At 60.8% G+C, this 64,912-nt stretch overlaps 4 protein-coding genes across 4 annotated transcripts; 3 read left to right on the top strand and 1 right to left on the bottom strand.

Annotated features, from left to right (window-relative positions):
* Positions 1 to 6,143: 6,143 nt before the first annotated feature.
* On the top strand, positions 6,144 to 25,488 carry DNAI2 (dynein axonemal intermediate chain 2; the record flags this gene model as incomplete). Its single annotated transcript, XM_079798633.1, has 12 exons — positions 6,144 to 6,326; positions 8,609 to 8,770; positions 10,066 to 10,187; positions 12,460 to 12,602; positions 14,155 to 14,268; positions 16,344 to 16,483; positions 17,421 to 17,543; positions 19,289 to 19,512; positions 21,307 to 21,442; positions 21,946 to 22,092; positions 22,934 to 23,161; positions 25,384 to 25,488. 12 exons carry the CDS (start codon positions 6,144 to 6,146, stop codon positions 25,486 to 25,488), a joined length of 1,827 nt encoding a protein of 608 aa, XP_079654759.1.
* Positions 25,489 to 29,435: 3,947 nt separating this feature from the next.
* KIF19 (kinesin family member 19) lies at positions 29,436 to 49,373 on the top strand (the record flags this gene model as incomplete). The annotated part of the gene is made up of 20 exons (XM_079798939.1): positions 29,436 to 29,474; positions 31,379 to 31,459; positions 37,930 to 38,040; positions 38,615 to 38,702; positions 39,018 to 39,154; positions 40,596 to 40,721; positions 40,946 to 41,140; positions 41,727 to 41,873; positions 42,492 to 42,614; positions 44,225 to 44,390; positions 45,216 to 45,390; positions 45,514 to 45,712; positions 46,229 to 46,499; positions 46,598 to 46,719; positions 47,007 to 47,140; positions 47,384 to 47,489; positions 47,670 to 47,766; positions 48,264 to 48,661; positions 48,852 to 49,011; positions 49,243 to 49,373. The coding sequence occupies 20 exons, from the start codon at positions 29,436 to 29,438 to the stop codon at positions 49,371 to 49,373; spliced, it is 3,006 nt and encodes a 1,001-aa protein (XP_079655065.1).
* A 1,199-nt stretch (positions 49,374 to 50,572) lies between these two features.
* On the bottom strand, positions 50,573 to 54,869 carry BTBD17 (BTB domain containing 17; the record flags this gene model as incomplete). Its single annotated transcript, XM_079798815.1, has 3 exons — positions 54,682 to 54,869; positions 52,955 to 53,231; positions 50,573 to 51,647 (listed from the first exon to the last, which is right to left on the bottom strand). The coding sequence occupies exons 1-3, from the start codon at positions 54,764 to 54,766 to the stop codon at positions 50,573 to 50,575; spliced, it is 1,437 nt and encodes a 478-aa protein (XP_079654941.1). The 5' UTR covers positions 54,767 to 54,869.
* A 3,266-nt stretch (positions 54,870 to 58,135) lies between these two features.
* On the top strand, positions 58,136 to 61,979 carry GPR142 (G protein-coupled receptor 142; the record flags this gene model as incomplete). The annotated part of the gene is made up of 4 exons (XM_079798631.1): positions 58,136 to 58,158; positions 59,347 to 59,495; positions 60,310 to 60,468; positions 61,108 to 61,979. The coding sequence occupies 4 exons, from the start codon at positions 58,136 to 58,138 to the stop codon at positions 61,977 to 61,979; spliced, it is 1,203 nt and encodes a 400-aa protein (XP_079654757.1).
* Positions 61,980 to 64,912: the final 2,933 nt, after the last annotated feature.

Here is a 64,912-nt window from a genome sequence, read left to right as displayed (position 1 = left end):
ACAGGCCAACAGCGGCCCAGAGAGGGTCCCTGGGAGCGAGGGCCAACCCAGAAGCCAAGCTGGGGGCCTCCGTGCCACGCTACGAGCACGTGTGTTCATAGAAGATGTCATTTTACATGTGTGAGACTCTAACATTCCACAACAATGGTGACAACTAGGAAATGAATCGGCAGAGTAGCTGCATTCAAGGTGAACACAAAAACACTTGCATTTCAACAATGAACTACCTGAAAAGAAACTTGTTTTCATTCTCTTCACAATGGTACCTGCACAGAACACTGGGAAGGAGGAAAGGGGGGTGGACGCCAGAGAACTGTGGACTGGCCTGGGGATGGGGGGGCCAGGGGCTGCTCTCAGCAAACAATGTCAGTCGCCAGCTCGCTGTGAGTGGGCGGAGATCTGAGAGAATGCAGTTTTTCTGAACTTGATCCCTGTGCCAACTCCAAATTGTATGACCTCAACGCTGGCTTCCCAGGGTAGGGACCTCTGCTCCCCCTCTCTGAGCCTCAGTTTTAGCATCTAGAATATGAGCACAACAACCCAGTGGCTGGCTCCTGTCAACCCAGGGGCTCTAGGAAGCGGAGGCCCAGGCGGGACCCATTGGTGGGAAGGCCTGGGAGGTAAGGGCAGGGATGTGGGGTACCCTGCATCATCCTGTCGCTGAGGGCTCGGCAAGGCGGCGAGGCGTCCCTGAGCCTCGAAGCCTGCACTTCCCACCATGCAGCCTGCCCTGGTGTGCCCACTGCACGGTCACTGCCCAGGAGCCCCCGGGGCAGCGAGAGACAGGGCCGAGGCACAGACACAGGGATGGATCTCCCTGTGAGCCCCCGCACTGCGAGGTCTAGGGGGTCTCCTGTGCCGGGGGACAGGGCTCAGCTGTTCCCAGACCCGGTCAAAGCCCCAAAAGAAGGAGCAAGGTAAGGTCTAATTCCTGAAGCTGCTGCTCCGATGACTACACACTGCCCGGAACAGACGGGACCATGGGCTCTCCCTGTTCTGGGGCCAGAATGTGAAATCGGGGTGTTGGGGGCTGTGGTCCCTCAAAGGCCTCCAGGGGAGGGTCCTTCCTGCCTATTCGCTTTCTGGGGGCTCCTGGCCGCATCCCTTCAATCTTCACGTGGCCCCTCTTGCCACCTCCCGTCCCCCCTCCCCCCCAGACTTCTAGGACTCACACCCTGGCCCAACCCTGTTCACCTGCCCCACTTTTTGCCAATCACTTGGCCCCGCCCCCCTTCACCTGCCCGCTGCAGGCTGATCAGTTGGCCTCACCCCCTTGTTTAGGTGCCTACTCTGGCCTGATCACGTGCCCTTTGCCCCTGGGCAGCTGGGGGAGCTGCTTGAGAGCTGGGCTGAGTTCGGAGGGACGTGGGCCTGACAAGGGTGATGGCTGTTTTGCCAGGGAACAGAGCGGCCTTCAGCAGTTGGCAGCAGGGAGGCCTGAGTGACGGTGACGGTGGGGGTGGGGAGCCTGTGATAAATCATTGCAATAACATGAGGAAGGTGGCTACAGCTTGCCTTCCAGCTTTCCTCTTTCCCCCTTTTGTACCTTCCGGGCACTTGCCCACCTGCGGGATAATGGGGGTGCAGAGGGCCTCACGTCCCGGGTCTGGGTGGGGCGAGGAGGGTGTCAGTGACCAGTGATGGCAGTCTCCAGTCTCCACGCCGGAAGTGGTCTGCGTCTTACTCCCGGATGCTTTGTCTGGAACCTATCCGCCTCTGACCACACAAAACCACCTCAGCGGGGCTTTCAGCTGCTCCTCCCCAGCCCCCAGCACCCCTGAGCACCCACCCCAGGCGCTCAGAGAAGCCGGTGGAAGCTTAGGGGCTTGTCTTTGGTTGGTGTGGTTGGGCAAAGTGCCATCTCGCTGGGAATTGTGTTGCCCAGTTCAAGGCAGCTGGGTGGTGGTGAAGACATACGTGCAGAAGTTGGGGAGCTGGGAAGGGGGAACCCGACTGATGCACCCTCCATCCCCCAAATGCCTTTCCTCCACCACCACCACCCCTCACTTGCTCACACCATGCTCCCTCCCCCCAATCTGGAATGCTCTCCTTTGCCCTGCAACTCACAACCATTGTTCAAGGCCCGGTTCCCGCCCCAAATCCCACTTCTTGGAGGACACATCCCTTGTCCGCCTGCGCCCAGATCTCTAGCGCCTACCCTGGATTCAGGTCAGCCCGGTCCCCCGCGGTGGGAAGTACAGAACTGGCACTGCTCAGGCACCAGCTCCGCCATCAGCACGGGGCTGGGCACGGGTGCATCATCTCCGTTGACCCTCCCAGTTACCCTGAGGAATTACTGTCCCCCCACTTTGCAGAAGAGGAAGGTTGAGTCTTAGAAAAGGGCAGTAACTTGCCCAAGGTCATGCGATTAGTAAATGGTTGAGCTGGGATTCAAACTCATGCCTTCTAGCCCCAAGTTTTACATGATCTCACTTCATCACCTTTACCCCAAGAGAAATGTCATTGCATCCATTCATTCATTCAGTGAACACTCAGCGCCTGCTTAGCCCCTCCTTCTCTCCAGCCCCTACTTTCCACTGTGGCCGGTTTGGGTCAGACTGTGGATTCTTACACGATGAGGTATGGGGGTGGGGGGTGGGGGTGAGGGGCGGGGCTGGCAGAAGAGGGGAGGCTGGGGTTATAATTCCCACTTAGTGGATGAGGTCACTGAACGATGGGGTGGTCAAACGACCTGCCAGATCACGAGCAAATAACTAGCAGAGCCAGGCCTCCCCAACCTGGGCTCAGGACTCCGGGGGCACTGCCCACACATCGGCGTTTCCTCCGGATCCTGCCCAGGGCATATCGGTAGGCTTGGACCAGCGCCTTGGCAAGCCCCTGCCAACGTTTCTGTTCCCGGTGTTTGGCTAACGGTTATTTCCCTCCTCACCCTCCAGACCTCCAGAACAGGGAGCAGGGAGCCGCTGCGCCTCCCGCCGGCCGGAACGGGAAGGTCACCCGCTCCCGTTCGCCTCCGCGCGGTCCCGCGTCCCCAGCCCGGCCGGGGTTGCCAGGCAACGGGTAAACGCCGCCGCTGGGAGCCGTTTGAGAGGCGCTGGAGAGGAGCGGACCCAGGGTAAGGACGGGCGGGGGAGGACGTCGGCGGCTGTGGAGGGGAGTGGAGAGGAGAGGGACGGCGGGAGCCCGCCCCCACCCAAGATGATAATCTCCGACCGGGCGAGGGACTCCTGGGGGAGCTCCGCCGAGTGGTGGATGCCAGGAATCGCGCTCTCAGGGTGCCCACTCCGTCGGTCCTCGCTGCCCTCAACACCTCCGAGTCACAGGGCCCTGCAGGTTCTAAACACCTGGCCTCCTGTGCCCTCTCCTCCCAGTCCGCTGGCCCCGATGCCATCTGCCTGCCGGCGGGGTGGGGGACCAAGGGGGTTACAGCGGAATGGAGGGGAAATACAGCCTGGGCTGGGGAGAGCTTGCTGATGAGGATGGAGGGGAGGGGACGGACAGTGACCGGGCACCTGCTGGGGGGCAGGGGCTGTACATGCACCATCTCAGCTCTTGGCCGCTTTAGAGCCGGTCCTGGTCTGGCTCTGTCTGTCTGGACTTAACCCTTTGCACTCGCTTGCTTTTTTCTCGATTCCTTTATTCTACTCGGGATTTAATTTTTTAAATACCCCAGATTTTACAAAGCGCGGCAGTAGAATAAAAAAACTGGAGTTTCTTTTCATACAAACTTATTTATTTGGATTTTTTAATATTTCAAATTATTGATACATTCAATACAATTCGACATACCAGCTGCTACCGATGCTAACCGTGTGGAGTCACACTTGACATCCGAGTGCAAAAGGTTAAGTACTGTGACCTTTGACCAGGTACTTAACCTCCCCCGGCACCAGCTTCTTCACCTGTAGAACGAGAATTGTGATAACTGCTTTGGGGGCGGTGGCGGGGGGGGGGGGGGGGGGGGGCGGTTCGCAGCGCCTGGGACCCAGTCGGTCTTGATAGATTCGGGATCCAAGCCCTTTATCAGGTTTGTGATTTGCAAGGACTTTCTTCAAGCCTGTGTCTTGTCTTCGTGTTGTCGTTCGAAGTGCAAGGGTTTTCATTCCTAATGAAGTCCAAGTTATTGTTTTTTTCTTGTGTAGACCGTGCTTTTGATGCCATAGTTAGGAAATCTTATCCCCAAAAAAGCTTATCTCAATCAGGGTCTCGATGATTTCCCTCCGTGTTCCCCCACTGTAGCGATGCAGTGTTTGCTCTCTCATTTATGCCTGTGACCCCCTTTGAGCTCAGTGTTGAGTGTGGCGTGAGGTCGGGGTCTGTGATCATTCTTTGCAGGTCAAGGCCCAGTTATCCAAGCACCATTTTCGTGTTCTGCTGGCTTGTGAGGTGCGTTGGTAATTTTACCAAAAAATCAGTTGACCGTAAATAGAAAGGTTTTTATTTCTGAATTCTCAATTTCATTCCATTGATATATGTGTGTCTGTCCTTATGCTAGTACAACACTGTCTTGATTAGTCAGAGTTTCAATAATGTTTGCAGAATAGGTGAAATAATGAAACTATAATCAAAACAAGTATAAAGCATACAGTTGGCATTCATACAACCTGCAAATTCCTAGAAAAATCTATATAATTAGATTTTTTTAAAAAATAGACTCATTGTGGGTGCCCCAGAAAGCATTTGTGGGCACAAACTATGGTACAAAGTTGCTTAGGAAAGTGAATTACTACTGTTGCATTTTTTCATCTGTTCTTTAAGTTTAAATATTTTTTACTTAAATCAGGGGCCATGTCCTCCAAGCATTTTTCTACCAGCTCCCCTTATCATTCAAAGATTAGCAACACCTGCTCACAGGTAAGACCCTAAACTCTTGGGAGTTGAAAGGCCTTTGGAGGTGAGTCCTACCACGGCGAGGCTCTTGTAAAGTTAACCTTCCCCACGCCACCCCTCCAACAGCTTGCTCCCTAGGCCTCCACGCAGGCCCAGACCCTCACAGACCCACCCACATCCGGAGCCTTGGGAACGTGCCATCAGAGACACTTCCTGAGCGTAAGGAGTGGCCAGCAGGTGGCAGCTCTGCTCAGCTCCACAGCTGACAGGCCCCATCAGATGATCAGCCGTTTAGGCCACTGAGGAGCAGTCACACCCCACAGTCTATTGCTGTGACAGGGGTCAGAGGGGTCCAGGTCTCTTCCGGGGGTGAGTGAAGACCAATCTGTGGACCTGCCCACGGCATTGCTGAGCCTTCCAATTAGCGGCAGTGAGAAAACATTGCATTGGAGTGCTTGCGTTGCCCTCTCTCCCCAAAGTGTCTGGTCTCAGAAGGACCAAGGTCAAGCCGCGGGTGAGTGTCAAGGCCAGGACTTGAAGTCCGAACCCAGCCCAATCCTTCTTTCCAGTTCCACACCGTGCCTTTCAAAGGAACAAATCAGAGAGGTTCTCCAAGGCCTACCTATTCTGCCTGCTGCCTCCTCAGGTGGACTCCCAGGCCTGTCCTGGGGGGAGTGCCGTGGAGGGAGGAGCTCCCAGTGGGGTCCCCAGAGAGTGGTGGCGGGCAGAGTCCCAGAACCTAGAACTCTGGCATGAATGAGCCTTTGGACAATTGGGCGGTTGAGGCCTAGACTCTCAAATCAGTGTGCTGTGCGGTCGGTGCAGTGACAGGCCAGGAGCCCAGCCCAACATAGTCACCACCAGCGCTGCCTCCTGTGGCTCCGTGACACCTGTACCGGCCCTACCACATTCTAGCTGTGTGACCGGACAAGGCCCTCGAGGCACCCCTGAGCATCGGACTCCTCCAAAGTAAAATGGCCCTGACCGGTTTGGCTCAGTGGATAGAGCGTCGGCCTGTGGACTGAAGGGTCCCGGGTTCGATTCCGGCCAAGGGCATGTGCCTTGGTTGCGGGCACATCCCCAGTAGGGGGTGTGCAAGAGGCAGCTGATCGACGTTTCTCTCTCATCGATGTTTCTAACTCTCTATCCCTCTCTGTGAAAAATCAATAAAATATATTTTTTAAAAAATAAAATAAAATGCAGACTCAGCCTCTGGACAAACCCCTAGGCCCCCTGCCCTCCACCAGATGGGGAACCTGGAGCCGGGCCCAGTGAGGCCCAGGGGGACAGGAACGGCCAGGCGGGTCCCTCACCGAACACCCCCGCCCCCCGCCCCTGCAGCTGCCGGCACCATGGAGATCGTGTACGTGTACGTCAAGAAGCGCAGCGAGTTCGGGAAGCAATGCAACTTCTCGGACCGCCAGGCGGAGCTGCACATCGACATCCCGCCCAACCCCGAGCTGGCGGAGCAGTTCATGGAGCGGAACCCCGTGGACACGGGCATCCAGTGCTCCACCAGCATGTCGGAGCACGAGGTGGGTGTGTGGTCCGGGTACCTCTATCCACCTGGAGGCCAGGTAGCGTGGCCCAGGGCGGATGCCGGAGGGTGAGGGCAGGATGGCACAGAGCCCCACCGCGATGCTCAGGGCCGGGGAGCTGGCGGGACACCCTGCATGGAGCAGCCCCAGGGCCAAGGGAATGTCAATCAAGACATTCTCTCTCCCGGTGGCTCTGGCCTCACCTCTCAAATTCTTTCTAGAATCATTTTAGGCATTTGGGGCAGGGGACGAGGTGTTCTGAGGGGGCAGAGTACTATATCCACAGGCAACTGCCCAGCTGTGAAAAATCAGGGTTGCACCCTACCTGGTTTGGCTCAGTGGATAGAACGTTGGCCTGCGGACTGCAGGGTCCTGGGTTTGATTCTGATCAAGGGCACATGCCCGGGTTGTGGGCTCCATCCCCAGTGGCGGGCATGCAGGAGGCAGCCAATCAATGATTCCCTCATCGTTGATGTTTCTGTCTTTCTCTCCCTTTCCCTTCCTCTCTGAAATCAATAAATATATATATATATATATATATATATATATATATATATATATATATATATATTTTAAATATATTTTATTGATTTTTTCCAGAGAGGAGAGGGATAGAGAGCTAGAAACATCGATGAGAGAGAATCATCGACCAGCTGCCTCCTGCACACCCCCTACCGGGGATGTGCCCGCAGCCAAGGTACATGCCCTTGACCGGAATCGAACCTGGGACCTTTTAGTCCGCAGACCGACGCTCTATCCATTGAGCCAAACCGGTTTCGGCCAAAAATATATTTTTAAAAAAAGAAAAGAAAGGAAAAGAAAAGTCAGGATTGCCCTAGAAAGTTCTGGGGAGAGGGGCTCGGAGATCAGAGAACTGGGTCACGGTGCTGTTCATACGCCAGCCAGCGCCCCGCCTGTCTGAGCCAGGTGGCCAGCTCCTGATCGCGTCGGGAACTGCTGCGAGGAGATCAGATGGACGGAGAGAACCCATTTATCACGACCCAGACCCCCTGGCGGACCGCACCTTTGATTCATCAAAACACGCGGTGGTGGTTCTGATAACTCACAGTCCCACGAACGGCGTTGCTCGTGGTCCCGGGGCTAGCTGCCGGCACGGGGCCAGGGCTACGTTGTCCCTGTCAGAGAGATGGGCCCGAGCACCACGTTAGGGACTGCTGTCAGCAGCTGAGCCTGGGAGACTTCTAACTTGAGGGAGCGCTTAACAACGCAAGGGAGCCGAAACCGGTTTGGCTCCGTGGATAGAGCGTTGGCCTGCGGACTGAAGGGTCCCAGGTTCGATTCTGGTCAAGGGCATGTACCTTGGTTGCGGGCACATCCCCAGTGGGGGTTGTGCAAGAGGCAGCTGATCGATGTTTCTCTATCATCGATGTTTCTAGCTCTCTGTCCCTCGCTCTTCCTCTCTGTAAAAAAACAAAAATATATATATTTTTTAAAAATACAAAGAAGCCCGGCCAGCGCGGCTCAGTGGTTGAGCATCGACCCATGAACCAAGAGGTCACTGGTTCGATTCCCGATCTCGGCACCTGCCTGGGGTGTGGGCTCAATCCCCAGGAGGGGGTGTGCCAGAGGCAGCCGATCAACGTTTCTCTCTCTCCCTCTCCCTCCCTCTCGCTCTATAATCAATAAAAACATATTTTTTTTAAAAAAAATGCAAAGGAGAAGCAAGTGACTGCTTAACGAGAACGGGGTCTCCCCTGGGGGCGATGCAGAAGTCCTGGAACTAGACGTGGTGGCGGCGGCACAACCTTCGCGTGCCCAACGCCATGACCTGTGCACGTGAACTGTTTAAAGTGGTAAAACTGATGTTATGTGTCGTTTACCACAATTTTACAAACGGGGGAAGATGGAAGGTGGCAAAGTGCTAGGTTTAAAGGGTAAAACTACCTCCGTCCCCTCCTCCCTGCCACAGAGAATGGGCGAAGCCAGCCCACATGCCTCGCTGGTCCCTGTGACATCGCACATGGAGGGCAGAGAGGCGGGCTCACCCCCCTTCCTTTGGGCTCTTACGGAGCAGATGGGTGCAACTCAGGGGGTTTTCCTTGGCCTCTGGCGTCAGCTGCAAAGATGGGGTACGTCCATGGCTGCCTGTGACCCCCTGAGGACCCCTGACCGCCTTCCTGGTACCCGAAAATCGTGTGGCTTTGACCAGACACCCCCTCGGTCCATCCTGAGCGCTCGGGGCTCGGGACCCCGGTGGGGGGAAGTGGCTGAATGCTCACACCAGGGCCGGGGGCCCTCACCTGGGGCTCTCTCTTCAGGCCAACACAGAGCGATTCGAGATGGAGACCCGGGGTGTCAACCACGTGGAGGGGGGTTGGCCCAAGGACGTGAACCCCCAGGAGCTGGAGCAGACCATCCGCTTCCGGAAGAAGGTGGAGAAAGACGAGAACTACATCAACGCCATCATGCAGCTGGGCCTGGTAAGGCCCCTTCCGCCCCGGCGGTCAGAGCCACGGCCATCGCTCAGGCTCCCCAACGGCATGGCACGCCTAGATGTGCCTGGCCCTGTGCTCGGCTCCCGTGGCCGCTCAGCTGCCGCAAGGAGCCTTCTACCGGGGAGCAGGCACATCCACCCCACAGCAGACCAGAGGGGAAGGCCGGGAGGTGCAGGGGCCGAACAGGCTCTGGGAGGAGTCTGAAAAGTGGCCCCTGTGGGCAGAGAGAACCCCAAAGAACCCCACCCGCCAGCTTCCCACCGCTAGGGAACATTCTTTCACTCGGCACATTGGGACCACGCTTCTGGTCTCTGCCAGGCACAGGAGAGATTGCAGAAACGAAATTCACATGCATCCTGCTCCAAAGAGTTTATGATCCAACAGAGGGCCAAGACAAACACAGAGATATCACCACCCCACGTAGAAATAAAGGATGCTAGAGGATGGGTGACTTGCCGTTTTGCCCCATTAGGAGAGAGAGAGAGTCCATTTCCTGCTGGAGGGGATCGCGGAGGGCTTCCTGGAAGAGGTGGCACTCGAGCCGGGGTTTTTCCATGAGGGGCATTTGGGATAATGGGGAGGGCTTTCGGGGTGAAGGAACAGGAGATGGGTGCTCTATGTGGAGTCATGGATACTTCTGTTTGCCGGGAGCAGTGTTTTGTCACCGTTTTTCTTTTTTCTTTTCACTTTTGTCCCCAAGGAGTCTTTTTAGATATTCTTTTCCTAATTGCCTCCCCCCATGAAACGCCAGTGCCATAGGTATGCCGTACATCCGTTCATGGACTGTACGTCTGTCTGTGCTTTGTATAGAAAAAGCAGTATTTACTGTACGTCTGTCTGTGCTTTGTATAGAAAAAGCAGTATCATGTACTGTACGTCTGTCTGTGCTTTGTATAGGAAAAGCAGTATCATGTACTGTACGTCTATCTGTGCTTTGTATAGAAAAAGCAGTATCATGTACTGTACGTCTGTCTGTGCTTTGTATAGGAAAAGCAGTATCATGTACTGTACGTCTGTCTGTGCTTTGTATAGAAAAAGCAGTATCACGTACTGTACGTCTGTCTGTGCTTTGTATAGAAAAAGCAGTATCATTCACCACTGAGAACCAGTTTCCGCCCTGTTGGGGGCACTGCTGCCTCATTGGGAATGCACGGGCTGAAGGGTGGGGAAGGGCCACTGGCTATGTCTCAGCCCTCCCAGACCTCATCTCAGCCCCGGTCAGCCAGCAGGGCCCCCCCCCCACCCCATTCCCGCTGAGAGCTCCGGTGTGTCCCCCTCAGATCATGGAGCACTGCATCAAGCAGAACAACGCCATCGACATCTACCAGGAGTACTTCGACGACGAGGACGCCGTGGAAGTGACGGAAGAGGCCCCTTCCGCTAAGACCATCAATGTTTTCAGGTATTTTCTAAAAATTGGTTTCAGAGAGGAAGGGAGAGGGAGCGAGAGAGAGAGAGAAACTTCAAGGATGAGAGAGAATCATTGATTGGCTGCCTCCTGCACGCCCCCTACTGGGGATGGAGCCCACAATCTGGGTGTGTACCCTGACGGGGAATCGAACCAGTGACCTCCTGGTTCATAGGTTGACACTCAACCAGGGAGCCAGGCCAGCTGGGCTTCAGGCATTTTTAGAGTGACGCAGGTGCCGGCCAACCTCGGTCCCCTCTGCGGGCGGGTGTTCCCAATGTGACCATCGGGCATGTTCCCAAGGTTCAACACGTGAGACCAAAACAAGGTGCAGGGCAGCGTGCAGCGAGCACCGCTCCGTTTGAAACACTCCTGGGTGTCTGTGCCTGTGTGCATGGGTACGTGTATGTGTGTACATGTGTGTATGTGCTTGCATATGCAGAGAATACCTGGGGCTTCGAAAGTGTCTAGCCGCAAAGGCCAACCCTGGGAGATTCATTTGGCGACCAGAACCCCCGGAGGGGTCTGACCTCGGCGGAATGACGCATTACAAATCATCCCGTCCAACCCCCAGAGGAGGAAACGGCCCCCAGGGAGGGGAAGTGCTCGGAGCACATGGTGGGTGGGGGACCCAGCCAAGGCTGGAACCCTGGTCTCCTGACTCCTCCAGGGAGGAGGGACGGGGCGGGGGGTGAAGCACACACTGAGACAGCAGGTTTGTTCATTCCTCCTGTATTCTTCAAGGAAACAGTCTCAGTTTGGGGCCCTTGTCTTCAATACTTAACTCTTTCTCATGCTCCCTCCCCCGCTTGCTCTTTAAATGAAGAAATTTTTATTTTTAGAGCAATTTTAAGTCCACAGCAAAGCTGACCAGAAAGAACAGTTTCCATACACACCCCTCCCCCCACCCACTCACACAGCCTCCCCCACTGTCACCATCAGCCCCAGAGTGGCAGGTACATTTGTCCCAGTGATGAGCCAACTTTGACACATCATCGTCACCCTGTCTGAATCTGCCCCAGGCTGCGGTAGCAAAAGACCATAAAAAAATATCATAGAAAACTAGATAGCTTAGGAACTACAGAAGTCTATTTGTCACCGTTCTGGAGGCCGGGCGTTAGGTTGGGTTCTGTGTCAGGTGAGGACCCACTTCCTAACTCACAAACACCCACCTCCTCGCTCTGGGGTGAGGCTGCTCCTGGAGCCCCATTTAAAAGGGCACTAATCGCATCACGAGAGCCCCACCCTCCTGACCTAATCACCCCTCAAGGCCCCCACCTTAATGCCATCCACATTGGAGATTAGGTCTCAGCAGATGAATTCGGGGCGGGGATGGGGCCACACATACCTTCAGCCTATAGCACACCCCAAATCCGTAGTTTACAACTCACTTTGAGCTGTCTGTTCCATGAGTTTAGACACAATTATCATACACAATAGCTGCACTGCCCTAAAAATCACCCGTGTCTCACCTATTTATCCCTTTCGCCCCCAAACCTTTGGCGACAACTAATTTCTTCTCCAGTCTCCATGGTTTTTACCTTTCCCAGAATGCCATGGCCTCAGGCATACAGTATGCAGCCTTAGCAGGTCGGCATCATTTTTTTTTAATACTGAATAATATTCCAATGCATGAATGGATCACAATTTATCCATCCACCTACTAAAGGACATTTTGGTTGGTTCCAAGTTCTAAGAATTAAGAATAGCTCAGTGGTTGAGCGTCGACCTATGAGCCAGAAGGTCACGGTTCGATTCCCGGTCAGGGCACATGCCCGGGTCGCAGGCTCCATCCCTAGTGTGGGGCGTGCAGGAGGCAGCCGATCTATGATTCTCTCTCATCATCGATGTTTCTATCTCTCTCTCAATAAAGCTGCTGGAAACATCCATGTGCAGGTTGTGTGGGGACGTACGTTTGGGGCTCGTTTGGGCAAATACCAGAGAGCATGATTGCTGACTTCCCCATGCCCCTTTTATTTTAATATTAACGGGTATCAAGCCTCAGGCTCTGAACCTTCAGCAAGTGAAAAAGGCAAACTGGAATTTAATACTACGTTTCCATTGTTGTAATTTGTTAGCTTTCATTTATGGCTGGTGGGACTGGTGTTTTGATTAAGGGAGTCCTATAAATTTGGTTTTGAATAAATTTCTCTGAGTGGATGTTTATGCTTCAACGTGTTTGAATATTTTAAAGAAAATCTTTAGGAAATAAGACATTTGGGGAGCCTGGCACTCCAGCTTTCTGCCCTTTGCTGCCCCCCTAAAGGGACCCCCAGGAGATCAAGCGGTCGGCCACACACCTGTCCTGGCACCCGGACGGCAACAGGAAGCTGGCGGTGGCGTATTCTTGCTTGAATTTTCAACGGGCACCTGAGGGCATGAGCCACGACTCCTACATCTGGGACCTGGGTGAGGGGCGGGAAGGATGAGGGGGAGGACTCGGCAGCGGGAGGGGGCTCCCCCAGGGAGGGACCGGGACCAGGAGGAAGCCTCTCACTGCACCCCTGTCTGGGGTTCAGGCGCCGTCAAACCCGGGGAGCAGGAGACTCGCTTTATTTCCAGATCTGTAATCAGGGCATTCAAGACCAGACCCCACAAAGTCCCAATTGTGGGCCCCTGGAGAGTGGGTCAGATAGAATCCCAGCAGCCTGAGAAGGGCCCAGGCGAGGGGGTGGGGGGGACGGGGCCTCCCCTCTGACCAGCTCTCCGGGTGCTTGTCCTGAATGCCTGGCCAGGGGGGGCAGGGTGTCCCCCGGGGAGCACCCCAAGGGCGGAGCCTGGCAGGTGGGCGTCAGGCTCTCAGACGCCCTCATTGCTGTCACTGAAAATAAGCGTAGGCCGTGGTTACTAGGGGCAGGTGCCGAGCTCGGACCTGAGCATGCTACCCTCCGGAGCAGCACAGCGTGCTGGGGGCGGGCCCCATCATCCCCAGAACACAGACCAGGAAACTGCAGAAGCCGGGGGGCAGGGGGGGCTTGGCTTCCGTAAAAACCTTAGGGTAAACCTTCGTTCCATTCCAAACCTGGGAAATGGACTCATTACAATCACAGACACACAATTCCAATTCCCCTAAACAAAGCCATTAGGAGAGTGCCTAGGGCCAGATATTCTGTTCCCCCCACCCCGGCCCGCCCCCCAAGAGGGCACAGCCTGGAGAAAAGCTGGGGCTCCCCCTCCTGCAGACGGGGTTGAACTGTTTGGCTCTGTCCTTTCCTTTCCAGGCCTGGTGGGATATACACTGAGTGGCCAGATACTTATGACCACCTGACGTTTGTAGGCAAATTAGCTATAATTTCGCGCTGAAGTTGCTGGAGGGCCAGACCATTATAAACAGGGAAGCAGGTTGTTTACCACGACAGCAGAAGTGATCTTTTTCTGAAGATATGGGTAAACAACGCGATTTAACAGCCTTTGAACGTGGGATGATTGTTGGCGCTCGGAGCCTTGGAGCGAGTATCAGCAAAACAGCTGAATTCGTTAAACGTTCGAGAGCAGCCGTTGTTAAAGTGTTTGAAGACTGGACTGTTAGCCGAAAATCTGGGTCTGAACGTGCGAATTGTGGCCGTCAGCGACTAGTCAATGTTAGGGCAGAACGGAGAGTGGCAAGACTGGTACAAGACAACAGAGGGCCACAGTGCATCAGATTACTGCAGATCTTAATCAGGGATCCTCTCAAATGATCTCTGAACACATAATCATCTGGCCACTCAGTGTCTATATACCAGTACACACACACACACACACACACACATATAAAATAAAAGTGTAATATGCTAATTAGACCGGAGTCCTTCCAGACGAAGCCGGGGCTGCGAGGGAAGCCCGGGTCCCAGGTGCCAGAGGGAAGCTGGTGCCAGCAGCCGGGGGAAGGAAGGCCCACTCTTGCACGAATTTCGTGCATCGGGCCTCTAGTATATAAACATGTTATATATATCCCCCCCCCCCCCCCCCCGCTTTTTAGAAAGCCCCAACAGGCCCGAGACTGTCCTGAAGCCATCCTCTCCTCTCGTCACCTTGGAGTACAACCCCAAAGACTCGCACGTGCTGCTGGGAGGCTGCTACAACGGGCAGATCGGTGAGAGGGGTCCCAGCGCTTAGCCAATGGTCACCTGGATGAAAAGACCTTTTGCCCTGGACAAGCTCTGCGTCAAGTCAGATATGCGCAGCCTTGCCAGGGGGGGTCTCGGGAGCCACCAGACAGTTCCTGGGACAGAGACCCACTCCGCGGCCTCCGGGCGGCCAGGCGACCAGTTTCACGGGGAAAGGGGGTGCTGTCTCTCAGGGCAGCCGCGGGATGGGGAGTGTAGGTCGTCAGTAGGGCCACTTCGATGGGACAAGACCCCTGTTCCTACAGGAGCGAGCTGTGTCTGAATCAGCACTCTCTGGTGGCCGCAAGCCTTCGCCTTGTTTTTGGAGTTCTGAAAACGTTGAGTGTGACAGTTTTGCTAGTTTTCTCAGCCTTTATGGAGGGAGGTCCATCTTCAGAGGTCCTTGCTGATCACACATCCAGAAAATGATTCTTTAAAAAAATGTTTTTATTGATTTCAGAGTGAGGAAGGGAGAGGGGGAGAGATAGAAACATTGATGAGAGAGAATCATGGAGCCACTGCCTCCTGCACACCCCCGACTGGGGATCTATCCCACACCCCCCCCCGCTTGTGCCCTGACCAGGAATTGAACCTTGACCTCCTGGTTCATAGGTCGATGCTCAGCCCCTGAGCCACACCAGCCGGTGAAACGGACTCTTTTGATTACTAATGAGATCGCACAAACCCTGCCCACATGGGCTCTGAAGGTCCCTGCCCGCCCTCCGCCTCAGGCCCTGGGCAGCCTGCCTGCACCCCAGGCCGGACTCCCCGAGCCTGGAAAGGGTTCCCCGCCCTCCTACCTGCACAGGCTCTTACCCTCCCTTCTTCCCCAGGAGCAGGAGCCAGCCTGGCTGGGGGAGTTCTCAGAAAGGCGCTGTGGCCAGGCTGCCGCTTGGCGCTCCGAGTCCCCGGGTCTCCCTCTCAGACCTGCCTCCTCCTTCCTGGAGAGGCCGCCGGGTTAGGGAGCAGACAGACGTGGCTCCCTGGTCTCCCTGCCCCATCTCCTGGGGGCCAGGCCAGCCGACTGAAGCAGAGCCGCTCTGCCATGTTTTATTCAGGAGCCCTGCCTCACTCATTATTCATCGCCCCTCCTGGTGGCCTTCGTGCGCTCCCCCAGCCCAGGCCCTGGGCTCTGCTGCCCGTAGGGACCGCCACCTGGGAACCTTGCGTGCCTCCCCCCTACCCCCCGCCGTGAGCGCTGCTTCTCCCCAGCAGGGCAAGCTTGGCCGGTGCAGGGCAAATGCTTTAGACGTGGACCCCATCAGTCAACTCTTAAGTGTCAAGAACTTGGGTTTTACAGAATCAGCTTTCCTAGAAATGGCTCTGACTGAGGGGGCTGGGGGGGGGAGGGGGGTCCTCACTGCTCATCGTGGGAAAATGGAAACAAAATCGATTAGGACAAAAAGGAGATAAGCTTCGGGTCCTTCTCGGTAAAGCAGAAGAGGTGAAGCCCTAACGGGTGGGAGGGAGGGCGAAGCTCCCTCTGGGAGTTCTGTTTCCATCAGAGGCAGCAACGGCCGCAGGATAAAGGGGAAGGAATTTGTGCAGCAGGAGAGGCTCACCTGCATGCTCCTGCCCCGGAGCCTGTCCCCGGGGTGCAGGCCTCCCCTCTCCCTGCCGGGCTCACTCTATCCCAGGCTCATCCTCAGTCTCAGTGCCCTCTCCCCTCCTCCAGGAAGCCCTCCTTGACTACCCCCGTGGGCCCCCCACCAGGGAAATCACATCCCGGGCTGTATTTGCAGGTCCCCTTCCTGCCTCTCGGGGACAGTGTTTTCTCAGCGGCCTCCCCCGGGCCCGGGGGGCGGGGGTGCTCAGCACGTGGCGGGGGCTGGGCAGAATGAATGAATGAATGAATGAGTGACTGAAGCGTGCAGCCTGGGAGTCACTCCGCGAAGATTGTGTGGGGGCTTCAGGGGCTGGCAGGAAACTCGGCTGGTATGAACCCAGCCCTGATTCTGAGAAGCCACGTCCCGGCCAAACCAAGAGGAGAGCACCCTGCCCCTGCTCCCCCACAGGAAAGGAGGCCTTGCCCTGTTCACTGGCCCCTCATTTCCCCCGCCAGCCTGTTGGGACACCCGGAAGGGCAGCCTGGTGGCGGAGCTGTCCACCATTGAGTTCAGCCACCGAGACCCCGTGTATGGCACCATCTGGCTGCAGTCGAAGACGGGCACCGAGTGTTTCTCGGCATCCACCGACGGGCAGGTACCCACAGACGGGCGGGTACCCACAGACGGGCAGGTACCCACAGGCGGGCAGGTACCCACCGACGGGCAGGTACCCACAGGCTCAGTGGATAGAGCCTCGGCCTGTGGACTGAAAGGTCCCAGGTTCGATTCCGGTCAAGGGCATGTACCTTGGTTGCGGGCACATCCCCAGTAGGAGGTGTGCAAGAGGCAGCTGAATTGATGTTTCTAACTCTCTATCCCTCTCCTTTCCTCTTTATAAAAAATCAATAAAATATATTTAAAAAAAAAAAAAAAAAGGGCAGCCGCCGTCCCAGGAGGCACCGCCCACACCGCGCTCTCCGGCCAGGGGAGGGTCTGCGCACAGAGGCATCTGCCTCCGCCCTCTGTTTGCGCACCCTCCACGGGCCTCTGCACCTGATGTTTCCCTCCGTGTGGCGTGGAGATGGTTTCAGAGTTCATAAGCATTGCCCTGTGCCTGTTAAGGAGAGCGTCGGGTATGGCATCATTTATTTCAGCGGATTTTAATATTTTGTTGTGACCAAAAAAATGTAGCCAAGAGTGTATTTGCACACACATGGTTGCACACATGGGCAGGTACATCGACGGCATGCGGCCCTGGCAGTGGGCTTTCTGGGTCAGAGTGTATGAGCATGTATAACATTGCTATCATGTGCCATCAGGTGGGAGCCTGTAAAAAGAGGGATGCCGGGGCCCCCAGCTGGCGATTTCGATGCCATGGGTGTGGGGTGCAGCCCCAGCATCTGCATTTCATGACGCTTGCCCATGACTCTGATGGCCAACAGTCACTCTCAAAGCCTGTTTGTCCCTGGGGGTCGCTGTCTCACCCGCTTTTGACCAGAGTGACTGACGCCAGGGAGCTGGAGGAGGTGAGGGGGACCTAGGCCAGGAGACTCGCGGGGCCCCGGGTCTCACGCTGCCCCTCCTCCCCCCAGGTCATGTGGTGGGACATCCGGAAGCTGAGCGAGCCCACCGAGGTGGTGATCATGGACATCACCCGGAAGGAGCAGCTGGAAAATGCCTTGGGGGCCATCTCCCTGGAGTTCGAATCCACCTTGGTGAGCGTCCCTTCCTCTCCCTTCCCCTGTTCCCGTCGCCGGGGCAGCTGGAGCCAAGAGCGGGGCGGTGGCTGGTGTATCAGATGCTTGTGGAGCCGGGGCTGCTGCTGACCTTGTGCCCTGCGCAGCCCCAGGGAGCACCATCCCAGACCTGGTGGTCCTTACAACAGCGGTCCAGCAGGGGGCAGCAGAGCTTCTTGAGGAAAGAAGCCGTGATCATTCCGGAGAAGTCACCGGCTGGGGGCGGGCGGAACCAAGGCAAGCTTCAGACAGGACCGGAGTCCAGAAGCGCCCACTCCATGTCGGAGGCCAGGCTCTGCCTCGGCCTCGCGTGGGGCCCTGGGAGGGTCACTTCACTTCCTGTAGGGAAGGAGGAGGTGTTGGAGAAGTGAGGCCAGAGAAGGCTCCGAGGAAAACCACAGCACATACCTGGGAAGGAACAGTAAAAAAATATCAAAGGTGGCCCAGCTGGTGGGGCTCAGGGGCTGAGCATCAACCTCTGAACCAGGAGGTCAAGGTTGGATTCCCAGTCAGGGCACATGCTTGGGTTTCGGGCTCGATCCCCAGTAGTGGGGGGTGGGGCGTGCAGGAGGCAGCGGATCAATGACTCTCTCTCATCATTGATATTTCTATCCTCTCCTTCTCTCCCTTCCTCTCTGAAATCAATAAAAAATCTTTATTAAAAAAACAAAAACCTAACATAGCCCTAACTGGTTTGGCCCAGTGGATAGAGCGTCGGCCTGCAAACTGAAGGGTCCCAGGTTCGATTCCGGTCAAGGGCATGTACCTTGGTTGCGGGCACATCCCCAGTAGTGGGTGTGCAGGAGGCAGCTGATCGATGTTTCTCTCTCGTCGATGTTTCTAACTCTCTCTCCCTCTTCCTTCCTCTCTGTAAAAATCAATAAAATATATATTTTTAAAAAACCTAACATAAAATTTACCATGTTAACCATTTTTTAAGTGTACAATCCAGTAGCGTTAAGTACATCCGCGTTGTTGTGCAATGGGTCTCCAGCACTCCTTCATCTTGCAAAACTGAAACTCTGTACTGTACCTATTAACCAACTCCCACCGCCCCTGCCCCAGCCCCGTCTACTTCCTGTCTCTGTGAATTTCACTCCCCAGGCACCTCCTTTAAATGGATTCTTACGGTGTTTGTCCTTTCGCGACGGGCTTATTTCACTTAGCGCCATGTCCTCCAGGTTCACCCACCCGGTTGCCTGTGTCAGAATTTCCTCCCTCTTTAAGGCTGAACAATATTCCGTTGTGCGGATGGACCACGTTGTGTTTATGCATCTTCCGTCCATGGACACTGGGTGGCTTTCGCCTCTGAGCTGCTGTGAACGATGCTGCCAAGAACTCGGGTGGACAGTGTAGCCAGTTTTGCGGGGAGCAGCGAGACTCGGGTTTTACAGTATTCATTGAACCCGTGGCTTGGTAAACAGACGTTCGGGGTCTTTATGGCAGGATGCCTGCGGGCACAATGCTGCTGCGTGAAGAGGGCTGGTGATGAGAGACTTCAGAGCTAGGAGAGTCGGGGACCCCCCTCAAGCATGGGGCCCTCAAGCAGGTTCTCCAGAAGGGTGGGGTCCGATGAAGATGGGAAGAGTGGGGGCAGCCCCCTAGGCGCAGCTGGGACACAGCCTGAGCAGAGGCTTAAACCCCAGAAGGCTGCTGGCCAGGCCGGCTGAACCCCGAGCTGATGTTTCAGGGAGCCAGCCACTCCTGTGTCACCCCCTCCGCAGCCGACCAAGTTCATGGTGGGCACCGAGCAAGGCATCGTCATCTCCTGCAACCGCAAGGCCAAGACGGCGGCCGAGAAGATCGTGTGCACCTTCCCCGGCCACCACGGCCCCGTCTACGCCCTCCAGAGGAACCCCTTCTACCCCAAGAACTTCCTGACCGTGGGCGACTGGACCGCCCGCATCTGGTCGGAGGAGAGCCGCGAGTCGTCCATCATGTGGACCAAGTAAGGGGGGAGAGGGATGCAGAAGGGTGGAGGGGACGGAGAGGGCCCAGCCCAGCCCAGCCCAGCCCAGCCCAGGAGCGACCTGAGTCTTTGTGTGCCCACAAACACCCCTCCACAAGCACCCGAGCTTATGCTAGGAAGTGGCCTGAAGGAGGAACACACTTCAAAGCACCCAGATGAGTAATAATAAAGCCATGAGTTCGCTTTGCTGACCCTCAAGACAACCCCAGGAGCAGGTAGCCTTGTTCCCGGAGCCCTAATTGCAGGTGTGAGGGAGCCGAGCTACAGGGAGGCGAAGACGCGTGCTCCTGGCCACCGCACTTGGTTTACCCACTTACATGCCCATGGACTCGGGCTGCTTTCGCCTCTGAGCTGCTGTGAATAGAGAGGCTGTGAGCTCGGGTGGCCAGCCTAGGCCAGTTTTGCAGGGAGTAGCTGGAGGTTGGGGGGGGGGGGCTCTTCGAGACCCATGTTTTACGTTATTCATTCAATCATTTCCTTAATCTATGAACACATTCCGGAGCTTTCTGGCAGCATGCTAAGGGGACACCTGCTGTTTTCTGCAGCGGCTGCACCAGTTGGCATTCCCCCCCCCCCCCCCCACAGCGACAGAGGGCGCCCTTCTCTCCGCGTCCTCGCCAACACTTGGCTTTTCTAAAATACCCGTTTCGCCCGGCGAGGCACTGTCGCCTCGTGGTTCTGACTTGCATTTCCCTGCTGATTCGTGGTGTTGGGCACCTTTTCATGCACCTGCTGGCCATCTGTATAGCTTTTTTTTTTTTTTTTGGAGAAATGTCTGCATGGGTCCTTTGCCCATTTTGTAATTGGGTGATGGGGTTATTATTATTATTATTATTTTTGCTATTGGGTTGTACGAGTTCCTTGTATATTTTAGATATTAACCACTTATTAGATATATGGTTTGCAAATATTTTCTCCCAATTCGTAGGCTGTCTTTTTTAAAAAACATATTTTTATTGATTTCAGAGAGGAAGAAAGAGGGAGAGAGAGAGAGTGAGAGAGAAGCATCAATGATGAGAGAGAATCATGGATCGGCTGCCTCCTGTACACCCCCAACTGGGGATCAAGCCTGCAACCCGGGCATGTGCCCTGACCGGCAAATGAACCGTGACCTCCTGGTTCATAGGTCGATGCTCAGCCCCTGAGCCATGCCGGCCGGGTGTCCTTGGCTGGGCAGAGGCTTTTTGGTGTGATGTGGCCCCCCTTGTTTATGTTTGTGCTTTTGGGGTCACATCCAAAACCTCACTGCCAAGACCCCTGCCAGGGAGCGTTCCCCCTGTGTTTCTTCTGGGCGCTTTGTGGTTTCAGGTGGTACGTGTAAGTCCTCAGTCCACTTCGAGTTGGTTTCTGTGCATGGCGTCAGATAAGGGTCCGGTCTCCTTGTCCACTGCAGAAACCTTTGAGAGTCTAGATCAAACCTCGTTAAGAGTGGAACACGCTCCTGGTTTAATGTGAGGCGTTCTCTGGGCACATCCTCCCTCTAACTCCTTCAGCGAGTCCTGGGACGGGGGCCCTGGGCCAGGTCCAGCACCGCACGCCTGCCCCCTGCAGGTGGCTCTGGAGAAAGGCCAGCGGCCGGCCCGTGGGAAGGACCTGTGTGAGCTGTGGGTGGGCGAGGTGGGCATGGCTAGAAGTCAGACGCAAGAAAGAACTTCCTGGCCAACAATGAGACCCTGCAGCTCGGGAGGGGCCAGGCGAGCAGAGCTGAGGCTCAGGAGCCTCACCATCCCTGTCAACCGCAGTGGCCCCTGACGGGGGCCCGGCTGCCCGCAGGTATCACATGGCGTACCTCACGGACGGCGCCTGGAGCCCCGTGAGGCCGGCGGTCTTCTTCACCACCAAGATGGACGGGACGCTGGACATCTGGGACTTCGTGTTCAAGCAGTGTGACCCCGCCCTCAGCCTGAAGGTCACGCACACCCGCTCCCCACGCACCCAGGTCAGGGGTGGGGAACCTTTTCTCTGCCAAGGGCCATTTGAATATTGATAACCTCGTTCACAGGCCAAAACCATCCGCTTAAAAGTTAGCCTGCGCTATTTGGTCCAACATTTCATGAAGGCGCCCCTCATGCCTTGGCAGGGCCAGACCAAATGATGTTGTGGCCTTATACAGCCTGCAGCCGGATGCCCCCCACCCCTGACCTAGGCCCTTGGGCCCTGGTGGCCTGGATGAATGTGAGGCTGAAGGGGGGGGGGGGCGGTGGGGAGACTAGGTGGAGATGAGGCTTGGGAGGGAGTGACGAAGGGCCTGACAGCCAGTCTCTGAGTGTGCACTTCCTCCTGGGGGTGGGGAGTCTCCGAGGGTGTGTGAATGGGGCCGATTGGCCAGCCTCCTGGGAGCCGGGGAGCCAGCCTGAGGCTCCCCGGCTCCTCTCTCCGCCTCCACGCGGGCCTGCCTGGCCCTCCCCGCAGGTGTGCGACGAGGCCCTCTTCTGCCTCCGGGTGCAGGACAACGGGGGTTTCATCGCCTGCGGCTCCCAGCTGGGGACGACCACCCTGCTGGAGGTGTCGCCGGGGCTGTGCAACCTCCAGAGGAACGAGAAGAACACGGCTTCTTCTGTGAGTGCCGGTGCCAGGGCCGAGGTGCCCGCCAGCTCACCTCCCACCAGGGCCCTGCAGGGCAGGCCTGTCCGAGGGACACGGAGGGCCGCTCCCCCTCACCTCCTGGGAAATGGGGGACATTCTGGGGAGGCCACGTGGTGTCCTGAAATGCGAGCTGGAAATGGGTGCTGGGGGCACTGGGGAAGCTGGGGGCTGAGCTCTGTCACGGCGCCTCCCCCTGGCAGGTGGCCCTGGAGGCACACCGTGGAGCCCACGATGCTGCAGACCCCTGGTGCTGAGACCTGGGAGGGCCCCCTGGCCGTGCCTGAGCCTGTGGCCCCCATCTCTGAGCTGATCCTTCCTGGGCCCAGGGCCGCCATATTGTACAAACCCAGGGGGCGCTCTTCACGCTGTCATCTCTGTCCTTAGGACCCCTTAGAATTGAGGACCTCACCGTCCAGCTCCCACCTCCGACCCTAATATTTAGCCCTCTGTTCTTTATTATTAAGATTTTTATTGATTTTAAAGAGGAAGGGAGAAGGAGAGAGAGATAGAAACATCCATGATGAGAGAGAATCACGGACCGGCTGCCCCCTGCACGCCCCACACGGGGGATTGAGCCCGCAACCCGGGCCTGTGCCCTGACCGGGAATGGAACCGTGACCTCCTGGTTCCTAGGTCAAGGCTCAACCCCTGAGCCCCGCCAGCCGGGCTAGCCCTCTGTTCCTGCGGTTAGCCCCGAGGGCAGGCCTCTTTGGGAGCTGTTGTGCGTAGAGCGAGGAGGACCCCGTCTGGCCCTGTGCCAGGAGCCCTGGCGGCCGCCCCCTTCCCACGGCCTCTCTGCCCCTGTTCGGCGCAGATATTTGAGCGGGAGACCCGGCGGGAGAAGATCCTGGAGGCCAGGCACCGGGAGATGCGGCTGAAGGAGAAGGGCAAGGCGGAGGGCAGGGAGGAGGAGCCGCGGGAGGAGGAGGGCGCCATCAACCTGGAGGAGCTGGTCGCCAAGGCCGAGGAGGAGTTCTACGACGTCATCTATTCGGAGCTGAAGAGGAAGGAGACGGAAGCCTTGAGGAAGGAGCCCACGGACGTAAGGGCCTCGGGCGGGGCCCAGGTGGGCGGGTGGGAGGCATGGCACAGGGGTTCTGCCTCTTTGCTGACCTCCTGGGTGACCTTAAGCAAGTCACCTTATCAGGTGGACCTCAGTTTGTCCATCTGGCAAATGGGAGGCATGACTCCCTTCCTCCAGAGGAATCCAAGTCCCCAGGCGGACGCGGCCTCCCGAGGGCAGGAGCCGTGCTCTGTGCTTGTGGGAATCCTCCTCGCCCACCCCCCGGGGGCGCCTGGAGCACCCACGTGACCAACTGAATGAGGGCCGTGACGTCCACGGTCTGGAGGGCGTTCTGGTGTCAGGGTGTGACCTGAGCTGAACGCCTGTACCCGTGGCCTGGCTCTCAAGCACCCTCGAGCGGTAACAGCTGGGCTGGCCCCTTCCCTTCCCGGTCCTTTCCTCTTCCCTCAGAACATAGGAGATTAGCCCCAAAGGGAGTGTCTGGTGCCCTCCACGGCCCTCTTCCACAGCGGGCGCAGGAGAGGGGGACTGTGCGTGTGGGTCATCGCCTTGAGAGACCCACAGCTCAGATACCAAGATGGGCAGGTGCAAACGGGCAGCAGGGAAGCGCAAGCACCGGGGAGCGCATGTCCGTGTCTCCCTCGTGGGGGAGGCCAGCGGCATGGTCTGGGGGCGTGGCCCAGTGCAAAGTGAAAACGGGAGCCCTGGCTCCAAAAGTCTTGAGAATTTCAAGACAATGACAGCAGGACATGAAAGCAAGTGTGGGCCCTTGCCAGCACAGCCTCGTGTGTCCACTCAGGGTGCCCGCACAGCATGCTCACACACGGTGCCCACACAGCATGCTCACACACGGTGCCCGCACACGGTGCCCACACAGTATGCTCACACATGGTGCCCGCACAGGATGCCCGCACACGGTGCCTGCACAGGATGCCCACCCAGGGTGCCCGCACAGGACACCTGCACACGGTGCCCTCACAGGGTGCCCACACAGCATGCTCACACACGGTGCCCGCACACGGTGCCCACATACGGTGCCCACACATGGTGCCCACACACGGTGCCCGCACAGGGTGCCCACACAGCATGCTCACACACGGTGCCCGCACACGGTGCCCACATACGGTGCCCACACATGGTGCCCACACACGGTGCCCGCACAGGGTGCCCACACAGCATGCTCACACACGGTGCCTGCACACGGTGCCCACATACGGTGCCCACACACGGTGCCCACATACGGTGCCCACACATGGTGCCCACACACGGTGCCCGCACAGGGTGCCCACACAGCATGCTCACACACGGTGCCCACACACGGTGCCCGCACAGGATGCCCGCCCAGGAAGCCGGCCCTGCTTGAAGACTGTGTGGCAGGTTGTCGGGCGCTAATGCGTGGCCGCAGTGACGGAGGCTGGTGAACGCACGGAGAGGAAGAGGCTTCCATCTCTGGCTTCTCCCGCTCCGCCTCCCTCTCACAGGGCCTGGGGGGAGGTGTGGTTCACAGGCGCATTCTGTCTGGAAGGCCTGGGTCCGAGCGGCTTTGTTCTCACCCTGCCTGTGTGTACCGGTGGGCGGGCGCTCCCTCCGTGTGCGGCGGAGGTGAGATTGGACCCACAGCCCCAGACTCCCCACCCACCACCTCTGGGCTCCCAGCCCTCCGAAGGTGATGCCCACATTGGCCACCTCACAGTGCGGTGCGGCTCACACCCCCCTTCCTGGTGGGGGAGGCCCCAGACACGCCCCCCACGGCAGCGTGAGCACCGGACACAGCAGCTGGGCCTCCCGAGGGGTCACGGTTCAAGAACTCGGCCCCTCACTCCCCACCCCCCTCCTCTAGTCTCTCTCAGTCTCTGCACTTGGCCAGCATTTCTGGGGTCCGAGCTTAGAAGGCCCTCCCAGGTCCTTACAGCCATTATTCCAGCCCCAGCCGCAGCCACGGGAGGAATATGGGGAGGGGGCCAAGGACCCTCAGGAGCACCAGCCGGGTCACCCAGGCAGCAAGCGGCAGAGCAGGGCTTGTACCTGAGCCTGTGGGACACCCCACTGCCCCCACTGTCCCCATCGTCCCCACTGTCCCCATCGTCCCTGCTCTGAGCGGCCGCCAGGCCCTTGTGGCCACGGTGCTGGCACCCTGGCCTGGGCCAGGTGGCTGCTTTTGGCCTCGGGGTTAACTCCCCCAGGGGCAGGGGAGGCCTGCCCCCCGCCCCCCATGATTCTGTGCTGTCTTTCTTTGGCAGAAACAAAGTCCGGAGGAGGGGGAGGAGGCGGAGGTTGAGGTCGAGGGCGAGGCCGAGGGCGAGGAAGAGGTGGAGAAAGAAGGCGCTGAAGAGACTCCAAACTAAAAGGTCAGGCCTGCCTGCAGCCCCCTCCCCCACAGGCGCCTCCATCTCCTGCCTCTCCGCACGGCCCTGGCTTTATAAGGGGGGGGGGGGGGGGGGCTGATCCCCTTCCTTAAAGTGTCACTGGGGGAAGGATGGGGAGCAAAGGGGCCCTGAGCCCAGTCCCCACGCCCCACACATCGCTGGCCCACGCTGACTCACTGAGCCCGGTCCCCAGTGACCCCTTGGAGGGTGGATGGGGGGCACACTCACCCCTAAGATGGGAGCCCCTGTCCCAGCCACCACGGCCAACCCCACTTCGGGCCTCACACAGCCTGGCCCTGCGTGTCCCCTTCAGCCTCTCCAGGGCTTTCCCGGCCGTCACTTTCCTTCACCTGCTGGCCAAGCCTCCCCGGCTCCTCACGGCCCAGGCGGGGCCTCGGACGGACCTGTGGCTGGGGGCCTCCTCCCTGACCCTCCCCGTCCACAGCCGCGTACAACCCGGGACGGAAGGAGTTCCATTCTGCGAGGCCTCCCCGAGCGACAGCCCGGGCGTGCGACCTCCAGGAGGGTGGGAGCCGATCAGAATCAGCTCGGCTGTTCTTGGGCTCTGCAAGCTTCCTGTGGTCTTAATGAAATTAAATTATAATTAAATTAATGATAACAGTGCTCACACTTACCAGTAGTGCTTATTACGCAGCCTGCACCGAGAGCTTCCCACGTGACCTCGTGTCATTCCCTTTACAAGTCCCCGGAAGGTTTGTACTCGATTATCCTCCCTCTGCAGGGGAAGAGCAGGGTCCAGGAGTGGTGGTGGTGTGGTGTGTGTGTGTGTGTGGGGCGGGGGGACTTGGCCAGGTGACAGAGTGAGTGAGCGGCAGACGGACAGGAGGCCAGGCAGATCCGTCCCAACCACCTGTGGGCCCGGCACTGGGTCGCCCTGAAACCGTGGCACAGCCGAGCATTCGGCAACCGTCATCAGAAATGTCACAGGTCACCAGAAATGTCACAGGCAAGAGGACACTTCAGAGCCAGGCTTGTCCCAGGAGAAGTTCCCGACCACCATTCACTCTGTGGGTGTCAGGTGGTCCCTTCTGAAAATGCGTGTGCTGAGAATCTTATTGGGGAGAGACCCGCTGGCTGCTCTTGTGCCCCAAAGAAAAACAACAACATTGAATGTCCACCGTGGCTAGACCCTGAAAAATAGTCTTCGCAGGTCACACTGACTGGGCCCTTGAGCTTCAAAGTAGAGTGCCTTCAGCCTCGTCCATCCCCGAGCCACGGATGTGCCCAGGGAGACGCACAGGGCGGGAGCACGTGGCCCGAGTCCCACGGGAGCGAGGGGCAGACCTGGACTCCAGCCCACAGTCCCGCCCCAGGTGCGGGTGCAGGTGTGTGTGCAGGTGCAGGCACATGTGTACACATATGTGATTATAGGGGTGCACAATGGAGGGGCGTTCCAGGCAGAGGAGAGAAGGCAGCGGCGGCTGCTGCTCTATGGACTGACAGGGAGACGTCCACGTGGCTGAAGCGCAGTCACCGGGGCTGGAACCAACCTGGGAACACGCAGGGGCCAGGCAGGCAGGGCCTTGCAGGTCCCGGTAAGCATTTCCGCCTTTCTCCCAAGATCATGGAGAAGCAGGGAAAGGTGTGGTCAGATTTGCATATACATATTTTTTTTAATTTATTTTTTTTACAAAATCCTTGGGCTGGTCATGGATGATGGCCTGGATGGAGGTAGCCCGGAGGCTGGTCGGGAGGAGATGCTGAGAGAAGATGGTGGCCCGGGTGGAGTGACGGCTGGTCACGTACCCGTCTGCACCTCTGTTACCTACATTTGACACGTTAAAGGGGTGTATCAGGCGGAGGCACCGGCGTGAGCCCAGGCCTGAAAGCAGGGCCCGGCACCAGCCTGTGTCTGGGACCCTCGGTCAAGGTGGGTGGAGCCTGAGTCCACAGAGCAGCATGATAGAGAGGAGGGGCAGGAGGGTGTGGGGAGCAAGGCAAGGCGCCTGCTTGTGCTTTCGTGTTACAGCCGCACCTTCTGAAAGTGGGAGACAGCCGGGGGTGGCCATGACATTGCCCAGGTGACGATGATGGAGCCTGGGGGAGTGGCCGGGAGATGACGACGAGGAGGAGAAACACCTGCAGAGGTAGAACCTCGGGGGTTTGCAGGTAGAGGATGAGAGGAAAGAGGAAGTCAAAAATGACGCAGAGACGTGGGGCCAGCGAGGACGGGGGTGTCACTGACCGAAGCACAGAAGTCGAGCAGAGGGAAGGGTTCGAGAATAAGGTGACTCCGTGATGAGGCTCCACGTAAGATGGGTGGCACCTCCTGCCCAAAGCTTCTCTCGCCCTCACCACCCTGGGAGGGGCTTATGCACACGGAGGGACAGGGAAGAGAGACTCAGGGTCTGCAGGGTAAGCCAGGAGGGTGTCTTCTACCCAACGACACATCTTCCAACTTGCCGGATGCTCATGGCAGAACGCCCGTTTGCAAACCCGCCAGCCTCGGTGCGCAGGCTCGGGGCAGCCTGGGCCAGAGAGCAGGACAAAACCTTGGGACAACCCCCCAGTTTCCCCCCCTACCACCCCCCCCCCCCAAGGAGCGGTTTCCACCAAGCTTCCCCCGCTTTATCTATTTACCAAACCCAAGGCCACAGGTGGCTCTCTGCATTGCTTATTAATAACTCTAACACACAAGCTCCTGGGGCAGCCGGGGAAGCCAGCCCCAGGGCACACGCTGGCAGCCTGCTCCGCCTCTGGATGCCCGCCAGGCCGGCTGTGGCAGCCCCAGGGGGGGCGGGGGGGGGGGGAGGGGGCGGGAGGAGCACTCCCTTCCCGGCTGAGTCCATGGCTCCCCTCGCCCAGGGAGGCTGCCGGCTCAGCTGGGGGGGGGGGGGGGGGCAGGAGAAGACAAGGAAGATGGGCCTTCAGAGGCACCATCGCCCAGGAAACTAGGGCCCCAGGGGCGGGAACACTGGCTCCTGGTGGTTTGGCGAGCTGGATGCAGAGCTGGGACCAGAATCCTGGTCTCCAGCCTCCTGAGGCGGCGTCTTTCCGCTGTGCTCCTGGCTGTGAAATGGCCCTTACGCTCACCACATGCGGGGCCGCAGCGGCTGACCCCCGCTCTCGCACAGCAAGATGATGAGGTGGTTCTGGCACTGTGTCTCTTCCCGAGACCCCACCGGCTCGACCTAGATTCTGGGTTTCCCGATAGGGCCCCGTTTGCCAGTGGGGTGCATGGAGGCGGGCTCTTGTGTGACACAGGAATACAGGTGCCCCCCTCCACCCCGCGGGTGGGCAGCCTGGGCAAAGGGCCAGCTGTTTACCCCCCTGTCACTGGAGACAGGGATCAGACACCAGCCACAGCCACGGTGCACGCAGCGCCCATGGGAACACGGGGCAGCCAGCCACCGCCCTGGAGACGCCAGGAGACAGACAGACAGACGGAAAGGCAGGCAGGCAGGCCCACAGCCGCCGCCGCCGCCGCCGCCGCGCGAGGGGCAGGGAGCGCCGCGGTCCAGCGAGCGGCGAGCCCGCAGGGCGCCCCCTGGAGGGCAGAGGGAGAGGTCCCGGCCGCGAGCGAGGGGGCACGGGGAGGCGCCGAGAGCGGCCAAACCGACACGGCGGCGGCGCCGGGCGGACGCAGGGCCTCGCCGAGGGCCGGAGGGACGCGCAGGCGGGCACTCCTCGCTGGCAAAGCGGCTCAGGCTCGAGCGCCTCCCCGGCGGAGGCGGCCCACCCCGGGCCGCAGCACGGGAGGGGCGGGGGCGCAGGGGGCGGGAGGCGCCGTCGGGGCCCTCCCCTCGCCCCGCCTCCCGGTCAGCGCCCTTGGCCGCGGGCGCGTTGTTGGTTTCGGGTTGTCAGGCAGCAGCAGCACGGGTGAGGCTGCGGGGGACCCGGTGACGGTGGGGGTGCGGCTCGGCCATGCCCGCAGCCGCGGCCTGAGCCCCTCCATCCCCGCAAGCATGAAGGACAGTGGGGACTCCAAGGACCAGCAACTCACGGTGAGACGCCCGTCAAGGGCCCCGTCTGTGACCCAGACTCAGATTCCACCTCCCGCAGACAGAGCGGGCCTGTCCCCTCGCCCCCTCCGCCCCCACAAAAGGACCCCGGGTACCAGGCAAGGCGACTGTCAGAGAACTTTCCCCCAGTCCTGGTGTCAGGAAGGAGGGTGTCCTGCTGAGCCCGAAGTTAGCCCAGCTCCGCCCCTCCCTCCACACCTTCCCACGGGGGGGCCCCCAGCCCCCAAGCCTGTGCCCATGGGTCTCTGGGACAAGACTGCTCCCCCATCCAGAAACACCAGGGCAGGCTTGGCCCGCCTCCTAGAAGAGGAAGGAGGGAACCAAGCGGTACCCCAACCCAGTGGAGTCGGGAGTGAATTAAAGGAGCTGGGGATCACAGGTAGACAGAGGAGAGCCTCCAGGTGCCAGGGGAGCTGGCATGGGGCTGGGGTGGCTGGCGATTGGGTTGCAAGGAAGATGCTGTCCAAGTGAGGACTAAATGGTTCAGAGGATGCTGGGAGCCGCTGAGAGGCCCCCAGCCGAGCCCTGCAGTTGGGGGCAGATGAAGAGGTGTGAGTGGGGGTGGGGCTCAGGTAGAGACGGAGGGCAGACTCCTGATTCTCAGTGGTGCTGGGTCAGAGTAATGGGGGGAAGGCTTAGTCACCCCAGGGCCACAGCCCCCTCCCTAACTTCTGAGATCTGGGAACGGGGCCTTTATCACCAGCAGGTGGGTGGTGATGTCACGGGAGGGAGGGTGATGCTGCCCCCAGACACTCGGCCTCTGCAGGGCGAGCTAGCTGCTCCAAACCGGAGCCTGGGCCCCACCCTGCAGCAAGGCCCTGGCTCTGGAGCATCCTCTCTGGCTGTTGGGAAGGGTCTCTTTGAAAGAGGCTTGGTTGGCATGTGTGGTGTGCCCGGTCCGCAGGGCGGGAGGGTCCTCCCCTCCCAGCAGTGGAGTTTGGCTGAGGCTCTGAGCGTGGAGTTATACCCACACGCCTGGCAGGCATTTCCCCTTGATCAGCAGAAACACACATGCCTCCATCCCTTTTTTTTTTTAAATTCTTAGTTTTCTTATTTTCCTTTTTGGTTAATCCTCACCTGAGGATATTTTCCCATTGATTTTTCGAGAAGGTAGAATGGAGGGGGAGAGACAGAGAGAAACATCGATGTGAGAGAGACACATAGATTAGTTGCCTCTTGCACCCACCCTGACCAGGCCGGGGGATCGAGCCTGCAACTGAGGTATGTGCTCTTGACCGGAATTGAACCCAGGACCCCTCAGTCCGAGGGCCGACGTCCTATCCACTGAGCCGAACCGGCTAGGCATGCCCCCTTTCTTTGGGCGAGGCTCATGCAGAGAGAAGACGCACCGTCGCCCAGTGGCTGGAGAATAGAGAGAGTAGGGGCCCCGTGGTGCTGTCCTTGGGTAGGAATGTGGACCCAGGTTGAGGAGGGGGAGGGGAAGTTCCCCCCGCCCCCCCCCCCCGGCCCCATCCTGCTGTGCTCAGTGCTGCCCCTTTGGTTGCAGTCCCTTATTCACGGGGCACAGACAGCCTACTCCAGTGCCCAGGGCTCCAAGTTCAAAGCCCAAGGGAGCTGCAGCTGCTGAACGTGGGCCTGTGACTGATGCAGCCCGGAGGAGCGGCCACGGGGATCGCCCTGAGCCACGGGCTCCTGGGGAAATGCACAGACTCAGCCCCAGCCCCCATTCTCTGGCCCTCCTGCCCTTACCCAGGTGGTTGTCCCGACCACCGAGTTTTCCGTGTGACGAAGGAGGCCCGAGGTGGCCGGACAGAGGAGAGACCTGGGGTTTGCCCTCGCGGACTCCCAGGGTCCCCTCATCCTTCTCTCTGGGGCCCAGCACAGCCCTTTTCGTCTGATCTCAGGGGTCTGGCCTTCCCTCCCAGGTGGCGCTCCGGGTTCGGCCCATCAGCGTGTCGGAACTGGAGGAAGGAGCCACCCTCATCGCCCACAAAGTGGACGAGCAGGTACGAGGGGTTGTGGCTGGGCACTGCAGGCCAGGGCACAGGTCTGTCCATACCTCGCGGGGGCAGGTACCTGCTCACCTGGTAGTGACGGGAAGGGCCCCTGTGGTTTGCCCACTGAACGCGTGGCTAACACTGACCTGGCGACATCATCAAGGAAACAAGCGTTCTTTTTTCCAGGTAGCCTTCCTAGATTGATCCAAGGAGAGCTGACAGCTTCCCGAGCCTGGGTGGGTCCCGATCCCTAGTCCAGTTCTAAAACTTCCACTTCCATAGGCCCGTGACACGACTTTCCCATTTTAATATGTCCGCTACGCATAGAGCCCGCATTTACACGGTATTCATGTTTGGCTAAGTCCTGGGATGTCTGTTTGCTCTCTTGATCCTCATGTCACCATGATGAGGTGAGCAGGGCAAGTCGCACCTCTGTTTGCACAGGAGGCAATCAGTCTTTATCGAGTACCCACAACACGCTGCTGGCAGTGCTATGGTGAAGAGAAAAGACCCTGCCCTCCCTTCGTTACCTTAGAGTCCAGTGTGGGCGGACAAGACATGAATCACAGCATTGCATCACAAACAGGCGGGGGGTAGCGGCCCACAGGGCTACAAAGAAATGCATAGGAAGCACGAGGGGGATTTGGCCTGGTCCCGCAGCTCAGGGAGAAACGATGCCCGCGCTGAAGCAGGAGGGGTGAAGAAGAGTCATTAGGACTGTGCCGTGAGGGAGAAATAAATCTCAGCCACAGGGACTGGCATGTGCAAAGGCCCAGTGATGAGAGAGACTGTGATGGGCGTGGGTAACTGAGAAAAAACTGCCCTAGCCAGTATGGTTCAGTGGATAGAGCGTCGGCCTGTGGACGAAGGGTCCCGGGGTTCGATTCTGGTCAAAGGCACATGCCCAGGTTGCGGGCCTGATCCCCAGTAGGCGGCGTGCAGGAGGCAGCCGATCAATGATTCTCTCTCATCATTGATGTTTCTATCTTTCTCTCCCTCTCCCTTCCTCTCTGAAATCAATAAAAATATATTTAAAAAAAGAAAAAACTGCTGTGGCTCAAGCAGGCGAGAGATGCAGAGAGCGGGCTGGAGGTGTGAGCTGAGGCTGGAGGTGTGGGCAGGGCCGGCCCACACACTCTGTAGGTCATGGCCAGGATGTGTGCTTGGGCAGGCAGTTGAGAACTCAGGTGCGGGGGTAGGAGTGGGCACAGTGGTACGGGCACCAGCAGCAGGTTTGTGCCCAGGTGGGAGCATCCCGGTGGCATGGCCCTCGGCGACCCGAGAATGATCACTTGCCTCTGCTTAGTGGCCGCTGCACTTGCGTCTCCTGTGTGCAGCGGGATGTGCTGCGGGTCAGGGAAGCTGGGGTGGCATGATGCCATGCAGAGCAAGCACAAGTGGGCACGTGCTGGCCCTGGGCATGGCAGGCTAGACTCAGGACGCCCAGGGGCCATGGGAAGCAAACTGGAGGTGGCCAGCTCAGCCCGCAACGCCTGCCTGCCGCTGGGCTCCCCGAGGAAGGGGGGGGGTGCCCATCCAGCCTGTTCCTTCAGCCCCGACAGTGGAGCTGTGGGCATGCGAGCTGGGTGGTCCCAGCCTCCTGGCTTCTGCTCTGGTCCCTCTTTCAAGGAGCAGCCTTCCTCAGAGGCCTCAGGGAAGCAGGGATGGCTGGGAAGATCCCTTCTACACTGGTTCGGGCAGCAGGAGCGGGAGGGATGTGCGGAACAGTCACGTAGGGGAGTTCAGCCATCGGCGGCCCCGGGCGGGCTGCTTCCGAGACCCCCAGTTGCCTCTTCTGCAAGCGGGGACAGTAATCAGGCTGCCTCCTCCAGGGGGCTCTGTGGGCTGATGGACACACAGTGCTTCCCAGTGCCTGGCGCACAGTAGGAGTCTAATGGATGTGCTACACGCCTCTATTAAGGACGGAGAGTCCCCGGGCTGCTGAGGGGCCGTGCGCAGAGCCAGAGAACACGGGAGGAGAAACCTCCTTCCAGGCCAGGCCGCTCCCTGTTTGTCCAGCTTGTCCCCAAGGGTATCAGGTCCTCAGTTGGGACAATGATGGCTCTCTCTCTCGGCCGCGCCTGGCTTCTGGCCGGCACGGGGGCTGAGAGATATGAACTGATGCTGATGGAAACGCTCCGGGCTGGGCACAGCCCATTGTGTGCCCACACACGGCAGACACTGGCTCCTTTCTGTCCCCGCCAGTGGAGCGGGGGTCCGGCCTGATCCGGCCGAGCTGCGCCAACTAGAGGGGCCCGGGCTGGGCGTTCCCTCCCCGCCTGCTCCTTGGTCAGCGGGAGGGGTGTCTGAGCAGCGTGGGTTCGGGGCTCTCCCCACGGACTCTGGGCCCTGCAGGGACAGCCAGAGGCCGCTGGTCCCGAGTCCTTCTGTCCCCACAGGTGCGCTGCCTGGCCTGCTGTTGGAGATTAGCCACAGCCAACGGCAGGCTGGGAACCTCCAAAAAGCCCCGCTGTCCCCCACCAGCTCCATTCCTCTGACAGCAAGGCCCTGGCGAGCAGGAGGCAAAGACAGGCGTCCCCTTGCCTGCCACTCCGACCAACCCCACCCCAACCTCTGTCTCTCTCCAGGGACCCCCACAGCTGGTCTGTGGCCCTGGCCCAAGGGAGGCTTGGGGTGCAGGCTTGGGCAGCCATCCGTGGTCATGGGCCAGGTGGCCGGTCGTAGCTCTGCCCCCCCACTCTGAGGTCTGGAGCCGGCGGGCTGCTGGGGAGTCTGGGAGGGGTCTTAGCGCAGCCTTCCTTAGAGTTAGGCATGTTCTCCTGGGGACGTGGGGGATTTCAGCACCGAGGCTGTGCAGAGCGGCCCTCTCACAGGACAAGTCCTTTGGGGACAAGAGGCCGGGTTCTGGGGAAGTGGGAGTTAGGGTTCGGATTTGTAAAAGGGGTTCAGGGACCTCCCCAGGTTCTGGAGCCCCCGTGCAGTTCGGGACAGGAGCCACAGTGCCTTCTTTAGCCGTCTGCGGGGCCAATATGTGCAAGAGCTCCCCCCCCCGCCCCGCCCCCCGCGCCTGGCACACAGTGGGGTTAACAGGTGTTAGTCTCTTTAAGGGCTGAAACGGGATGGTTTGGGGCCCCACCTCTTGCCTTCCCATTGCCTATGCCAGAGCTCTCAGGCCAGGGGTCCCCCCATGTTCACCTCCACACATCTGTGTTCCTAGAAGAGTGTGGTAGCCCAGCCGGCGTGGCTCAGTGGTTGAGTGTTGACCTATGACTCAGAAGGTCACACTTCAACTCCCGGTCTGGGCACATGCCCGGGTTGCGGGCTGAATGCTCAGTGTAGGGCGTGCAGGAGGCAGCCTATCAATGATTCTCTCTCATCATTGATGTTTCTCTCTCTTCCTCTCCCTTCCTCTCTGTGGCCCTGGCCCAGAGGGAGGCTTGGGGTGCAGGCTTGGGCAGATGGAGACCCAGACAAAGCCCTCTTTAAGGGGATCATAGCTGCCGCTGACAATCAACAACAACAGAGTGTGGTAGGAGCTCAGTCTCCTAGTAGCATCAGGGGCAGGACTAGACCCTGACACCAGACCCTTCAGGGGTGCCATCGATGACCACAAAGTGGGGGGCGGGCAGCCTGAGCGGTCTGGGGGGCCCAGGGCTTCCAGGGTGGAAGCAGGAACTCCACACCAGCCCACTTCCCCTCCGTTTCTCCCCACACAAAGCCCACAGCCTGCAGACCCCCTCCCAGCAGACCGCCCCCCTACAGAATTTAAGTCACCTGACAATATGGGTCATCCCATAATTGCCTTTATCTGCTCAAAGCCCAACTGTCACCCCTGTGCTCCTGGGGTCCGTGTCTGAGAGTCCTGGTGGGGCCTCCGTTTCCTCATCAGAAGCTGGGATAGTAACCTGCTCTGCCCGGCCAGCCCTGCCGAGGGCTCTGAGAGGATTAGGGGAGGTCTTGTACGGGGGAGCCGCAGCCACACAATAGGGAGGCTGTTGTGAAAGATAAAGAAAGTGTCAGGTGACAGATGCCAAGTGTTGGGGGACGGAGTGCTGGGAGGGGCAGCCGGTTAGCCCCCTTTCCTGCCCGGCTCCCTCCACACCCACCATCTGGATGCTTCGTGCCCCTTTGCCCCACAGAGCTGAGCCTGGTGGGGGGTGACTGGGGGAGACTGGGAGGGTTCTTCACCCTGCCCCTTAGCCGTCACCACCCCCCTCCTTAGCCAACAACTCCCCTTAGCCCTCACCCCCCCTTAGCCATCGCCCCCTATCTCCCCAGCCCCTCCCAGCCCCAGGCAACCACTGACCTACTTCCATTTCCGTAGATTGACTATTCTGGACATTTCATATGGATGGAAGCACAGTGTGTTGCTCCTATCACTGAGCGTAATGTTTTCAAGGCTCACCCACATTGTAGCACGTGTCAGAACTTCATTCCTTCTTTTTGAATATATATTTTAATTGATTTCAGAGAGGAAGGGAGAGGGATAGAGAGATAGAAACATCAATGATGAGAGAGATAATCATTGATCGGCTGCCTCCTGCACGCCCCACACTGGGGATCGAGCCCACAACCCCGGGGAACAAGCCCTGATTGGGCATCGAACCATGACCTCCTGGTTCATAGGTCGACGTTCAACCACTGAGCCACACCGGCCAGGCAGCACTTGTCATTAAAATGACCTGTTCCCCCTCGACTGAAGTGTCAGAGGCAGGAAACCATGCCTCTCTCCCCGCCCTTGCTTAAAGCCTGGTCCATAAGGTGCCCAGAAAGCATGTTCACCGGGGGCCGGCTGCCTGTGCTGCCCTCTGTGGCTCGGCTCCAGCTCACCTGGTCAAGGGCACAAGGGCTCCTTTGTAAGCCCGAGTGGACAGGGAAGGGGCGATGCTCTGGAAGGTGGGGTGCGGGCTGGGACCCAGACAAAGCCCTCTTTAAGGGGATCATGGCTGCCCTGCGGACAATGCACTGATTCAGGAGCCTGCATATCAAAGGAACCAAATGCCCAGGAGCCATGAACTTGGCAGTGCCGGGAGGTCGTTTGGAGGTCATCAGTGGGATATGGGCATCAGCGAATGCCGCTCTCCCGCTCTCCCTCCCTGCACCAAAGCCCCTCCTGAGGGCACCCCTCAGCCCCGCCTGTGTCCACGCTGGCACCGGAGAGGTGAGAACTGGTACTGCTGGTCAGGTTCCCGCGCGGCCCGCTGGGACCCACGCCCGGCCCTTGTCGCTGCGTTTATCTTCAGTTGGGCTGAAACTTGATCGGGCTCCTGCGGCCGGCGTTAGGGCTGAGAAGGAACTGGATCCTGGACGAGGCTTACGGGGCAGTGGGCAGAAGCCCTGAGGAGGTGGCTGGACCAGGGGGGCACCCCGCGGGGCAGTGCAGCCGGACGACCTGACCTGTGCTCAGCTCGGGGTGACACCCCCCAACCCCCCGATCCTTGGTGAGCTGTGAGGGGCCTGAGTCAGTCTTTCCCGCACAGCCCAGCCCGGCCTGTCTGGGGGCTCCTCCAGCTGGCTCACCTGAACCCCACCTGACTGGTGGGTGAGAGTCCTAAGGCCGGGCCTCCTGGGGAGCTGCCTTCCCTCTCCCCTCCCTCCTCCTTCTCACACCTCCCTCCTCCCTCCTCCGTGGAGAATCCCAGAAGGAGGCGGTCTGGGCCCCCGGGTCTTAGGCCAGTGTAGGTGCAGGGAGCCCAGGCGTGCACCTACAGCAGGGGCCGGTGGTGAAGGGGGGCTGATGTCAGGGCTCACAGAGAATGCTGGAGAGTCTGGTGGAGTCCCAGGCTGTGCCCTCCCAGGCCTGGGCCTCCTGCTTCCTCCCCCCCCCCCCCTCCCGGTCACTGAGCACCAGTGGCTCTTGGCCCCACCCCTGGGCCTGCCAGTGGATGAGAGGGAGTGTGGGGGCTGAGGCAGGGGTGCAGGGGTAAGGCAGGGGTGAGGCTGGGGTGCAAGGTCCTAGGTGCCTCACGGCTGCAGTGAGATGAAGGGTCTGCAGGTTTGAAGCCCCGGGTTCGAGTCCGTTCCCCCACCGGCTAGTGTGTGAGCTTGGACAGGTCACTGCTCCGGGCCCGTCTCCTCCTCTGTGAAGTGGGAATGGCAGTGGCCTCGCCGCCTGGCCCGTGTGGGACTAACGGGGTCGGTGTCCGGAAAGTGCTCAAAACACGTCCTGACACAATACACGCCGGATGCCCCCAGCCCGTGTTAGTGCCGCTCCTCCCGTGGAGCGTGGTGCAGGCAGAGGAAGGGGGCCCGGAGCTGGGGGGTCTAGGGCACATGGCACTCAGGGCTCCTTTGGCATCCAGGGCCAAGTGCCCAGATGGGGCACACGGGCACTGATGGGGGCAGGGGCTTAGGGGCCCGGGGCCGCCCAGCTCTGGGACCGCCTGCCGGACCTGACTGTGGTCCCCTGGCTTCTGGCCCCCCACCCCTGGCCCACACCCTGAGTGAGGAGGGGTGAGGTCAGGGCCAAGGGTGTGGCCGGGGCTCCGGTGACCGGGGCTGCCCCGGGCCCTTTGCAGATGGTGGTTCTCATGGACCCAATGGAGGACCCCGATGACATCCTGCGGGCTCACCGGTCCCGAGAGAAGTCCTACCTGTTCGACGTGGCCTTTGACTTCACTGCCACCCAAGTGAGAGGGCTGGGCCTGGGGACGCCCTCCGCCCCACGTGAGAGGGACCCTCAGAGGACCTGCCAGCAGCCCTCAGCCCGCCCGCCACCGCTTGCTCCCTGCCTCCCCACTCCTGTGGCTCCGTGTCTGCAAGCGTGCGCTCGCCTGCATGGCATGTGCACGGCCCCCCTCCACGGGACCCACACGGCACCCCCGGCAGGTGGCCCCCCGGGAGCGGGAGGGCGGCGCTGGGAGCCCATCTGGTGTGAGGAAGAGTCTCGGGGAAGCCGACACCCTCCCGGGACCCCCATCTTGCCCATCTGTGGGACGTTCCCGGGAGCAGATGCGATGCGTCCCCGAGGCTGGGGGCCAGCCGCCAGCTGTGGGGGAGGCAGCTCAGGTGTCCTGAGCGCTCTCTCAGGCGGGCGTCCCCCCATGGGGTGAAAGGAGAGACACCATCCTCCACGCCCACCCCCACTTCTCTGGGGCCAAGGGACAGAAAGGGCCGCTGGTGGGAGCATCGGGAGGGTGCCCGTGGGCAGTGTGCCCGCCCGTGCCCAGGCCCCTGGCGGCTGTCCTCTTGCCTCCCCTGCAGGAGATGGTGTACCAGGCCACCACCAAGAGCCTCATCAAAGGCGTCATCTCAGGCTACAACGCCACTGTCTTTGCCTACGGCCCCACAGGTGAGGGGGAGCCCACACAGTGGGGGGGCCCGGATGCTCGTCCCCCTTGAGGAGCAAGCCCCCTCGCCCTGTGCCAGAGAGCCAGTCTGGCCCCAGCTGGGGCAGGACTCAAGGATGTAGCTGATCCACCCCCCTCACAGGGCCCTCAGGCCCCAGCGGCCCCACCCCCAGGCAAGACCCATCCTCCCCAATCCTCACCGCCCTGCCATCTGGGGGTCCCAGCCTTGAGGACACACCGGGGTTGGCCAGGACACCCTGCCCGGCAAGGTGGCACTCCCGACCCACCCTGCTCACCCACCACCGTGCTGTGCCCAGGCTGCGGGAAAACCTACACCATGCTGGGCACGGACCACGAGCCAGGCATCTATGCCCGGACCCTCAATGACCTCTTCCGCGCCATTGAGGAGACCAGCAATGACATGGAATACGAGGTGTCCATGTCCTACCTGGAGGTGAGCCTCCCCCCACGCCGGCTTAGTCAAGGGGCCCCTGGGACAGGGCTGGCCACCTGCCTGGGGCCCTCACCAGGCAGTTTCCCGGGCTGCTCCCCACGGCAGCTCTCCCGCACACGCCGCTGGCCCCGCTTTACAGAAATGGGAGGCTCAGCGACGTGAGGCAACTAGGCCAACGTCACACAGTAAAGAGAGGGAGCGAGGATTTAAACTGAGGAGCCCTGCTCCCTGGCCCACACTCCAAAACAGCCTTCCGCTGAGTGCGGGCTCAGCGCCCTCCATCCGTGGGCTCCATTTTATTTTTTATTTTTTAAAAATATGTTTTATTAATTTTTTATAGAGAGGAAGGGAGAGGGATAGAGAGCTAGAAACATCGATGAGAGAGAAACATCGATCAGCTACCTCCTACACACCCCCTACTGGGGATGTGCCCACAACCAAGGTACATGCCCTTGACCGGAATCGAACCTGGGACCCTTCAGTCCGCAGGCCAGCGCTCTATCCACTGAGCCAAACTGGCTAGGGCTCCATTTCTTTATTTATTCTTTTTTTTTTTTTTAATCCTCACCAGAGGATATTTTTCCATTGATTTTTAAAGAGGGAAAGACAGAGAGAAACATCGACGTGAGAGAGAGATGCATCGATTGGTTGCCTCCTGCACGTGCCCCAGCCAGGACCCAGGCTGGGGACGAGCCTGCAACCAAGGTATGTGCCCCTGACCGGAATTGAACCCAGGCCGACGCTCTATCCACTGAGCCAAACCAGCGAGGGCCTCCGTGACCATTTCTTAAGGCCGACCCTGTCTGCCCTGCCAGGCTGCCTCCTGGCGCTCGGTGAACGTGGGGGCAGCTGAGCATTGTACATACACGGACAGGCTTGAACCTGCCGGCCTTCGCTGCCTAGCCACAGCCCCCGGCACCCGGCACCCACCTGTGGGGGTGCCGCCACCGGCAGGGCGGGGGCAGCGGGGTGGGAGCCTGCAGAGGCCAGACGAGGCGAGAGAGCCAGTGGGCCGGCCTCCATCTGGCTCCGGGCCGCGAGGCTCCGTCAGGAGCTGATAATCTCCTGGGTGACAGCTCGGGCGGAGCAGCGATGCATCACCGCCAGCGGCTCTCCCACCAGCACGGCGTGGACTCCGCCAGCCAGGCGCACTGGGGGTGGGGGTCGGGAGAGTGGTGTAAGGGTTGCTTAGCAACAAGCAGGGCAGGCCATCAGTCAGGTCCCCATTCTCTGCCCAGTGCCCAGCCTGCCCACAAAGGGGGTCCCTCTGTCCTTGGCTCTGGTGGCCCCATGTTTCCAGAGGATGCTGAAGCCCCCCTCACCCCCCCCCACCCCATAGAAAGAAAGGGGCCGGTGAGCTCCTGTCCATTCTCGCTCAGGAGGGATGGGGAACCTGGGCCTTAGTCTCCCATCAATACCTGTCACCCACCTGTCCCATCAGATCTACAATGAGATGATCCGGGACCTGCTGAACCCCGCCCTGGGGTACTTGGAGCTGAGGGAGGACTCCAAGGGGGTGATCCAGGTGGCGGGCATCACCGAGGTCTCCACCATCAACGCCAAAGAGGCGAGTCTAATGCAGCCAGCAGGGCAGGGGGCAAACAGTGACCCCTGAGGGGCAGGAGGGGCAGAGGACTGACCAGGCAACCAGGCTCCTCGTGGGCGCACAGCCCCTGCCCTCCACAGGCCCCTCCACACCCAGGGGCCAGCCCACCACCGCCTGGTCCTTTCCCCGATTGGTGGGAGCACCCCCACTGGTCCCCAAGAGTGGCCTCCCTCCTGCCCACCCAGATCATGCAGCTGCTGATGAAGGGGAACCGGCAGAGGACCCAGGAGCCCACGGCCGCCAACCGGGCGTCCTCCCGCTCCCACGCGGTGCTGCAGGTGTCCGTGCGCCAGCGCAGCCGCGTCAAGAACATCCTGCAGGAGGTGCGGCAGGGCCGCCTGTTCATGATCGACCTGGCCGGCTCCGAGCGCGCGTCCCAGGTGAGGGAGCTCCCCCGGAGGCTGGGGGAGGCCGTGGGGGGCAGGGGGGCAGATTCGGCCTCCCAGATGAGGTCAGCTCCCCCAGGACTGGGGAGAATGTTTTTTGGGGGGTGGGAAGGGTGGAGCAGAGGGCAAGGATGCCAGCCTCCCAGTTCAGACCGAAGGAGAGAAACACACACACACACACACACACACACACACACACACACACACTCACGTCCTGGAGCCTGGGGCGCCCTCTAGGGCCCTGTGCCTGTGGTTCTCCTGGCTCTGAGCTGGGCCCACCACCTCCCTCCACCTCATGGTCAGCAGGGAACCAAGCTGTGCAGGGGGCCGGCCCGGGGGAGACAGAGGGTGGCTCTCTCAGCCCCGCCCAAGCGAGGAGCGAGCCTCCCGTCCCTCGCTCTCACTCAGGGGCCTCCTCCTCTCCCCTTGGAGCATACCCTCGGGAGGGGGCAGGGCAAGGCCTGGTGGGTCATCTCCTCCCCGGGGAGAGGGAGAGGCTCATAACCCAGGTTGCCCCGCGTTGGGGTGAGGCCCGTCCCCCGCCCCAGGAGGCCACAGCTCTCCCCCCTCTCGCCCCCAGACGCAGAACCGTGGGCAGCGCATGAAAGAGGGGGCCCACATCAACCGCTCCCTGCTGGCCCTGGGCAACTGCATCAACGCCCTGAGCGACCGGAGCAGCAACAAGTATATCAACTATCGCGACAGCAAGCTCACCCGGCTCCTGAAGGTACCAGCGCGAGCCGGGCCCGGGCGCCGGGCACCAGGGGAGGCTGCCAGGCTTAGCCAGTGACACCCAGGGTGCCCAGCCACGCTGGGATTTCACAGACAACGGACTGTATTTGCTTAGTCTGAGTACGTCCCAAATGTTGCATTTGGATTTTATCTGGCGACTCTCCCCAAATCCAGCCTTCATACGAGGATCCCCACTCCTCACGCTGGCCAAAATCACCGTGCCATCAGCCGTCGGGAAAGGAGGGCCCTGGGCAGCCAGGCGTGGAGGAGGGAGGGGGGGGGCCCTCGGGTCCCCAGTCAGCCCTTCCCGGCTCCTCTGTGCGAGGGGAGAGAAGGAGGGCCCGGAGGCCCTGCCCGGGATACTCGACATGGCCAAATGAGAACTTTGGAGAACAAAGTGGAAGTGGGAAGTTGGGGGGAGGGGAAATCTGGACTGAGGGGGACCATGTGCTGCTCAGCACCAGGGAGTGAGAGAGGAGAGAGAGAGAGAGAGAGAGAGAGAGAGAGAGAGAGAGAGAGAGAGAAAGAGAGAAAGAGAGAGAGAGACCCCGCAGGGGAACGTGGACAGCCTGGCTGAGCACAGGCCCTCCTCCCGAACCCTCCTCCCATCTAGGACTCCCTGGGGGGGAACAGCCGCACCGTGATGATCGCCCACATCAGCCCCGCGAGCAGCGCCTTTGAGGAGTCCCGGAACACCCTGACCTACGCCGGCCGGGCCAAGAACATCAAGACCAGGGTGAGGGCCCCACTGAATCCCTGGACGGATGGATCCCAGACCCTGCCACCCTCCCGCACTCTCTGCAACCAGCCACCATCGCACTGGCCCCATTTCCCCGCGGAATGTTATCCCCATGCCCTCTCCCTGCACCTCCAACACCTGCATGCTTGCCGGGAAGCCCGCAGCTCCCCAGGGTCCCCTCCTTCATGTTCAAGGTCTGAGCTCCCCTGGCCCAGCCCCTCCCACTTCCCCTTTGCATCTTCAGATGCTCATTCAGACGGTTACGTTTCAAAGCACCTCATCATAACAGCCACCCACACCGAGCCCTTTGCCAGCCGTCTCATAGGCTCCCCACGCGAGGCCCGAGTTATCAGTCACGTTTTACGGTTTGGGAAAATGAGGCCGAAGGAAGTGAGGGGACGTCCCCGCCGGGCCTGGATGGCACTGAGACTGTCCCCGCTGTCTAGGAGGGAGTCTGTTTTCATGTGTGTGTGAAGGGGCAGGTGGATGAAGGTCAGACAGGCTCATTCTCCCGACACTGCAGCTTTCCAGCCACCGTTCCCTCCCAACCCTCAAGGAACCTACCGGGGAGGAGACACGTCCTAAAACAGTTGATAGCTCAGAATATTAAGAACAGCAGGTCGCCGAAACCGGTTTGGCTCAGTGGATAGAGCGTCGGCCTGCGTACTGAAAGGTCCCAGGTTTGATTCCGGTCAAGGGCATGTACCTTGGTTGCGGGCACATCCCCGGTAGGGGGTGTGCAGGAGGCAGCTGGTTGATGTTTCTCTCTCATCGATGTTTCTAGCTCTCTGTCTCTCTCCCTTCCTCTCTGTAAAAAAAAAAATAAAATAAATCAATAAAATATATTTTTAAAAAAAGAACAGCAGGTCAATGATGCCAGCAGGTGGCAGGCTGGTGGGATTCCACGGAGCTCTTTGGAGACCGTGAGTGAGACTCAGAAAAATGGGAGGACATTCCAGAAGTGGGGAGCAGCAAGAGTAGAGGTTCCAAAAGCAGGAAGGAGAGAGTGTCTGGTGGGATGGGGAGAGCTGGATGGTTTCTTAACTATCACAGAATGTTCACAACAAAGCAGAGAGTCAAAAGGAAATCCAGACAGCCCGGCCGGCGTGGCTCAGATGGTTGAGCGTTGACCTATGAACCGGGAGGTCACGGTTCGATGCCCAGTCAGGGCACATGCCAGGGTTGTGGGCTCAGTCCCCAGTAGGAGGCGTGCAGGAGGCAGCTGATCCATGATTCTCTCTCATCATTGATGTTTCTATCTCTCCCTCTCCTTTCCTCTCTGAAATGAATAAAAATATTTTTTAAAATAAAAAAAAAAAGAACAGGGAAATCCAGACAGACAGTGGTGGGCCGTCAACACCAGGTGAAGGAACGAGGGCGTCCCCCAGGCAGTAGGGAGCCAGTGAAGGTTCAGCAGGGGAAGCAGCATGTTAGGAGCGCGGCTCTCCCAGAGTCCTGTGGTGTGACAGGCTGTGGGGTTGGAGGCAAGGCCACTGCTGTCACCCAGAAGCACTGCGGGTCGGGGAGGAAGAGAAAGGAAGGCCCGCCGGCCGGCCCTGGCCCCGGGCTGACTGCACCTGCTCTGCCCCGTCCCGTGCTCCCCGCAGGTGAAGCAGAACCTGCTCAGCGTCTCCTACCACATTGCCCAGTACACCAGCATCATTGCCGACCTGCGGGGCGAGATCCAGCGGCTCAAGTGCAAGATTGATGAGCAGGGAGGGCGAGGCCAGGCCCGGGGACGGCTGGAGCGGGGTGACATTCGCCACATCCAAGGTGTGTGTGTGTGGGGGGGGGAGGCAGGGGTGTCTGTATTAGTGGGAGCCCGTCTCCCACAGCCCCTGCAGGCTGTCTCAGATTGCTCTGGGGTCAGACTCTGGCTGGGTAGCCGTGGCTGGTCACGCCACCGCCCTGAGCCTTCGCTGTAAAATGGAATCGTGATCACTGAAGATTAGGTGGGATCACACGAGTGAGGGACACAGGAGCGTTTAGCTGCGTAGGACCTCACCCTCCACGCTGCAGGGTAGGGCTGCAAGGCCACGCCCGGCATCACCAGAAGGGGCACATCCTACATTCTCTTGTAGACTTGAGTTTGCCAGGATGGTTTGCCGACTGGTGGCAGTATCGTGTCTAAGGGGCACTTTCAAAAATTGATTTCCGAGAGGAAGGGAGAGGGAGAGAGAGATAGAAACATCAATGATGAGAGAGAATCATGGATCGGCTGCCTCCTGCACGTCCCCTACTGGGGATGGAGCCCACAACCCAGGCATGTGACCTCCCGGTTCATAGGTTGATGCTCAACCACTGATCAACACGGGCTGGGCTAAAGGGCACCTTTTAATCGCTGACGCAAAGGTGCTGTAAGGGCCAGCAGAAGCCTGGTGCATGCAGAGGGGCTGGGTCACCTGTGGGCCACAGCCTAAAGATTCAATGTGGACGTGCAGTGCGGGAGGAGGTAGCAATCTAGGAGGTCTTTCTAGAGGCGGCGGTTGGACTGAAAGTGGTTTGGGAAGAAAGGGCGGGGAGGGCCCCAGGCGGGCCTCGATTTGCCTGGCCCGAAGCCTCTCTTCACTGAGCTCCCCACACCCATCCGATGGGCAGCTGAGGTCCAGCAGCACCGCGGGCAGGAGGAGCAGGCCGACATGGGGCAGCTGCGGGAGCAGCTCATCGGCGCTTTCCAGGAGCAGATGGACGTGCGCAGGCGCCTGCTGGAGCTGGAGAACCACGCCATGGAGGTCCAGATCGACACCTCCCGCCACCTGCTCACCATCGCCGGGTAAGCACCCCTCCCACCCCCACCCCCGGGCCGGGGCAGCGGGGCTCGGAGCTGTAGCTGCTCACGGTGCCCTGTGCCCCGTGGCCCGGATCCGCCGCTCCCGTGGGGATGGGGCCGCGGCAGCTGGGAGCAGGAGAAGTCGCGCCGGGCGCTCAAATGGCGGGAGGAGCAGCGGAAGGAATCCTACACCAAGGACGACAGCGAGAAGGACTCCGACCCCGGCGAAGACCAGCCCGACATCGTGGAGCCGCCGGAGGTGGCCTCCGCCCGGGAGAGCATCGCCGCCCTGGTGGGCGAGCAGAAGAAGCTGCGCAAGCAGAAGGTGCCCGGGGTTTGGGGGCGGGAGAGCGGGTTCCAGGGGGGAGGAGCCCGAGGGGGCGGGGCAGGGCTAGGGGGGGTGGGCAGTGAGACCCTGGGACCTCGCTAAGTTCCTTAGTGACCTCTGCCCCTCGAGCTCCTCGCCTGCAAAATGAGAGGGTCACGGAGCAGCCCTGGTGGGCTGTGGAGGAGATGACATCCATGCCTGTCACATACCGAGGATCCCAAAAATGGCCGCGAATGTTTCATCAGGGTTCCCCGATGACGGCTCTTTGCCGTCTGTTCTGGAGAAGACCCAAACCCAGGGCTTCCGGGGCACCAGATGGGCTGGGGGAGGGGTAGTTTGTGCTCAGAGCGGCCAGAGGTGGCCCAGAGGGGCCCCGTGGGAGCAGCCCCTGGTTGCGAGGCCCACGATACAGCGTCGAGGGCGGGACCTCGGAACGGAGCCCCCGGGAGTCCGGGGACAGGAGGGGCGAGGACAGGCCGGGCCAGAGGGGGCGCTGACCCCTGCCGCCCCCAGCTGGCCCTGGAGCAGCGCTGCCGGGAGCTGAGCGCGCGGGGCCGCCGCCTGGAGGAGACGCTGCCGGGGCGCATCGGCTCCGAGGAGCAGCGCGAGGTGCTCAGCCTGCTGTGCCGCGTGCACGAGCTCGAGGTGGACAACACGGCCATGCAGTCGCACGCGCTGCTCCGCGAGGGCGCGCTCCGCCACCGCCGCGAGGCCCTGCGGCGCCTGGAGCAGCACCGCGCGCTCTGCGACGAGATCATCCAGGGCCAGCGGCAGATCATCGACGGTGGGTCCCGCCTCTGAGGCGCGTACGCCCCGCCCCCGTCCAAGGGCGAAGGGTCCGAAGACCCGCCTGAGCCCTGCCCCTCCTCCCTCCGCCGGTAGATTACAACCTGGCGGTCCCCCAGCACCTGGAGGAGCTCTATGAGGTGTACCTGCGGGAGCTGGAGGAGGGCGGCCTGGAGCGGGCCACCATCATGGACCGCGTGGCCTCCAGGGCCCTGCAGGTGGGCGCCTGGGCATGTTCTGGGGGAGGGGCCGATGCCCAAGGCAATGCCCGGGTTCCAGGCTGGCTGACACCCCAGGAAGCTGCCCCCCTTTCCTTCTTATCCCACCCAAAGCCTTGCCACTGGGGATGCCCAACAGCCACAGCTTGCCCCTTGGGACCCAGAACACAGCCCTCGGGGGCTCCCAGCCCGCGTTCCAGCCCCGGTCTTCCTGTGTGCCTTGCCTCTGTGCTATTATCTGGTCCAAGGCCACGCCTTCTGACTGTCCATCCCTGCCCCCTCCCCAGGACAGCTCCTTGCCCAAAATTATCCCAGCAGGAACCACGCTGACCCCCGAGGCTGACCTGGAGAGCGTGAAGACGCTGAGCTCTGAAGCCCAGCGCCTGCAGCACGGCATCCTCCCGCCCCTCAGCACGGAGAGGTGGGCCCGGGGACGCGTCCCAGCAGCCCTGCCTGCGGGCCACCGCGGGATGCCCGCCCGGAGTGGGTGGGGCTGCTGGGGGGAGATGGGGCAGGAGCCACGGGGAGGAGGTGGCGCAGGTCTGGGGCGAGGGCTCCCCGGTTCTCTCTCCCTTCCTGCGAACAGCTCTCCCCTGGCACGGGGGTGGGCCCTCTGTGGGACCGGCTGGGTCATCAGATGCCCATCCTCTTCCGCCAACCCCAGCGAAGCCAACCACGCGTTCAAGACCAGTCCCCGCGCGTGGCAGGCGAAAAGCTCCTCTGTGCCCACCCCACCCCCCATCCAGATCGGCCACCTGGTGACCCAGGAGGTGAGCACTGAGCGCTGAGCACCCGCGGCCCCACGGGCCCTCGCTGAGGGTGGACGCCCAGCGGTTGGGATGGCGCCTTTCAGAGCGGCCACCACCCCTGAGGGCCCGCTGTCTGCCGAGTGGGGCGTGGGGTCTCCGCTGGGTTCAACGCCTTTGTCCTCCCGATCACCTTGTCCGCAGGCCCCCACTCAGGACAGCCTGGTCAGCCTGAGCAGCCGCATCACCTCCTCCCCTGACAGCAGCGAGAACCTGTCGGAGATCCCCTTGTCCCACCAAGGTGTGCCCCAGCTGAGCCTGGCATCGCCTCCGCTGCTCAGCTCGCCCAGCGGCGCGCCCTTGCCTGCCCATTCCAGGAAGGAGGCACAGTGCCCCGAGAGGGTTAACCGCCCAGGACACACACAGAGCTGGGGGCACAGTCCGAAGTCAGAATGGGGAACATATGGCCCCCCTCCCACTCAGGAATAACTGCAGCAGCAAACACAGATGAATCCATGCCCCTTGCCATAGGCTAAGCCCATTGTCTCAGTTAATGCTCACAATCACCCTATGGGGTTCGTTTTACCACCTCCAGGTTAGAGATGAAAGTGAGGCTCAGAAATGTGCCCCAGGCTTCTTAAATGGCAAGCAAGTGGGGGTGCTGGGAGTGAAACCCAGACATCCCGGCTCCTACCCATTCCTGCCTTGGGGGGGGGGGGGGGCGGGCGCTGGAGGTGCAGAAGGGAGAGGAATACCGGGCCTTGATCCCAGGGTGGGCGCTCCCTCTGTCCGCTGCAGAGAGGAAGGAGATTCTGACGGGCACCAAGTGCATCTCCGTGAAGGCTGCCCGGAGGCGCTCCAGGGCCCTGGGAACGGAGGGGCGCCACCTGCTGGCACCGGCCATGGAGCGCAGCACCCTGTCCCTGCACTCGCTGAGCGAGGCGGACGATTCTCGGCCACCGGGCCCCCTGGCCTGCAAGCGGCCTCCCAGCCCCACGCTGCAGCACGCTGCCAGCGAGGACAACCTGTCCAGCAGCACGGGCGAGGCCCCACCCCAGGTGGTCGGGCATCGAGACGATGGCCCCGGGCCCTGGCTGCGGGGCCAGAAGAAAAGCCTGGGCAAGAAACAGGAGGAGTTGCTGGAGGCAAAGAGGAGGAAGCGGAGGTCCCGGTCTTTTGAGGTCACCGGGCAAAGGGTGAGGCTAGGGGTGGGGTGTCTGGGCCCCTTCCTTGTGGGTGGGGGCCTGAGGGCTGGGTTCCTCCAGAGGCTCAGAGCATCTGCACCACCCTCCTCGCCTCTGTCCCCCAGGCGGGCCCAGAGCTGGGGGGCAGATCCCTGCAGCACATCCCGGCAGCTCAGGCCTTACTGTTCTCCCACCAACACAGCTCTCCTGCCCCAAGACACACCTCCTGGGGCCCCGCCCCCTGGAGAGCATCTCGGACCACAGGATGCCAGTGTGCGGGCACCCAGCCCCTGGTGTCCGGCATCTGGGAAAGGTCACGCTGCCTTTGTCCAAGGTCAAACTCCCTCCAAGGCAGAACACAGGTCAGTGCCAGCAAGAAGGGGTGGGGAGCCCTTGGCCTGCCCAGAGAGGAGGCATGTTGAGCTGTCCGCCTCCATGGCCGCCCCTGGCTGGAAACAGGGTTCTTGCAGAATACTGTGCGTGGGACTGGCATCTTGGGGCAGTGCCCCTGGGGAGTTCAAGGCCACTGGGTGATGAGAGAGGGGAAGGGGGAGCATTCCTAACCCCTGCTGCTGGCCCTTCCCCCGTTTCAGGCCCTGGGGTTTCCTCCCCACTCGCTGTTCCCTCCAATCCGGCTGGTGTTTCCCGACGGGCTACCCGTGGGCCCCGCCTGCCCCACGGCACAAGCACCCACGGCAAAGACGGACGCTTCCGGCATAACTGAGGGGCCCTGTCTGGCACCGGCCCTCCTGCCCCCAAAGACTGAATGGGGTGTAGTGGGAAATGGGAGATGGAGGCTGGGCAGGTGGGGGTGACCTGGAGGCCGGAGCTCAGGATCTCAGAAGGCCGGGGCTCCCGAGACCCAGGAATTAGGAGGGTGTCTGCCCAGCCCTTCCCTGTGTGCAGCGCCACCGGGGCAGGGAGGGGAGCCCAGGAGGCAGGCCAGGATGGCAGGGCTCCGCGGCCTCCCAGCCTGGGATGGAACCCTGTTGCCAAAACCCTGCACAAACCTGTGGCCAGACTCGGCCTCGGAAAGGGGGGGAGGGAGCCGTTAGTGGGACAGGGCTCCTGGGCCCACTCCTGGGGCCAGGGCCTCCCGGCTGGCGGGAAGGGCCAGCAGATGGTTCTCATACTGTGGGGGGAGGGAGGGAGTCTGCTTTCCTTCCTTGGCAGTGGCTTCCTTTTTAACAGTAAAATCCCATTTGGGTCTGGACAGTTGTGTTGGGAACTAGACCTTTGTCAGAAACTGGGTGCCCCTCCCTACCCCCACACCCCATCTCACCCTGGCTGGGGGCACGGCACCAACCTACAAACCCTGGGGGAAGGGGGTTTCTGTAGACCCTGAGCCCCTCCCAGGTGTCATGCCCCATCACACCTGCCCAGGCTTCCTCCCAGGAGGTCGGAGATTGGGGTGGCCCAGACCGCAGAAAGCCTCGCAACCTAAAAGAAATGGTTACCCCGGGAAGTCCAGCCTCAGACATTGCCGCGCTAAAGCCCTCCGCTTCAAGTTGTGAAAACTGGGAATGGAGTCGCCCCTCTTCCCAGCTGACCCATAGCCCTGACTATTCAGATGCTCTTGTCTGCCCTGTTCCATGGGGGGAGTGGGAGGGGGGAGGAGCCTGGGAAAAGCTAATGAAACGCAGGGAACCCCTCTCTTGGGCTGATTTTTCCCAGGGTTTGGGTGGTTCAATCATCCCTCGCTTCTCTGAGCATCTGTTTATTCAACGAAAAGTATCATCTTCAAGTCAGTTGCGGAATGAGCTTCTGAAACCAGGCATCTGGTCTACCACCCCTCACCTGGGCTCCACCCGGCGTCACCAGCACCTGGTTATTCAGGGGGCAGTGGACGCACCACCTGCAGCGCCCCCGCCAGTCCCTCCGGCCATCCATGCCAGGCCTTTATTTCCCAGCCCCGCCCCTTGGCTACTTGGGGGTCCGGATGAGGGTGTGGTAGACGGGCTTGACGATGAGGTGGAGGTGCAGCGCGTTCTCCACCAGGTACTCGGAGTTGCGCCGCTGCAGGTCCGCGTGCGCCAGGAAGTCGCCCGCCTCCTCGCTGCTCTGGTGGAAGCTGTAGGCGTGGCGCACCAGCAGGCGGCCGTGCAGGCGCGCCCCCACCAGCACCGTCTTCTGGAAGCTCACGCCCGCCGCGTCGCCGCCGCTGCTGGCCGGCGTGACCACCAGCCGCGGCCGGCCGTCCTCGGGGCGCGCGGCGGGCAGCGCGGTGCCCGGGGCGTCGGCGTAGACGGGCCGCAGGCTGACGGGCAGCCAGCGCGGCGAGAAGAGCACGTTCCACGTGACGCGGCGGCCCGCGTCGTGGCCGCTGGGGCCCAGCTGCGTCTGGAAGCTGGTGCTGCGGTCGTCGCGGGCCGGGTTGTTGATGACCCACGGGGCGCCCCAGGCGGGCGCGAGGTAGTTTCGGGGCAGGAAGGCGCTGCTGTTGACATCGAAGAACTTGGCGTAGTGCAGGGGCGAGGCGGCGTGGAACTGGTAGGCCTGCAGCAGCAGGTCGGCCACCGCGGGGCCGTGGCGCGCCAGGGCGGCCGAGCGCGCCTGCAGCTGGAACAGCTGCGCCGGCGGGATCATGGGGTAGCGGATGGCGCGCAGCGCCCGCTCAGCCACCGCGGGGGGCGGCCGCGCGCGGCCCAGCCACGCCTCCAGCGCGTGGAACAGCTCCAGCTCGTCCTGCAGCACCAGGTCCGAGCGCGGCAGCAGCTGCGCCAGCAGCTCGGGGCTCACGGCGCCCCACTCGGCGCTGCCCGCCACCGCCGACAGGTTCCAGGCCAGGAACTGCAGGCAGGTCTGGCGCAGCGCCTCGTCGCCCGTGCTCACCGCGTAGTGGTACCAGCCCACCGCCGGGCCCGCGCCCCCCGCCAGGTGCGCGCGCATGTAGTCGGCCACGCCCCGCTGCAGGGAGGCCACGCCGTACTTGGCGGCCAGTCTGTGCAAGGGGATGGCCTGGGCCAGCAGCAGCACCAGCTCGCCGCAGTAGAGGTACCTGCGGGAGAGCGCAGACATGGGGTGGGGTCGGAGCAGGGCCGGCTGCTGCGCTTTCTGAATCCAGAGGGGACCTGGCTGTGGGTGGAGAGCTCCGTGATCAGAGGCACAAACCGAGCCGTGGGTCCTGCGGCTTCCTGTCCGTCCCTCTCACACCCATTCTACTCCCAGCCTCCTCTTTCCGTTTCTCGTGGGGACAGAGGACTAGCGTGTATTTATTGAGCATCTACTAGACGCCGAGCTCTGTGCTCCATTGTGGGTGCCGATCCGAGGGCCCATCAGCTATTAGCTATGCGTGGACACGTCCTTTAACTTCACTCACCGCTCAACCTTACGTCAAACTCCTAGGAATGGGGGGAATAACATCCACCCCTCAGGGTTATGGTGCCCATTGGAGAGTGAGTGATGCTTGCTACAAAGCAGGTGGTCACACCGGTTAATTCCATTCTTGTTCTCACTCTTGCTCACTCATTCTCTCTCCACCTGCTGCCAGCCCCCCCGCTCGCCCTTCCTGCCAGTCCCCACTGGCACAGACCCAATGGCCCCAATACCCACGTCTCCCCTCTCCCAGCATTTCAGCTCTGCAGTGTTTGCCGCTGGGAAGAAAGGGATTTCCCAGGCTTCCTCGTAGCGAGGGTGACCATGTGACTAAATTCTAGCCAGTGAGCTGTCAGCAGCGGGGCAGGATGGGATTGAGGGGAAGGCTGGTTAAGTAGAACCACCTGGGGGGAGAGGAGGGCAGAACCGTTTGCCCTTCTGTGTTACCCGCTTCCTGTGGCCTAGATCTTGGACGTGATGGCTGGAATCCTGGCAACCATCTTGTCCACGCCATTAACACAGGGTCACCTCCTCAGACTAGAGTGTGAGCGGCACCCCTTGTGCGGTGCATGGGCGGGAGGCAGGAGGGGGAGAGAGCTGGCTAGCTTTCTCAGCTCCCTCGCCCTGTGGTGGTTCCAAACCTGGCTAGACAGCAAACCGTATGAAGGCTTTAACTTTTTTTTTTTTTTAAATGACGGCTCAACCCCAGACCCGAAACCAACAGCTCTCCGGCAGGTTTGGAAACAGCACTGAGGGCCTTCGGTAACTGATGTCAAACCACCGCGCTTGCGGGCCGGGGCGGGGCGGGAGGTCATGCTGCATTCGCAGGAAAGAGGGCAGGAGGAGGAGGGACTCAGGAGGTAGTAGCATCCTCACCAATGACATCCGGGAGATGGACCGAAGGGGCCAGGGCCTCCGGGGCTCCCTGAGCGGGGGAGCCTGGGGCTTGGGAAGGGATGAAGGCCCCCCCCAAATCCGTCCCCGCCCCACCTGATGAACTTGTCGAAGACGGCGGCGCAGTCCCCCGGCTCCTGCAGCAGCACCTCGCTCTGGTTGCTCAGCAGCTCCCGGAACCGCTGGCTGTGCAGGCCCAGCAGCAGGCGGTGGGCGTGGAAGACGCGGACCTCGTCGGTGCCCGCGGCCTGCACCCGCAGCACCACGTCGCTGGCGTTGCCCTGCCGCAGGAGCTCCTGCAGCCGCTGGAGCAGCACCTGGGAGTGGTTGATGGCGGTGCCCGCGGCCTCGCCCCCGACCTCGGCTCTCTGGGCTGCAGCAGGAAGGAACACAGCGCGGTCTGCGGAGGCACCTGGGCCTGGGAGCATGGTCCCGGCGAGCAGCGGGACCCCCGGGAGACGGGGGTGCCTGAGTACGGGCAGAGGCGGCGGGCCTGGGGAGGCTGTGCGCCCACGTGTCTGTGCCCACGAGGTGCGTGGATTCCTGTGCGTGCACACAGCACATCCTGGTGGGGAAAGTCGTGAACCTGACCCTGAGCAGACCCTGAGGGGATGCTCCTGGAAAGGAGGTGGATTCCTGGCAGAGGAGGAGAGAGGGCAGGAGCCAGTGGGAGACAGAATGCCCAGAACGGATCTGCATGATGCCAGACCCCTAGGCAAGGGTTGAGGAACCCCTCACTTCCTGAGGAGTCAGCAGAAGTGATACGTTCACCAGCAAATATGTATTGAGCACCTACTCTGTGTCAGACACTCTCTGGGGAGCTTGGAATACGGCTGTGATCAAAACAAGCCACGTCCTCTCAGAGTTCACAGTAAGTGCACAGGCCAGCGCTCTAGTTTTCGATGGTGATCAACAAGGGAGGTGAGAGCCGTGGGGGTGGGGCTGCTTTAGCTCCAGGAGCCAATTGGAGGAGAGCATGAGGCTGAGGGCCAGCCCTGCTGACAAGGGTGGGCTTGCAGTGCTGGGAGCCAGGGGCCCAGGGGGCTGAGGCGGTGGGAGGGCTGGAGCAGAGCGTGAGTCAAGGCGTGGAGGGTGCTATTCCCAGGCCCAGTTGCCCCCTGGGGTCCCCCTCATGCTCAGGGGCTGGCCTGTCGGGGACCAGAGACAGTGCAGAGGCTGAGCCGGTGCTGGCACCTGCAGGTGGGGGCTGGCACCCCCCTTCCGGGCTGGGCCCCACTGTCGTGTTTCCAGGGACGCCATGAGGGTCAGATGGGGACATGCACTCATTTACAGGAAACTCAGCCCCAGATCATGCTGCCAGCAGCTTCCCCAAGTCGAGGGGGGTGTGAGGGGCCTTCCCGGGAGGCAAGGAGGGCATCCAACTGCAGTAGATGGGCACCTGCCCTCCCTCCTCCCCACCCCCCAAACAGGCCCGCAGCCCGTGTGAAATCGGAGAGAGTGTGTAAGGAAGGGGAGACTGAGGGAGAACGGGAGGGTGACGGGGGAGTGGGTTCGTTTCCCAGCCCCGCCTCCCAAGCTGTCACTTTGAAGGACTTGAATGCTGATGGCATCCCATCGGCCTCTGACTGGGCCAGCTGCCTGGGACAATGGGCAGTGGAAGGGTCTCCTTGTGTCCGGACCCCGCCCATCAGCCAGCCCCTCCTCCCCTCTGAGGCAGGCGGGCCTCCCCCCAGACGGAATGGACTCTCTGCTCCTCCTGGTGGGCTGGACCCCACCCCCTCCTGCCAGTGTGCAGCTAGGGCCAGAGGTCCTCCTGCCCCTCCTCCCTGCCCCCCACCCCGCCCCACCCCCTGCCCACTCACCTGCACGAGCGGCCAGGCCCACCAAGGCCAGGATGGCCCAGAAGCTGCCCCAGGACCCAGGCGTGGCGCCGCCCCGCCTCAGCATCTTGGTGCCCCTCCCCCGCGTGCACTGGAGGGACCGCGAAGCCAGACCACTCCTCTCACACCCCTCCTCCTTATATAGGACGGAGTACAAGGGGATGGCACCCCCTTCCGGACCAGCCTCCCTCCCCCACCCAGCCTCTGCCATGGATTGGTGGAGACTGGCCCCAGCTGTTGCCCAGGCAACCTCTTAAGCCAGAGAGTGGCAGCCCAGGGGCTATTGTGCTGCCCTGGGCCCCTGAGCGGGGCAGATCCGGCACACCCCCTCCCCCACACCTCCCACCCAGCAGAGCCAGTCCTTCCTCTCCCGGGAGGGTCAGGCTCTCCAAGAGCAGGCAAGGGGCTCCAGGCTAACAGACGGCGCTGGCCCAGAGGGTCCCCAGCCCCCTCCCCCAAGCCCCAGGCGCAGCCTCTGCTCTGGCACACAGCCCTTGGCAGCATCCTGGCCGGGGTACCATGGTGAGCAGGCTGAGAGGAAGCGCCCGGGAGAGGGGAGGGACTAGGCCACTCAGGCCCCCACCCTCCCCCTCGCCCCTCTCCCATTCTGGGGTGGGTCAGCTCTCCAGTGAGGAGGGCAAGGGTGTCAATAGGGGCTCATAGGTAACTGGTGTCATTTCCTGTTTTGTTTTTTTTGTGGGGTTTTTTGTAGAAGAATGTTCCTGGCACACTCTAGGCAGGCTGTGACCGTCACCCCCCCAAAAAAGTCAAGATGAGCCAAGATGGCAGGGCTGGGCCTCAGGCAGGTGCACTCTATCCCGTGTGCCCACCCCTGCCCGCCAGCACAAGCCTGGGCGTGGGGCTGGAGATGCTGAGGGGCACACCTGTCCCCCTGCCACCCTCCCTTTAAGTCACCTTCCTCGGTGGCCTCGGGTCTCTAGGTTCCCCTCCTTGTACGGCTTCTCTTCCGAGCTTCTGTCCAACTTCAGCTATAATGAATGCTTCCCTTCCCAGAATTCCAAGGAGTCACCCAGCAGACCCGCCCATAGGAGAAACCGAGGCAGAGAGTTAGGACACGGTCTCCGTGGGTCAGTGCAGAGGAGTGCGCTTGTGAAAACACAGGAAAGGCGAGGGGAGGGAGGGGTCAGGAGCCTGGGGGAGGGGAGGGACTGGTCAGGAGACTGGGGGAGGGGAGGGTGGAGTTTGGGGCCTGGGGGAGGGGAGGGACGGGTCTGGGACTTGGGGGAGGGGTTAAAGGGGTCTGGACTTGGGGGAATGGGTGGGAGGGGGTGTTGTTGAGACCTCACCTTTTTAGGGAGTGAGTGGAGCTTGGCTCAGTCTTGATGAGAGGGACTCCTTATAGGTTGATGAAACGAAGTGGGGGGAGGGGGCTCCCCAGAGATTGGGCTCTGGGTTTTCCCCAAGGCCAGGTCTTGTCTGGGCTGGCTTGGGCCTGCCCTCCCTTGCTCTCTGGATGCATCGATTTCCGCCCGTGGCTGGCACGGAGACCCAACAGCTCCCCGGTCTCTGGTGCCTCAGACAGAGCAGGAATTGGGCCTGGCACCTGCCTCGTCCGGGTTGGCAGCCAGTGGAAACCCCTTCCGGCTGCCCTGACCTTCACGCCTGGTTCCCTGGTGGACGCCACCATCCTGCCCCTGGCCGCCCCCTGCCTTCCCGTGGGCTGCCCCCCTGCCTCAGTGCGGTGGGGGTCCAGGCCGCGGGGGCGTCCAGTTTCCATGAGAAATACTTTTCCATGGGAATGTTACTGATGAGAACGAGACCGTGATAAAATAACCCTCTGCTCAGAAAACGGTGCTTTGGCGTGCACGCCTCCTAACTCCAGCGTCTTTCTAGAAGTGGGTTCTCTCGGGCAGCCCCCCTGCACCGCTGCTTTGGAAGCCTCCTGCACGGTGTCAGGTGCACCCCAGGTACAGCTCGAGTTGGATGGTTGGCATTTCATGTGCGCAAGGATTGGAGAGGCCCGGGATACCAAGGAGACTGGGGGGTCCCCTCTCATTCCCATCCCGGGAGGCCCCACCTCCTACTGTTTCTCACTTCCTTTTTCCACGGAGCTCCTCTGCTGATTTAGAAACTGGCTTTCTAGGAATAGGCACTCTGTTTCTCGTTTTCGCAGTCTGAGGGTTACTGGAGTGTGTGTGTGTGTGCGTGTGTGCGTGTGTGTGTGTGTGTGTGTGTGTGTGTGCGCGCGCGCGCGCGCGCGCGCTCGCGAGCATCCCGGAGCAGAGAGGAAGAGGGCGTTTGCCCTTCAGGGCCCTGGAGATGGAGGATTGGAAATACTCGCTTTGTTTTGCCTGAGCACCTGGAAACTCCACGATTCCTTGAGAGCAAGTCTGAGGAGCTCTCGAGCTAGAACAATTCCTGCCCAGACGGCTCCTTCCTGCCCAGGACAGAGTGTTTACAACCTAAGCGACTTGGTCTCCCCGCCAGGAACAGGCAGAGCCGGGACGCAAACGCCGCTGCTTTTCTGCCGACCTTTCTTCCCACAGCCCCTGTCTGTTCCGGGAAGCGGTCGCCGTTGCCGTAAATGGCCCCGTTGTGCGAGGACTCCCGAGCACCCGCCTTAAAAGCAACTGCACACTTTCGAGCTTGGGGCAGGCAAAGAGTTTCTGAACCTACCGAGTCGAGGGGGTGGGGGGGGGGAGGGCTAATCGGACGCTGGGCTGCAGTGACACCCCCCTCGGAGGGTGGGCTCCAGCCAGCCCTGCCCAGACCACAGCCCCCCATCTGTACCGTCTCCCTTCCTGAGCTGGGGTCTCCTCGGACACTGAGCTTGGGGAACAGGGAGTCACGAGTTTAGGTTCCGGGCCCGTGTCCTCGGGGGCCACACTAATAATGCACAAGGAGGAACCTTTCCCTGACGTCACTCACACACTCACACACCGTTGAACGCTTCCCCTGAAGCCAGGGTGTCCCGTCAGGGGGGCGCATCCGCTTTACTGCCTCTGCACCCCCGTTGTGCTGTTCCCCCGACTTGAATGCCCTTCCCTATCTGAGTGCAGTGGCCTTACCTTAGTTCCTGAGCTTCTCTGCGCCTTGGTGCCCTCCTGTGTGACATGGAGATACCAGAGCTGGCGTGGGGGGCTGCCAGGGGCGTGGCAGGTGTAGGGATAGCGTGGCTGCTCTGGGAATGGCCGAGCCCGCACACAGCTGGCCTTTCTTTCTTTTCTTTTTTTTAAAAAATATATTTTATTGATTTTTTACAGAGAGGAAAGGAGAGGGATAGAGAGTTAGAAACATTGATGAAAGAGAAACATCAATCAGCTGCCTCCTGCACACCCCCTACTGGGGACGTGCCCGCAACCAAGGTACATGCCCTTGACCGGAATCGAACCTGGGACCCTTCAGTCCGCAGGCCGACGCTCTATCCACTGAGCCAAACCGGTTAGGGCGCAGCTGGCCTTTCTGACTCGACTGCATGCAGCTCCTGCTCACCTCGTGGTGCGGGGGTGGCGGCCTGGGGAATGCTCTGTGCGTCCTGGAAGTTCACTGCACTCTGGGGCTGGGGCCCTGGACGCTGGTCCTGGGGACCTGAGTGGGTAGTTTCTACTCGGGTCCCCCCTGCGCCATCCACGGGACCTGGCCAAAGCTGGTGGCTTCTCGGAGGCCTGCAGTGTCGGGACTTGGCCACCAGGGGGCAGTAAGACACATGTGATTGCTCCAGGGGTGGCCCCGGAGGTGGGAGTGGGCGGCGGGTGGGGGTGGGGGTGGGGGAGGGGGGAGTCAAGGTAGTTCCAGCCCCGGAGGAAGGATCTAACTCAGGGAACCTGGAAGCCAGGCTGCTACGTTCCGTGGTGGCGGGGGAGGGGGGGGGGGGCAAGCGTGGGAAGCGATGGCAGACTGGGCCTCGGCTCTCCTTCAGGTCACCCCGTGTGGTCCTGGGTGCCCACTCGGGGCTGCACTGGTCACTCTCCCCGGGGTGGGGGTGGGGCCTGGCCAGGCGCGCAGTCCAGCCGCTCTGAGCGCTCACACACCGGCTGGTGTTTGTTTGCCAGTGACTATACTCCGTGAGGGACGGTCCATTTCACCAGGCCCAGGAAAACAACAGCTTGCCGGGGGCCACTGGGTCCCGGTTTCCCAGCGCCGCTGGCAGCCTGCGCACTGCTGACTCCTCTCAGTGGGCACAGGGCCTCCGGACCCCCCACCCCATCCCCCTGTCCCCGGCCTGCAGCCCCTGTGGCCGCCTCCTGGTCCCACCGCCCGCAGCAGCTGCAGGACCGACTCCTCCAAGCCCAAGGCTTCTCTCCAGATCTGGGCCGGGCCCACGGTGACCTCGCCTCTCCCTCCCAGCACCGGCTCCCTCAGCCCTCTCTGCAGACCTGCCCTCCACTCCTGCATGCTGGTAGAGTCAGTTCCCCAAACCCTTCTGCCTCTCCCCAAAGTCGGCCCCGCAGGGTGTGCCAGCCCCCGCTGAGCCCAGGCGGGTTCCCTGAGTGTCGGGGAGCACGCCCCTGCCCTCTCCCCGAGGTCTCCCTCCCAGCTGTGCACCCGGCCCTGCCTCTGGGCCCTCGGGGATTCAGGTTTGCTCCAGGCCACACTTACTCTACAGGCTTCTTCCCCCGAGGCTCAGCCCCACCCTTTCCTTCCTCCTCCTCCCTCCGCCCCACCGTCCTACCTCTCTGCCCTGAGGGCTCAGTGCGGCTGGAAAAACCGCAGGGCAAACAGCTGCGTGGAGAGCTGGCGATGCCGGGAGGCGCCTGCAGGGCCACTCGGGGAAAGCCACAGGGCGACCTCGACTTCAGGACCCGGGAGCCTGAGGCCCGAGGGGCACGAGACAGGTAACGTGTCCAGACCGGGGTGGGAGGGGAGAGGCGGGTGGAGGGGCAGGTGCCCAATCCGGAGGCCGGGCTGGGAGCTGGAAGGGAATAACCTGTGGGCGGTGGGGGTGGGGGGGAGCCAGGTTCAGCAGGGGCTGGGGGAGGGGCAGCTTCAGCAGGAAATCGCAACGAGAAGGAGAAGCCTAAAGACCTAAAGTGGGGGCTGAGGGGCGCAGGGCGGTCACCTTACCTTCTGGACTCAGTTTCCCCATCGGAAAGCCAGGGCCACTCCAGCTCCCAGGTGCTCACCCAGGAAGGAGGTCGTTCTTGAGCGGAGAGAGAGGAGAGCCTGGTCACGTCTCTCCTTGGAGAGGGGGCTGCTGTTGAGTGGAGCCAGGCAGCTGCTGTGGGTCACCCTCGGTCTAGGTCGCCGGGACACTTAGGAAAAACACAGCCACTCCAGGTCCTCGGCGGACCCTCCGGCTCAGCCTGCCCGGAGCAAGGCTGGGGATCGTGCCTGTTCACGCGTGCCCCCTCCTGCTTTCCAGGCTGAGGACCCACCAGGGGCAACGTGGTGGAGAAATGGTCTCCGTGGCAGCCAGACGTGCCACCGAGGGCTTCCTCCCATCAATGGGGAAGCCAGGCCGCGGAGGGAGGACGGGCATGTGGGCTTGGCAGTGAAGACTGTCCTTTGGCTGGGCCTGATCTGGGGGTCTGCACAAAGCAGGGGCGAACAGAGACCTCAGGGTCAGGGTCAGGGTCAGGGTGGGGCTGCTACAGGCCAGGCTGGAAAGAGACCAAGTGCACTAACCCCACGCCCTTCCGCCCTTCCCAGCCGGCCAGCCACGAGTGGCCATGTTGCCCACACCCAATGGCAGTGGGCCGAGCCCGGAGCTTGAAGGCCATTGGCCAAAGACCCAGGAGAGGTCCCCGTGTGTGGCTGGTGTCATCCCTGTGATCTACTACAGCGTCCTGCTGAGCCTGGGGCTGCCTGGTGAGTGGGGAGCTGGGGTTTGGGGTTCTGGAGGTGCCCAGAAATTGGGGTGCTCCTTTAATGGGAGCCAGCCTTCTATGCTGACCCCTGAGACCCAGGATCATAGACCCCCGAGGCTCCCCTTGTCTTTAGGGGGGTGATCTGGGTCCCTGGGGAGCAAAGCTTAGTGGGGAGTAAAAGTGAGGGGCCAGAAGTTGGGGTACTCAAGCTAAACCCCGGGATTCACCAGAGCAGACAGCCCCCACCCACCCCAGCAGTGAGCACACTCCTAGGACAAATGAGTCCTTGTAGGATTCGGCCAAAGCTCCCGGTCCGCCCACCGCGTGCGGAGAGCAGAGCTGGGTGGGGGCGGGGCGGATGCAGGAAGGGCCAGGTGCTCCAGGCCTTGGGAATTGCCCGTCCCTGCCTGTCCCGGGTGAAGTCAGTGGCTGGGGGTGGTGGTAAGGGGGACAGTGTGGGTGGACAGGCAGGGCTGACCTGGCCAGCCTCCTGAGAAAAGGAGTTTTCAGAAGAGTCTGGAACGAGGGAAAGAAGCCAGAACAGGCAGGTGGGGAGGCGCGGTGACGCCTGGGAAAGCCGGGTCCGAGTGGCCCTTCTGACGCCTCTGACCTCTCCCCTCTGTGCCCGGGCTGCCATCAGTCAACCTCCTGACCACAGTGGCCCTGGCCCGCCTCGCCGCCAGGACCAGGAAGCCGGCTTACTACTACCTGCTGGCGCTCACGGCCTCGGACATCGTCACCCAGGTGGTCATCGTGTTCGGGGGCTTCCTCCTGCAGGGCGCCGTGCTGGCCCGGGAGGTGCCCCGGGCGGTGGAGCGCACGGTGAACATCCTGGAGTTTGCCGCCATCCACGCCTCGGTCTGGATCGCTGTCCTGCTCACGTTCGACCGGTACAGCGCCCTGTGCCACCCCCTGCACCACCGTGCGGCCTCCTCCCCGGGCCGGGCCCGCCGGGACATCTCCGTCGTCCTGGGCGCCGCCCTGCTGACGGGCATCCCCTTCTACTGGTGGCTGGATGTGTGGAGGGACCCGGGCCCCCCCAGCACGCTGGACGAGGCCCTCAAGTGGGCTCACTGCCTCACCGTCTACTTCATCCCCGGCGGCATCTTCCTGGTCACCAACTCGGCCATCATCTGGCGGCTGCGGCGGCGGGGCGGGAGCGGGCGGCGGCCCCGCGTGGGCAAGAGCACGGCCATCCTGCTGGGCCTCACCACGCTCTTCACCTGCCTCTGGGCGCCCCGCATCTTCGTCATGCTCTACCACCTGTACGTGGCCCCCGTGCACCGGGACTGGCGGGTCCACCTGGCCTTGGACGTGGCCAACATGGTCGCCATGCTCCACACGGTGGTCAACTTTGGCCTCTACTGCTTTGTCAGCAAGACCTTCCGGGCCACCATCCGAGAGGTCATTCACGATGCCCACCTGCCCTGCATCCTGGGGCCACAGCCCGAGGGCACGGTGGCGGAGCCTGTGCTGAAGCCTCCGGGACTCCCCGAAGGGGCAGGATTGTAGAGGGGGGCCCAGTCAGCGAGCTTGGGCGGGGGGGGGGGGGGGGCTCGGGACCAGTGTACACTGGGCCTTTGTGGTTGCGCCCACAAAACTTTATCAACGCCCTACCTTGCAATCTGGGGGCAGAGGGAGGGGGTCCTCCCTTTGGGGGCAGCCCCCCCAAGTAGAGGGGAGGACAGTTTACCCAACTCTGGCATCGCTTTTCCAGCAATTCCCATTTCCGGAAACAAGGAGAGGGCTCTGCCAGGCACAGGCTGACAATGCCAGCTGCGGTGGGCATTGCATGAGGAGGGACATTTCACCTGGCACAGTGGTCGGCAAACTGAGTGTGGCTCTTCCACAAAATACCACGGCCTGGGCGAGTCTATTTTGAAGAAGTGGCGTTAGAAGAAGTTTAAGTTTAAAAAATTTGGCTCTCAAAAGAAATTTCAATCGTTGTCCTGTTGACATTTGGCTCTGTGGACTAAGGAGTTTGCCGACCACTGACCTGGCACATTAGGAAGGCAACAGTAATGCTGGTTGAATGAGTGAGTGAGTGAGTGAATGAATGAATGAATGAATGAATGAAATACTAGATGGATGGGTGATGGATGGATGGATGATATGACTTGTTTCCAGCCCACCCCATTTATTGATTTCAGAGAGGAAGGGAGAGGGAGAGTGAGAGAAACATCAATGATGAGAGAGAATCATTGATCGGCTGCCTCCTGCACGCCCCACCCACACTGGGGATCGAGCCCACAACCCGGCCATGTGCCCTGACGGGGAATCGAACCGTGACCTCCTGGTTCATAGGTTGATGCTCAACCACTGAGCCACGCCAGCCGGGCTCCCACCTAATTTCCTGGGGCCCGCCTCTAATTCCCCAAATTGGCCACTTCCCTGGCTTCAGTGAGAGGAACGGTACCCCCAGGATTCCTGGGCTGGAGGAACTGAACGTGCGGGTGGAGCACCGGGAGGGGCTGTGGGAAAGGGGGTGCCTTAAAGCCGATGCCCCAGCTGTAAGGAGATGCAACCCCGTGGGCTCCAGCCATTCTGGTTTGATTCCACTCCACTCCCTCCCTGGAGCAGAGCGGGCTTCCTGGGGGGGCGGTGTCATTGTTGCCATGACTATGGGAGGAGGAAATGCCCTCTCAGCCCAGGGGCCGGGCAGGGACAGCAGGAAGGGAGGACTCCCCGCCCTCGCGCCCACTCCACTGAGAGAACAGGCCTTTCTCCACCGCTGGGCGGAAGGAGGTGGCTCCCCCCGACCCCGGACTGACCCTGTGGGGCTCTGGGGGGCCCTGCCTGCCTCTCCCGGGCCCCCGCTCCTGGAGCCGCAGCTGGGAGAGACTGGCAGATGGGCCTCCCACCTGCTCCCGCGCTGGGTAAACACATTAGGCGGCTGCTTTCTGCTTCCCGGTCAGGCCGAGCTGACCTTTCCCCTGCGCAGGAGGTGCAGGCCGGGCCCCCACCAGCACCCAGCCCTTTAATGGGGTCACAGGCGAGAGAGCCAGATGCACGCCGGGCATACAGTCAGTGCACAATCGATGCTCGGCTTTTCCCCCTTTTCCTCTCCTCCTACCCGGAGCAGGACCCACCAGGAAAGGACTTGCGCCGCTCCCAGGAGGAAAAGGCAGGCCCGGCCCTTCAGCCACAGCTCTCAAACCCAGCACGCTCTCAAAACCAGAGCGCTCTCAAAACCAGAGCGCTTTCCCGAGTTTGCCCTGACACATCCAGTGGCAAAACCCATCCTGGCCCTCCAGGAGGCGATGAGCGATGATGATCGGCCCTGGGATCCAGACCTAACACCTGGGGTCCAGACCTAACACCTGGGATCCAGAACTAACACCTGGAGTAGCCACACTGGACCTGTCTCTGCCCTGAAAACCACCCCCGTTCTGAGACACACCTGGTCCCAGGCGTTCAGAGGAGCGTTGAGGGCCTGTAAAGTCCCCCATTTCTGCCGCCGCATGGTCTCGGCTGACCCCGAGTAGACTGAGGGTCATCTGTGTGACCCCTGGGCACACAGATGTGCAGTGGGCAGAGTTGATGCACGAGGGCTTCATTCTCGCTGAAGGAGGAAGAGGTGCGCGCTCAGGCACCCCTGAGGGAGAAGGGGGTGTCCACCCCGCAGCCTCGCCCCAGGGTCCAGCCCTCCAGGAGGAGGCTCTGGGAAGGAAGGTGCCTTTTGGTGCAGAACCAAATGGAACACAGCTGGGGAGGGGCCGTCGTCCCACCCTGTACAGCATCCGCAGGACCCTGAAGGAGAGGCGCCCAGATCAGGGAAGACCCTCGTCACGGAAGGCAGCTACGGATGGGGCAATGACCAATGACAGGTGCCTCTCAAAGGGCAGGCGAGCTGTCCTCAAGGAGACGGAGATCCACACGCTGGTTCCTGGTGAAACCAGGGACTTCCCGGGACAGGTGGGGAGGCTCCATGGAGCAGGTGGAGTTCTGCACAGGTGGGGCTTTGAGCCACGAGAACCGGGTGTTAATATTAAAGCGGCCTCACTTGTTACCTGAGTGTTGTAACCGTTTTTACAGACATCAGTCTTGGGCCTGTCAGATTGGGGAACCGATAACCTACTTTCCTAATACGTTGCATCAGGTAACAGTTCCTTTGTAACATTCTGGAAAACCCTTTAGTGAATTGAAGAGATCATCGCTGTGATAAGTGTGTCCCCGTCATGTACGTAAATGGAAAGTATTATGGAAACGGCTCTTGTCCCTCTGTGCGTTTTTATCATTCAACTCCCAATGGCTTCAGCGAAGGGGGCTCCGGGTCCCCCTCCTCTCCTCCAACCCATCTGCTGAAATCCTTGGCTAACAGAAATCCTTCCTGAAGTCCTTCTTTCTTACAGACCCCCGCCCCCGGGCCAGTCCAGTCTGTCAGACGCTGTGCAATCTGTCAGCGGGTGGCCTGCTCCATCACTAAGTCTTTGTGACCATTGGAG

This window comes from Cnephaeus nilssonii, assembly GCF_951640355.1.
Source record: "Cnephaeus nilssonii genome assembly, chromosome: 19".
Lineage (NCBI taxonomy): Eukaryota > Metazoa > Chordata > Mammalia > Chiroptera > Vespertilionidae > Cnephaeus > Cnephaeus nilssonii.
This window is presented reverse-complemented; position numbering and strand designations above follow the sequence as displayed.